Below are 72,089 nucleotides of genomic sequence, written 5' to 3'. Positions count from 1 at the left end.
TAAAAGTGTTATTCTTAATTTGATTTCTATGCATAGAAAGATGCATAAAAGAATTTTTTTTATAAAAGTGTTATTCTTATTAAAATTAATTTCTATGCATAGAAAGATGCACAAAGGAATATTTTTATCATAAAAGTGTTATTCTTATTAAATTTGATTTTTATGCATAGAAAGATGCATAAAGGAATTTTTTTATTACAAAAGTGTTATTCTTATTAAATTTGATTTCTATGCATAAAAAGATGCATAAAGAAATTCTTTTTATTTTATTATTCCTATTAAATTTGATTTTATGCATAAATAGATGCATAAAAGGATTTTTTTTATAAAAGTGTTATTTCCATTGAAGTTGATTTTCATGCATAAATAGATGCATAAAAAAAATTTATATCAAAATTAGAATTCTCTTAAATTCTATGTTTAAATTCTATGAGTATTTGATAAATGAATAATTAAATACTCTAAGAGAGAAATTTCTATCGTTTTATATTCATATGGATTGTAAAAAGAAAATTCAAGAAATCTATCTAGATTGAAATATTCAAATAAATGATTAATTTCTTCCTCATTGGAATTTTAATTTTAGAAATCAGTTAAGTAAATATTCAAAGAAAGAAATTCAGTAAAATAGTAACTGAATTATCAAACCTTTTCGAGAAAGAGAGTTCAGGAAAAATCTTATCCGACTCGAAACTTGAATCAGACTATGACCAAGACCAAACTCTTTCGTCACCTTCGAGGAAAGAAGGTGTGACCAGTTTAGAAAAATACACTCAAAACTCCTACCAAATCTGAAACTAAGTTTGAGACCCTTTGAATTGATCTGTGAATCAAGATTATAGAATTTGAGGAATTCTGGTATGAAATTCGGAATTCCGATCAAGAAGTTTTGGGGATACTGATTCAAGAAATACTCCTTGTATTCAAAAGAAAATCAAACTGAAAACTTGCATAGAAACCCTGTTTTCTTAAAGGATTGTCTTACTCCAGAATGCTAGAGAGGGAGCATTGGTATATATTTTTCTAAGGGGAGTGTTCAAAGGACAGCTCACGCGGCAAAGCCTGCCCAGGTCTTGACCAGCCTCGGTATGGTTGAAAAATGGTGCGCCTCCGGTACGATTGGTGAGGGCCGACGAAACGGTCCTTGAGTGAAGTGCCAAGACACCTAAGGAGGATCCTAGAGGGTTCTGACCAGGCGATGCATGGGCACGCGGTGCCTAAGACACCCATGCGTATGTCATGGAAGATATGTATGATGGACGAAATGATTATTGTAATCTGTTACTGGATCTCGTTGTTGACCAGTTGGTCTCAACGGAGAGTCCAAAGTGACACTGTTTTTTGAGAAACAAGGGACTGGATGGAATTTTTGAGTTATGACATCTGTAACCGATAACTGTTTGTCAATGGATTATTTTATATATTAAAGTTTTAAAGAGGAGTGTGTGCGTAACTGTATTCTCGAAAGCAAAAGTTAAGAAAGGCATTCAATTATGGGTGAGCGAGTAATTGTTTGGTTCTACCAATTCCAGTGGTTGGGTGGTGGCTAACCCATGGGCTGGATGGGGTTAGGCTGGAATCAGTGGAGTTTTAATAAATTAAAATTAAAATAATAGGAATACGCTTAGAATTCAAGTAGTTAAATAAAAAACTGAAGAATTTCTCAAATGAGTAGATCAACGGCTGTGCTTGATTTCAGTTAAGAAAAAAGCGTTGATCTCTTCAAATGATTTAGTGATAGTTTTCCTTCTATCTGGTTTAATCAGGTGAAGGATAGTTTAGTCTCTTGACCACCCCGTTTAGAAAATTCGTTAAGAAAATCAAAAAGGTGGAATCGTCTCCGTTTTTCGGGCAAGGAAAATTTTCCCGATTTCGGTTTCGGAATGACCACCTGATTAGTCTCGTGCCCCGGACATTCGAGGGCGAGGCCCCGAGCGGGAAACCATGCCCCGCGCAAGAGGAAGCTACTTCCGCTACTAGTAACTGGGAATCCGCGATGCGCGGAGGGGGCAGTGGGGTCTCACAGTTTCATATGTTTATCTTTGATGTTAAGTGGTTCAAGGTAGTCACAACAGGAGCACACGCAACTGTACAAACAAACAAACTCGGATTAGCTCAAGTGGACTCCACAAAGATATGGACAGACAAAAAGGACACGTTTGTACTACCAGATCATTGTTTGTGAGCAAATAATCTTTAAGGAGGACCTAAGATATCTAAGATGATGGTTTGTAATCCAAGTGGCACCATGTAGTAAAAAAATATATGAAGACATGGAAATAGACGGAGATGAAGCAAAGATTGGTGTGGACCAACAAGATCAAGTTCCACTACATGTCAAAGTACAACAAGAGCAAGGTCTAGACGAAGGTATAGAGATCGAACAATCAGACATAGGAGATGTTTCAGACATAGTAGATGGTAATCTTGACAAAGAGCTAGCAACAACAAATGAGGAACCAAAGCTAGGGCTAGAAGATTATATCTTTTTTTTTTGTTCCTACACGATTCCAAGATGAAGGGATTTATAGATCTTTTTGGGGCCAATGATCTTTTTGAATAATGATCATGCAGATATTCTCACATGCTATGATTTGATGGTAATGTATTTATTGGTTTCATTTACATATAAAAGTTTTTGTATATACCAAAAGTGAAAAAGAAACATATATATTGATTAGGATATAAATAAGGTAAATGAAAGATCCGTGCTCCCTCCGCGCAACGAATTCGGGGGTGCTAGCAGTGGAAGTAGCACTCCTTGCGCGGGGCAGGATCCCTCACTTGGGGCCTCACCCCCACGGATATCCGGACAAGAGACTAATCCCTCGGTTCTTTAAAAACCAAACCCGAAAAAACTTCCCTTGCCACCCAGAAAGCACAGGCGATTCCTCCATGATTTTTTTACTCTTACGTAGTTAGGGTCATTACTGACCAAACTGCTCCGACTGAACCTGTGACTGAACCTGTGAGTCACTTGGTCAGATCAAGGAAGAAACTTGCACTTGGATTATAGAAACCAACGCTTTTTTCCCCATCAAGAGGCACAGCCATTGATTCTTTTTCCATAGAACAATTACTATCCGGGATTTACTTCATCTATCGTACTATAACAGAATTGAGTCTTATTTTACGAATCCATCAATCCAGCATCCAGTCCCATGGGTTAGCCAACCGCCCAACCACTCTAGTGATGGGATCCAATTAGGTTAGGTTTTGTCCCGGGTGTACCAAGGAAAAGAGTTCCGAGGCCCCCTAGCCAGATATTCATGCAAATTTAATGCCAGTCACACCACTTACACACCCTATATGAAATTGCCTTTTTCAGAGATTCGGCTATCTTTAAAACAATCATTTAATGAAACCATAGTGTCAGTGATCATAATCCTCAAAATCTGTAGTTGAATCCTTATTTCTAATCATTCCTTCATCGGTGTATCTATGGCATCATTGGCAACCAGAATGCTCACCACCTGTCCACTCAGGGGCCTTTTCGATAGTTCCTAGCTCATAGTAACCGACAATATATTCACATATCAAAAATGGAATCTCCGTTGAAGATCAGCAAGATCAACCAACGGATCCATATAAAAGAGCCATGGACTCTTCCGTTGAGGACCAGCAAGGTCAATCAATCAGATCCATGCCTGAATTCAAAAAACAACTCTTACTCCTTGTTCCAATATCTCCCCCGATGCACGTGTGGGTATCTTCGGTGACCCAGAGCCCGAGCACCGTATGGTCAGCACCCTCTAGGATCCTTTGCAGGTGACCTAGCGCTTCACTCATAGGCCGCTTCCTTGGTCCCTCATCCACCGTACCGGAAGCTCACCATTTAAATCGAACCGAGGCTGGTCAAGACCTCGGCCGACCTTGCTATGCGAGACGTCCTCCGTTGACTCTCCGTCAGCTATTGCAACTTTATCAGTTAGGTCTCCACGACCTTAATGCTTCCCCAGCATTCTTGACATAAAACAGTCATTTTAAAATAGGTCATAAATACAATTTCTATAATGAACTCTCGTCTTTCACATTGTTCCACATCTGTCTCCATTACTTAATCCATATCCAATTCATATGTATTCCTACATCATTTTTCATCTCATCATATCTTTCCTCATTTACCCTCATCACATCTCATCTACTCACATCAACCCATATTCACATCCCATCATACCTCATTCATTCACATCATCTATTTCAATTTACATCACATTCATTTCACATCTCATCTCATTCATTCTTATCTCGATTCACATCACATCACGTCTCATCCATTCACATCCCATATCATTCATTTACATCCGATTCATATGACATCACATCTTATTCACTCACATCGACATCACATCCTTTCACATACACATCCACATCCATTCTTTCACATATACATCCACATTCATACTTCCACAAACACATCCACATTCATTCATCCACATACACGTCCACATCCATTCTTCCACATACACATCCACATCCATACATCCACATACATATCCACATACATATCCACATCCATACATCCACATCCATTCTTCCACATACACATCCACATCCATACATCCACATACACATCTGCATTCATTCATCCACATATACATCCACATCCATTCTTCCACATACACATACACATCCACATCTATACATCCACATACACATCCACATCCATACATCCATATCCATTCTTCCACATATACATCACATTCATTCTTCCACATACACTTCCACATCCATACATCCACATACATATCCACATCCATACATCCACATCCATTCTTCCACATACACATCCACATCCATACATCCACATACACATCCATTCTTCCACATACACATCCACATCCATTCTTCCACATACACATCCACATCCATTCTTCCACATACATATCCACATCCATACATCCACATACACGTCCACATCCATACATCCACATCCATTCTTCCACATACACATCCACATCCATACATCCACATACACATCCACATCCATCCTTCCACATACACATCCACATCCATTCTTCCACATACACATCCACTTCCACATCCATGTACTTCCCATCTCACCCTTTCACATATCCTCTCATCTCATTATTCACATCCACATCCATTTCATTACATCACATCTTATCACATTCTATTTTCATCTTATCACATTCATTCACATCCTATCGCATCCCATACACATCTTATCACATCTATTCACACCCTATCACATCCTATACACATCTTATCACATCCATTCATATGCTATTCCCATTTAATAGCTTTTTCTAGTTTGATACCGATAATGGGACTTTTTCTAAATTTCTACCAATTGTTTAGCCTAATCAAAGGTTCTTTTTCTCGACCTCTAGTTCCATATTCATTCTCAATTTCTCAAATGAATTATATTCAATATTCCTCTTTTGGAATAGAAGAATTCATGGGATTTATAGAAATCTATTCTACCCATATTTCCACTTTTGATAAGTAATCATAAATTGAATTATACTTAAATTTCCTCTTCTTCCCATTTAATTTCTTGGATCTCAAATACCATGGGAATTCCTCTTTTTGCATTTAATTAATTGCATTCCAATGTCATGGGTATTCCTCTTTTATCATCAATTATTTCTCATAAAGTAATTTCATCTAAAATAAAATACCCATAAATTCAATATGCTAGGAATTTCTCTTTTCCCATCTAAATGATGGAATTCCAAATGTCATAGGAATTCCTCTCTTAACAATAAAATAAATTTATCTAAAATTCATCTTTGAATTTAAATTAAATACTCATTAATTCCAATATGCTAGGAATTTCTCTTTTCCCATCTCAATGATGGAATTCCAAATGTCATAGGAATTCCTCTTTTAACATTTAAATATTTCTCATAGATAAAATAAATTTATCTAAAATTTATCTAAAATTCATCTTTGAATTTAAATAAAATGCTCATTAATTCCAATACGCTTGGAATTTCTCTTTTCCCATCTCAATGATGGAATTCCAAATGTCATAGGAATTCCTCTTTTAACATTTAAATATTTCTCATAGATAAAATAAATTTATCTAAAATTTATCTTTGAATTTTAATAAAATACTCATTAATTCCAATATGCTAGGAACTTCTCTTTTTCCATCTCAATGATGGAATTCCAAATGTCATAGGAATTCCTCTTTTAACATTTAAATATTTCTCATACATAAAAATAAATTTATCTAAAATTCATCTTTGAATTTTAATAAAATACTCATTAATTCCAATATGCTAGGAATTTCTCTTTTCCCATCTCAATTATGGAATTCCAAATGTCATAGGAATTCCTCTTTTAACATTTAAAATGAATTACTAGAAATTTTTCTTTTGCTTAATTATTATTTATGCATAAACATAAAAATCAAGTTTTCCATGATTATAATGAGAATCATTCAATTAGTCTAGGATGATTAATCCTAGAATATGGTAGGAAGTCCTCTTTTCATATTATGAATGAAAATGATTTATGTGTTTTATTTTCAAAAAATTTACCTAAGCTCCGTTGCTATTACTGATAATTCTCAATAAAATTGAAAGAATAAAGTTTAGTATTATTCATGTGATTAGAATAACCACTAATTATGGATTGATTCTTAATGATGGGCTGAAGCACAAGGGAGGTGGCTATGTATGGTTAAGAGCTTTAGTGATAGAGATCAGAAGTTTAATAGTCACTTCTCGTGAGTAGTGTTCAAAAGGTTGGACATAATACTGAGTATGAGCACTGCCCACCCTCAAAGTGATGGTCAGACAGAAAGGGTCAAGAGCTTTTAGTGATAGAGATCAGAAGTTTAATAGTCACTTCTCGTGAGCAGTGTTCAAAAGGTTGGACACAATACTGAGTATGAGCACTGCCCACCCTCAAAGTGATGGTCAAACAGAAAGGGTCAACCAAGTACTTGAGGATATGCTAAGGGCATATGTGAGTAACGACGAACGAGTTAGGAAGATTACTTACCAATTTTAGAATTTGCCTATAATAGTGCAAAGCATGCCGCTACAGGCTTTAGTCCTTTCATGCTTATTTATGTATGGCTTTTAACCCCGATCTTTAGTAGCTATGGGGTTAGCTACTACTGAAAGAATTCAAAAGGTTAAAGATTTTTTGCAAGATCATCATCATGACATGCTGAAGATCGCTAAGAAAAATGTTAAACGAGCCCAAGATCGTTTACAAGTATTTTGCAGATGAAGATTGCGGAGTAGTGATCTTTGAAAAAGGTGACCGTGTTTCTCAAGGTTCCCTCGAGTTTGAAAACTTTCAAGATGGCAAGATGCCAAAGTTGTCACCTCGGTATTATGGACCTTTCACAATACTTAAGCGTGTAGGTGAAGTTGCCTACTACAAGCTAGCTCTACCGGAGAACATTCCAAGGTTCACCCAGTTTTTCATGTTAGCCGTCTACGAAAACGACCAAGCGAAGATGCCAATGGCTGTTATTGAAGAGCTTGCTGCGGGAAGGCACGTAAGGGCGGGTGGTGAAGAGTACACCCTTCACGTGAAGCAACAGCTGGAGGAAGGCATGCAACTACAAATCATCCATGCCATTGGGATCATGCAATTTGATGACTCCCATGTGGCCTTCACCTTTGACTTCTCCCCCCAAGAGATTGACGAAGCCCCCGGCTTCTTCTACTCCAAGTTCCAAAACAACAACAACTCCAATGATGATGACAACAATGGAGGTGCCATTCCCGGAAACCCCCCAGCAGTGAGCCACCCCACCCTCGTCTCCTCCTCATCAACCTCCCCCCCTCACCCATCCCAACCTAGCACCAGCTCCCAACAACCCCCACGCCCATCCCCACCCTTTCCCTCTTCCCCTCACCATCCTCTACACCCCTCCACATACCCATTCCTCCTCCATCACCAACCCCTCCTTCACCCCCCACCCTCACTCTTCATTTGGGCCTCCCCTCAACTTGAAAGATATACCCTCGACATCGGCAAGGACCCCACCACCCTTGCCACAATACCCTCTCCGACGAGATAGATCCTCCACTGCCTGACCTCCTTTCCCCCACACCTCTAGAGGAAGGCGAGATCCGCCCGCCCACAGAATGAAGAAATCGACCCACCCCTCAACCCCCTCAACTTGCGTGACCCCCTAGACCCCTCAACTTGCGTGACCCCCTAGACCGCATGAAGTTCAAGCAAGCAACCAACATACTGCTCGAGGGGGGGGTAGCGGGGCGACAACTCCAACAAGACCCAATTAGCTAGGTTACAGACCGAATGGACATCCATGTCATTTGGCCTTATCTGGACACCAACCACAACACATGAAAGTGCCAAAACGAGGCGGTTACCAGCGACCTCCCTCCATTGCTCACCCCATAACCTTTGAACTTATGGGTGAGCAGCCTACCTGGCACCGACCTTTTCTTCTCAAGCCATGCATCTGGGAGTAGTATTGCATGGCACCACACCACCTAAGGATTACACCACTTAGTTGCTCATCCTCGCCGCTGACGTTGGGATTGGGACCTCTTTCAGAAGGAGCATACAATGAACCCCAAGATTCAACATACAACATTCCGTGGTTTGCCCCTCCCACATCCCAAAGCCCCTACACCGAGGACACTATGCTCACAAAGATACATGCCTTCATTTGACAGATACAATTAGGTGCCTGATCCAATAATTATAGCCACCATCCGCTCCTTCTACTTAATCATCACACTTATAGAGGCCTTCCTAGATTGGAACCACTACTACGAGGGCAGCCAAGGCCTCGCCTTCGACCTCAACAAAGGCTCAACCTTAAAGAAGTTGTTTGAACTACAAACACATCCAATTGATTTCCCCCCTTGGTGCTTGCAGACCTTCAAAGATATGATGGAGACCACTTTTTGGACCAGTTACAAGGTCTTCCATTGATCCTCCCCACATCCCAAGTCATGTTACAACTTCATCCGCACCTACTCCCTACTCCATCTACTACCGCTAAGTACCCTAGCTAGCTCCGGGATGGATCTGAATTAGGGAACGGGGTATGTTAAACCACATTGGTTAACATCATTTTCAAGCATGGTTATGTTTCTTGTAACTCATTAAGATCATCCATTTTATGCTAATGTATGGTTATCCGCCCCATGGATGATTGGCCTAAAGAAAGTCCGAGTTGGTGTTGTGGTTGACTTCTTCAAATGGTTGCAAGAGATAATGCAGTTTGCAGGACATAGCATAAAGAGTGTGCAAGATAGAGAATGCAACTTTATGCAAACCAATATCAATCAACTAGAGTCTTGAAAGAAGGCCAATGGGTTTACTTGGAGAATCCCAAAACACTTCCAAGTAATGTGAACTGAAAAAGTACGTCTCTGAGATATTATGGACACTATATAATCTTAAAAAAGATTAATGAGGTTGCTTAAAGATTGTGTCTCTGAATGGAGTATGTGTGCATCCTATCTTTCATGTGGACCTTATATTCCATGTTCTTAAAAAAGATAAATGAGGTTGCTTACAAATTGTGTCTCCTAGATGGAGATCTTGTCTTTTATGTGAGTAGATTGAAAGTGGTGCTAGGTGCAAGATATAGCTTGGTTTTTTACCAAGAGCTTGTTGCCTCTAATTACCGATGTTTCCCCATGAGCAAGTAGATGTTGTGGATTATAGAGAATGCACCCTTAGAAACATGTATTTTCTTTGAGTGGTTGATGAGATGTAGGGATTGTGTGGATAAAGACAAAATATCAAGATTTTGTCTCCTAGTCTGTTTCTCAGTTGTATAGGGGGAGAATGTCATGTCGCATGCTTGTACATAATGAGCTACTGATTAGAGACCATCAGGACACATATCTTATAGCAGTGTGAACTAGTTATTGAGCTATATATAGTTGGGATCGTGGCTTATTTTTATAGTAGCTTTTGTGTGGAACTCTAGCTCGTGGGCTGAAGATTGAGTAGCTTTTATGTGGAACTCTAGCTCGTGGCTAAAGAGTGAGTATATGTGACTAAATAAATCTTCTATAAACTTCTCTTCAGAGGATTAACCACCTCTTGGGAGCTACGCCACAGTTAAACTAGAGTGAAAACTTCAATAGAGCTCCCTTCAGTGATTGACCCCCTCTTGGGCTAAAGCTACATGTTAAATTGGAGTCTTATAAGTGTCTAAAACTTGGTAGGAAAATATTCCATTGAATTTAATACACTCGTTGGTGGATTTTGAAGACATAAATTTTGGTCATTTTTTATGTCTAATGAGACGTAAATTTGAGTAGGATGTGAATTTGATTTGGGATATCATATGATGGGTTGTAGGAGGGTCTTATTATGGAATTTGGGTTGATAAAATATCCTCTCTACGGGGCTACATAGTCATTTTACAGTTTTGGATGCTGCTCGAAAGATGAACTCTAGCATGATTTTGGATGCTCGAAAGATGAAACATGTGTTATTTTGCTTAGAATGGGATTTTATAAGGGAAGCTCAATTAATTTGGGATTGACCTCAAAAGAGTTACTCAAAAGAGGGATGAGATTTCATATTAAGGGGGGGAAGAAAACATATGTGCAAAGTTTTTTTTTGGAGATTCCTCTCATGGTTTGGGGTATGTAATATGAAAACGCATGAAGGAACATGAGTTATACATACATGCATAGAAAAGATTTAATTTTTTCCAACTTTGGAAGATTTTTTTTTGGAGTTAATCATCCTATTTTTTATAAGGAAAAATACAAGAAAACTAACATTTTCTGGGTTTTATCTTTACTTCAAGCTTCTATATTGTAGCCACTTGATTTCTATGCATAAGTTAGATCGAGAGACCTTTTGGTCTTTGGATTGTGATTCAAGTTGACAAGTTCAAATAGAGCCAAATAGAGATTTATATTTTTACCCTTTGGGAGCCTTGTGGTAGGACCAAGAGGGGACGTAAATAATTGACATGGAGGTTAACCACTATGATGTCCAACATGGAGGTGGCGTGGATGGGCATTAGAGTAGGCCCTCTTTTGGCTTTGGACACCATCTATTTTTGGTGATTTAGATCTCTCTCTCAGTATATTTTATTATTTATGATGTGTATCAAGATTTATTGAATGATTATATTGTGTATGTATTAAATGGTTAATTTCTCTACAAGTAAGTGACTTTCAGATTTATGAATAAATGAATAGACATCTCTTTAATTTTTTCAATTGATTTGTTTTCATTAAATTATTAAATTTACAAATAGGTATCAGTTAGGCACAAAAAAACATGGCCCATGAGGCCAAAGGAAAAAGGAGAGTAAACTGGTGTTGACTTGGCCACCATGATGCTTGAGTGAGGACCTCACATATTACCTTACACCACTCATCACCATCACCATCACCATCATCACTTAGGACACCATTTCACCACTTCACACATCACTCACCCCATCACCACTTCACATATCACACTCACCATCACATCTCATCACTTTTCTCACCACTCGTTGCCACATCGTCACGCTACATAACACTCAACACCACATCATGACTTCCACAACACTTCACATACATTTTCCACTTCACACACTGCTTTGTCACATCATTAGTGATGACACAACTTTTACTATTTCACACACTATCTACCACTTCACACACTACTCATGCCACATTATTACTTCACATACCATTGTTGACTTCTGAGGAAGTAAGATCAACACAATACAAAGCACTGAATTATAGAAAGAATTAGAAAGCAAACAATATTATTGCTTACAAACTTTGAGGACAAAACTGATGGCGTCTGCCCACCCATGTCCTCTAGGTAAGGAGCTTTGATGACGATCTAGAAAAACTATGGATGGACAATGTTTTGCTTACAAGAGTGCTTAAACATAACGAACTCAATGATAAACTAAGGATGCTAAACTATTTAATATATAGTACCCAAAGTTGACATGGATGTAGGTCGGCCACATCAGCCAATGATAAACTAAGGATGCCAAACTATTTAATATATAGTACCCAAAGTTGACATGGATGTAGGTCGGCCACATCAGCCAATGCACACCTTGGTCTAAAATGACTAATCAACCATATCATCTAATCGAGACCATATTAGATTACAACCAAGTTCCATAGGGCCTTAGCATAGCTCCCCAACCATCTAAGAACGTATGGACCCTTAAACAGGCCCCCAAACCCAAGAACAATGCGTTCGTGTCCGGCACACACACTAATGCAACCACGTAGACCACACAAGCATGAATCCTACTTGGCAAAGTACTATGTCTACATAAGCTATCTTCTAACCATTTGGCCACACTTGTCCACCATCCACAGTGTCTAAACTGGGAACTCTCGGGTGTCCAAGTGCTCACCATAATGGCTACTTCTCATAAAGGGGCCTTACAAAAAAGAGCACATCCATCACCTGGCAGATACAACACAAGGTGGAGCATTGAGAAAATTCTTTTCCAAATGACACAACATCAATCCACACACACCATTTACCACTTTACACACTAGTTATTACCACATCATCATCACTGCACACACCATTTACCACTTCACGTACAGCTTGACTTAAGTTTTCCAAGGTGGAACAAGACCATGGATGTTGAATCTTGTATTTTCCTTAGGGAAATGAGAATATGAGACAAAAAATTTCAAGAAAATGGATCATCATTATTTAACATAGGTAGAATAAGAAGAGGAAATGAGAGAGACAAAGAGTATTTGGCATATGTCGAAGGAGAAGAGGACATGGGAGTGTGTGAGAGTATGAGTACAAGTAGGTAAAATCATGTTGTTGTTACCAACCCCTTTATTCTAGTGTTAGCTCTCCTAGGTAACAACAACTAAAAGGGGGGGACCAACCCACCATAGAAGGGATAACAACTAGAAGGGGGAGAAATAGGCCACCATAGTAGTGTAGTTGCTAATGCGGCTTGTGATCGCAAACCTCAGGAAATTGTACCCATAAATGTTGGTCCACTACCAAGGAATGCATTACCATTTTGTGGCTAAGGTTTCTCAAGTACCATATTAATCATGAATCAAGGAGAGACTTGTTGAAATATACAAGTGAGTAGGGTGTGTGCGGAAACAAGCCCTTAGCAAGAGGCTATAAAAGAGAATCTATAAATGTGAGAGAACCTGTGAAAAGGTGAGAAGTATCTACTAGGAGAGAATAAAGGGTAGCATGAGGAGATCTAGGAGGTGTGGAGATATTCTGGGAGAGGTGGAGAGAATCAAGGAGAAATCAGTGGGATTGGATGCTTGGATGTAAACTCTATAAATTGAGGCATTGGCCTAATGAGAATTTGCTGGTTTTTGATTATCCATGCCTACATTAAGCTATCAGTTAATTGCTCACTAATCAAGTCTTAATTATCGTCTAATCTCTTTGTTAATAATGTTGATTCTAGCATTTAATCCACCATAGCTCATCACATTGCTACAAATTTAACATGGTATCAGAGCCTAGCCTAGAATCCATTAATTTGTGAGCCCATTATCTTGCTATTCACCTGGCTAATTAGGATTAGTAGATAATTAAGATTTTTACCTCTTTTCAACTAGCTCTCTACACCCCCAGCCAGTTGAGGGGCTTGATCTCCCTCCAGGAGAAACATTAACTATATTGGTTGCAGTCCATAGAGTCGATAGATATTCTCAATGAAAATTCGACCTAACTCTAGCGTTTTCACTGTGGTTTTAGTTGGAATAAACCGAGACATCTTGGTCAACCTATCCACTACAACCCAAATGGCATCATGGTGGCCTCTGCTAGTTGTAGGTAGACCTACAATAAAATCCATAGAGATGCTTTCTAACTTACCATGAGGGATCTCTAAGGGTTGTAACAGCCCACCTATCTTCAGACACTTAGCCTTATTGACATGGCATTTTTGACAAAATGTAAAACATATTCTTGGACGTCGTTGTGAAGCCTAGGCCAATAGAATTGCCTTCTCACTAAGGCATAGGTCTTCCTAATTCTAGGATGACCTGCACTTGGACTATCATGACACTCATAAAGTATTTGTTGGCGCCGCCTAGAGTCTGAGGTCCGAGGGTACACATACTCTTCCACTGTTGATAGAAAAAATCTTCCAATGATTAAGCTCATCCCTAGAAAGAGAAGAGCTGGGTGTGGAACTATCATGTGCACTCGCTACTACGGAGTGGTAGGGATACCTGCGTTTAACAAATTTCCACACCTTTGCATATGACTGATCATTTTCGCACTCCCCTTTGAGTGAATCTAAAAATTCACTTTTCAACTCCATGAAACTCAACGAGTTGACTTGAGGCATGCCACTTAAGGCATCAAAACGATATTGTATTAGCCCTTACGATACCTTAGTTGAAAGTCGAATTCTTGGAGGATTTCTACCCATCGAGCTTTACGACCTTTTAAATCAGTTTGAGTTGTCAACTATTTGATACTCTCATGATCAAAGATAATCTCAAACTTAGCACCGTAGAGATAATCTCCACTTCCCTAGAGCATAAATGATGGCATAAAACTCATGCTCATACGGAGAATAATTCCGTTGAGCTCTATCCAACTTCTTACTCTCAAAAGCTACTAGTCTTACTCCTTGAAGAAGCACATCACCAACTGCATTATCACTAGCATCCATTTCAACCACAAACGGTTGATTAGGACCTACTATTGCCAACACAGGTGTGGTAGCTATGGCAACCTTAAGACGATCAAAACTTTGTTATTGGTCAGCACCCCAAACAAAGTTGTCACCCTTAGATTTTATTTGGTCCGTCATTGGAACCGCTAACTTAGCATAATCTCAGATGAATTTACGATAAAACCCTACCAATCCAAGGAATATTTGTAATTCCTCTAGATTGGTTGGATGAAGCCACTTAAGGATTGCCTCTACTTTCGCAAGATCCATCTCAATTCTCGCTGCTGCCGGATTATGTGAACCCAAATAATGGATCTTTGAGGCAAAGAACTCACACTTGCTCTCTTTACCATAAAGTGTGTTTTTCCATAGCAAGTCAAATGCTAAGAATAAGTGTTGCAAATGATCTTCCTCGGTGTGTGTGACTAAAGATCAAAATATCATCAAGAAATACTACAATGAATCGACCAAAATACGGGCATAAGACGCTATCCATAAGTGTCATAAACGTAGCTGGAGCATTAGTTAGACCACACATAGCAGACAAAAACCATGTATCTGCTCATGAGGAAAAATCTGTGGGGGTTAGTTGAGGGAAGAGATGAATGCCCAGAGGTGAGGGGGAAAAATGAGTGGAAGAGCAGGAATGAAAAAGCATTGGGAGTTATCGCACTCAGTTTAAATGATGAAATCATTCATCACATCATAGGGATACAGTGGGCAAAAGATGCATGGGATGAACTCAATAAATTATTTGGCACACAAGCTAAAAATTCAAAGATAAATATGTTAATACAATTCTACAAATTGGATATGAAGGAAAGTGAACCTTTAATGACACACTTGAACAGATATAAAAGCATTAAGCAACAACTGGCAGCTATTGGCAAAAAGGTAGAAGATGATGAGGCACTAGCAGTGCTTCTGAAGAGTGTGGACAAAGGTGAATATGAAAACATTGTGGCAACACTAAAGAATGTACCTGAATTGAAGCTACACGAGATAGAAGGAGCTCTACTAGAGCAAGAGAGCAGAGGCAAAGAGAAGAAATGGGAGGTAGAGTAGGAGGAAGGAACTTCACTTGCCACAACTGTGGAAAGCCAAGACACATGGCAAGAGACTGCTACAGTAAACCCAGTGAAGAAGGAACGACATCGGCAAACTTCATGGAGGCTCCTAAAGAAGTGGAGTCGGATCATCTTTTCTGAGAGAGAGAGAGAGAGAGAGAGAGAGAGAGAGAGAGAGAGAGAGAGAGAGAGAGAGAAACCCCAGAAACCCCACAACCCAATGTAACCTGCCCCAACATAGTAGAACCACCTCTGAGCCACCGATGATGTAGGCCATGTGGTAGATGTATGTGTGAGCACTTTAGTCAAGGTCACGGGAACTTGTAGTAGCCTTGGACACATGGAGAGAGAGAGAGAGTGTCAAGGACTATGAGTTTAGGGACTTGAGGCACTGGTCGCGGACTATCAAGTAAGAGGGAAACTTGGTAAAGGGTCCAGGTGTGCTAGGAGTATTCACTTAAAAGGAGGTGTTGAAATATACAAGTGAATAGGGTGTGTGCGGGAACAAGCCCTTGGCTAGAGGCTGTAAAAGAGAATCTGTAAATGTGAGAGAACCTGTGAAAAGGTGAGAAGTATCTACTGGGAGAGAATAAAGGATAGCATGAGGAGATTCAGGAGGTGTGGAGATATTCTGGGAGAGGTGGAGAGAATCAAGCAAAAGAGGTGGAGTGAATCAAGGAGAAATCAATACTTTATATTAATCCTTTGTTTTGGGGGGGGGGATTATTCACACTTTGATGCTTTTGTTATGCACACACACTTGGGTAGGCCCTTCCCCTACCCCCTTAATTATGGCACCATGCATAAGGATCAAACCCACATCCTTGTGCTAGGATTCGAGAGCCCGACTACATCTTGATTGGCCCTAACCTCTTGAATACACCCATCTTAATCCTTTCTACAAGGGTGACCAAGTAACAATGCCATAAAGCATGTGCATATTCAAGGGAAAAATTATAAAAAATTCCATAACTATGAATTTTTACAACTTCGATATACACCTTTTGTATGTTTTGAGATAATAAAAGTACTCCTCGCTTTTTCGAATTTTAAACCCCCTTATGTATGTGATTATTTTTTAACTCCACAAGAAAAAAAAGCACTCTTCTGTTGTACGCACGTGTTGCTATCTTACACATTTTTTAAAGACCCCCTAACAAGGAAAACAATAGAGGCTACTTATAGCCAAACGACTATTTTATGAAGATCTCCAAAATGTTGGAAATGTAAGCCAAAATCCACCAAATTTGATTGATGTGTTGGATGTGACTTAATGGTCAAACCAATCATCTAATGACACGAGCATGCCTAGCTTAGTGTCTACTTTGTGTCCAAAGATGGGTCTCACATCATTTGACCCATTTGCAACTTAAGTTTAGTAAAAGTTAATTTCAATGATGTAGTTTTATAGCATTTAGACAATTTGACCCATTTGCAACTTAAGTTTAGTAAAATTTATTTTCAACGCGCTGAAAATAAATTTTACTAAACTTAAGTTGCAAATGGGTCAAATTGTCTAAATGCTATAAAACTACGTTGTTGAAAACGTCTTTACTAAACTTAAGTTGCAAATGGGTCAAATAATGTGGGACCCATCTACAGACAGGCCAAGTTTGAACTAGGCATGTAGTCATCACATGGGCACACATGGATGACATGCATGGGATGTTACATTAGGTCACGAAGTCCAACTCTATTAGGTCAATTTCATGACAAGTCTTGATAGTAGTGAAATCACTTTTCATAGTTTTATGAATGCCTTTATGCTTGGTGCCATGCACGCCTACATATTGTGAGAGACGAGGACTAAGGTCCTCTCTCACTTTCTCATGCTGAGAGAATCTCAAGGGATAAGGCCACCCTAGGTCTCTCTCTCTCTCTCTCTCTCTCTCTCTCTCTCTCTCTCTCTCTCTCTTTGTCGCTAAAAGCACCTGATTTGTCACCACCACCCTTCTAGCCAAGGATAGCCGAGCTGTACTCCAATATAAAAGCTTCTTTTGAATGCTCAGAAGAAGCGGAGCGATCTGCTGCTCAGGTGACAAATCAAGTCCAATCTGGCATCCCAGATACCGCACTGCTGTGCCAGGAGGAATCCATCTAAATCCCGGGTCTGGGCCCCATGCCGGAGCGGGAGCGCTACTGATCCAAAAAGCCATTGTCTTGCGCCAATTGATCAATGCTCTCGCCTGTTGGGGGAGCTCTAGCCTGCAGCCACCACTGAAAAAGAAGCTCCTCCCAAGGCTCAGCGCCTGGAAGCAGCCCCCGAACACCTCTCTCTCCATTCTAAGCATTACATGTTTCTAGCTTCACAACAGTAGGGGCCTACTAGGAGCTGATATGGATGGTGGAGTCTATCTAGGAGTTAGGGGCTGGGTGCAGGCTATTTGCATGGGGGATGATATAACCTAGACTATTTCTCTCTCTCTCTCTCTCTCTCTCTCTCCCCCTTTATCTCTCCATTCTTTTGGAGCACACTCTAAGCATTACATGTTTGGGGAGTCCATCTAGGAGTTAGGGGGGTTGGGTGTGGGCTATTTGCATGAGAGATGACAGAGGGTAAGGGGGGCAATACTAACCTTAGTGTAATGCTGTGACAATTGCTCACAACTTGAGAGAAAATATAATACAGTCAAAAAGTGAATATGATACACCAATAGTGAATATGATACGCCAATAGTGAATATGCTACACCTAGTCTCTTAAAGGTCTCAAGCTTCAAGGTGGCTTTGAAATATCAATTGAAAGTCACCAAAACCCCCCAAAAAAAGGTTCTCCAAGTATATAAGGGGATTTACTACTTTTCCAAAGATTTACCATTCAAAGACAATGGACAACGCTCGAAGAGGTGCCCCACAACCAAGCCACTTTCCCATTTGAAGTAAAAACCTTGATGTCCATGACAACTAATGTAGACGAGGAAGGTTTGAGAACATTGTGGATGACGAACATTTTTAGCATGTGAACTCCCTCTTGGGATGGCGCTCCACGTGGCATGAATGTGGCCTTTCACACCTGTCCTGGGCCTGTATATACAGAAGGCCCAAGACGCGGCCCGGGGTAGTGACAGGCAACCTCGTCTCAACCGCAGCAGCTGGCTCTCCTCGCTTCCTCCAACATGGTGCAGAAATCGGCTCTCATGATTGTGGGCGACTACGTCGAAGATTACGAGGTGCACGCCCCTCTCTCTCTCTCTCTCTCTCTCTCTCTCTCTATAGCTTCCCTAAAATAAACTCACATGCCGCCTCCCCCGCTGCACCTGCTTGGAGACCTCCGCAAAGGGCCTGCGCTACGCTGGGACACACACATGCCTTTGATGTGGTGAAGAAATGAGGTAAAGTTTAGTCTCATAAATTAGGCAATGACATCTTCAAAAAAAAAAAAGGGGGCGGGGACGGTGGCGCCTGGGAGGGTGGGGGTTGTTTTGATATGTTGGAGCCTTTTTCGTAGTGAAAGTGCCAAGAGCAAGCAGTTTACTGCATTCAGACAGCTTTCAGATGTTTCTTGTAGGTGTAAGGTTGTAACAAGCACGTGGAAGCTGATCTGGATTAATGCTAATTACAGGCTGAATACTGAAAATTAATGCTAACACACAATTTGCAAAGACACAATAGAAGACACCTTAGAAGACACCTTAGAGGTTAACCAAACATAAAGGGTGCCACTACTCAACCATAGGATCTGTACTTCGATCCACCCCGAGCCTAGTTAGTTGTGCACTCTGGCTGGTCTCACTTATATACTAGTCACATTGATGCTCTAAATAGCCAATTGCCATAAATATTCTTCAGCCAAGTATTATTTCATTTGAGCCTTTGTCCCCAACATTTGCTTGCAATCTCCTGATCCCAGGATCCCTACTAATCCGAAGTTTAGTAACCAAGTATATGTCCAAAATTGGCATTTTGTCCAGCCCTAAAAAGGGGTTAAAATATATCTTGCACAAGTGTTCAAACATCATGGAATGCCGAAGTCCATTGTGGGGGATAGAGATCCCAGGACTACACGTCTCTTTTGGCAAGCCTTATTTGATAATATGGGCACCGAATTGGACTTCTCATTAGCTTATCACCCTCAAACGGATGGGCAAAGTGAGGCTGCAAATTTAGCCGTGTTGGATCTCTTAAAATGTTATGTGGCGGATCAGAAGTCTTCTTGGGAGAAGTACTTACCGCTTGTGGAATTTGCATACAACACCACAGTGCATGCATCTACGGGAAAGGCTCCGTTTGAGATTGTTTATGGTAAGGTGGTTTTGCCACCCATCCTTCGCACAAAGGATGAGATTTGCAGCTGATGAGTATGTAAGAGACTTGGATATTGCTTTTGCTTAGGTGCGGACAGCCATTGCAAGGTCACAAGACAAGCATAAAAAGGTTGCCGACAAGCATAGAACACAATTGGATGTTAAAGAGATGATTGCGTATTGCTGAAATTTGAGAAAGCAAGACTTGCAAAGAGGCCTGGCAAAGAGGGTGCATATCCTAAGCTTGCAACCAGGTACTATGGACCTTTTCGAGTGATCGAGAAGATCAATGAAGTGGCTTTTAGATTGGCATTACCTAGTCATTGGCACATACACAATGCTTTTCATGTGAGTCTCCTTCACAAGTATGTAGGGTCCGAGCCCAATGAGACGGTCATTGAGGATCCACGAGAAGTGGATGAGCTTGAGGAGATCTTGCAGCCAGAGCAGATTGTGTATCACAAGGAACGCAAGCTAGTCTGTAGAAAGAAGGAATCAATCTTCTCATTCCAAGCCTTGGGAGCCTGCTTAAGACCATACAAGGCCTTCCGCAACCGGTAAACCATCCCCTTTGATCTTGGAACCTCAAAGCCTAGAGGCTGCTCAATGTACACCTCCTCCTACAAGTCACCATTAAGGAACGCGGATTTTACATCCATTTGATATACAGACCAGAGCTTAGAAGAGGCAAGGGTAAGAATGGTCTGAATCGTGGTCATCCTCGCTATCGATGCAAAGGTAGCCTCATAGTCGATGTCAAGCCGCTGAGCATAATCCTTAGCCACAAGTCCGGCTTTGTGCTTGTCCACCGACCCATCTGACGTATACTTGGTCTTACAGACCCACTTGACACCAATGTGACTGACTGTTTTGACGGCCTCAAAACCAACTTCCAAGTTTATTCTTCTCTATGGCATCCAGATCCACTTGCATGGCTTTCCTCCAAGTATCCTAAGAAAGAGCTTCCTTTACAGAAGTGGGCTCTTTGTCCCGCATGATACGAGACATCAAAGCATAGTTTACCTGTAAGAGCTTCGCTGAATGGCTTTTGTCATGAGCTTTGTGCGATCTTCAAGGTTCGTCCTTTGTGGTCTCCAAGAAGTGGCGGCTCATCAACAATGGAAGCTAGAACATGCTCATCAAAGACAACATCTCGACTGACAACAACCTACGTTCCGCTCCTCCAGGTCATACAACTTGTATACTTTGGAAAGAGAGTTATATCCCACAAATACAAGCTTCTGGGACTTCGAGTCAAGCTCCCCCCTCTGCTTCTTTGGAATGTGAACATTACTCCCAAACACATAGAAATGGGAGACATCTGGTTTCCTGCCAAAATAAGCCACAAATGGAGTCATCTTTGGTACTGAAGTCGTCGGAGATCGGTTGAGGATATGGACAGCCGTAGCAGAGGAAAAAACACGTCGTAACACCAACTCCGGCCGTGGAACACCAACCACAATGAAATCAACAAGTCATAAGACTCCAAGACAGACCCCATCATTACCTTCCAAATGCCATAGTTGTTCCCGTTAAATTGTCGATCAACTGGGAACGTGGGAAGTGTAGGGATCTTTACGTGCTTCTCAACCATCTCAAGCAAGTCTGCCATCTCAAGGGTTCACAAGGTCTTGTGAAGGGAGGGTGGGTGGGAAAAAAATCAAGAAGAGGCTGCAAATAGTATGCAAGGTGGCTGTCCAACGGTGATGGCTGCCTTCTACCCAATCTCCAAGTCCCGAATAGCCCAAGCAATCTCCAATCAGCACCACAAATCAGCAAACCCTCGAGGTCCCACTGTCTCCAAGCTTCAAGCCACCTAGGGCTCTGATACCATGTGAGAATGCACAGCGGAAATGAAGACAACTGCTGTAGAGAGCAAAACGCAGATGAAAGAGGGAGAGAGAAGCTGTGTAAATCTGCTCTATATACACAAGAAAATCCCGAATATGATACAAGACAAGTGTGGGGCAGCCAAAGCCATTTTATATGGCCCAGGCTGCTAGTTGGCCACCCCATAAACAGACGATAGCACCATGGATGTTCACGACCAGCAATAAACATAGTCGATCAAATACAAATCAGTCAGCCAGTACTGTAGGTCAGGTCGGGTAGCATCAGATCAATCGGCCAGCAACAAATGTAGCCTACAAGCAGAAAACAGTCCTCCCACACCTAGCAAAAATGGGAAAATACTATGGAAAGTGAGGAAAAATGGGGGAACACCTAAAATGGGCGGGCACACCCACAACAGAGGCCTTGGTGTAATGTACAGACAGGAGATGACTACTAATAGGTTGCTGTCCCAAGGTAAACTGTAGAAGAAAAACGATGCTGTTGTAGCAGAGAGTGGGCTGCTGTCCCAAGGTAACCTGTAGAAGAAAAACGATGATGTACTCTCTATGTGGCAGAGAGTGGGCTGTTGTCCGAAGGTAAACTGTAAAAGAAAACGCTGATGTACTACTGTATGTAGCAGAGAGGGGGCTGCTGTCCCAAGGTAAGCTGTAGAAAAACGCTGAAGTGCTCTCCTGTAGAGCAGAGAGTGGGCTGTTGTCCCAAAGTGTGGCCTGATATAAAACATTGATGTGCTGACCTGTAGCAGAGAGTGGGCTGCTGTCCCAAGGTGTGGCGATGTATAACGCTGATGTGCTGACTTGAAGAGCCGATGATGAAGAAGAAGATGTAGTGCAATCCCCCGCAATAGCAACAGTAGAGCAGAAGCGGTACCGGATATGATCTATGAAGTGGTACAAGAGAATGAATGAAGAGGTAATGCTATATATAGTCAAGTGGACTACTGGTGTCACCAGCCTGGACATTTCCCAATATGAAAGGGGTCTGGTGGACTCCGACTCCAGGATTTCTAAATATTTGGAAAGTACAAGCTTTGGGAATGGGGGATTATCCTACAATACAAAGAATCACACTCCTAAAATTTAGAAGAGTTGCTATTTTTGGCCCGACTCCGATGAAAATACTGTTTGCTTCATTATGTCTGAAATTGAGCAAATACCAAGAGTTACCAAACTACCTACGACAAATGGGCTACCAGTTGAAATATTTTTAGAGATAAAGTTTATGGAAGGACCCATCTCTTAGATTGGGACATGTGGCAAGAAAGTGGACCAAAGTGAGACAAGTGGCCTAACACTTGTTAGAAAGTGGATCAAAGTGAGACAAGTGGCCTCACACTTGTCACTTCAGCTTTTGTGTGGCTCTCCACTTGTCATCATAGCCTTCTCTTTCCTTTTTCACTCATGGGAGTCCCAAATCTATAAATTGGTTCCCTCTCTCTTCATTAAAGGAGTCTCTCTTGCTGCACAGTAGCCTCTACAACTGTTACACGCTGTCCTAATGATATATATATACCTAGATGAATCCAAGAACATGCCCAAATTCACCTTTTAGGAACGTGCATGTTATATACTCATGGTAGTCAACCCACAAGACTATACAACTATCAACTCCATTATGCATAGTATGGACTAGATACTACGACATCTCCACTAACGTCATCAGTGCCCAATAGTGGGTGTAGAACACTGTATCAAGATATGCTCTCACACACACACACACACACACATAAGAGCATATATTCACACAAAGCCCTTCGTACTGAGTTTCTATCAAACCTCCGGAGATGCAAGGCAGACTCAGCCCCATAATGAAGCCTAGCACTAAGGGAAGTAGCAAATAGAAAGAATCAGTTCAGTAAATAAGTAGTTGATAGGGAAAATGCACCGCTAAAGATAGAAAGAATAAGCACAATATCAACTGGCCGCAACTTGGATGAAAACTTCACAATGTGAAATCTGCATGTCCGCTAATACGGCTGAATTATGGCTACTCTCTTTCTCTCTCTCTCTCTTGAAGGCTGCCCATGAAGAATACCGGTTGTTGAGGACTGTTTTGCAAGCTTCCATTGCGAAGAAATACTGAAGGCAAGGGTATTTAATCATTCTATTATGATTTCTAGCCATTGTACTTGTTGTACAAGCCCTTGTACTTGTTGTACTTGTTGTACCAGCCAATGTACTTGCTATACCAGCCCTTGTACTTGTACCGGCTGAATGGAGAGTTGTACTTGTTGTACCAGCTCTATTGCATGAAGACCCATGGTTTTTGGGAAAGAATCAGTACCCACACGGAGGTATATGGTTTATATTGTTGGCTCAGCATTTCTACAACTATGTGCCGGCTGAATTTTATGATTGCCTCATGTTGGGTTGTGTTATGGCATTTGTATATGGATAATCCAGCATCTCCCATGGGGAGAGTAAGGCCCTCAAAGCTTGTACATGATATTATTCTCCTTGGGTAATAAAATACTTAAAGGGGGGGGGGGGGGGGGGGGAGGGGGGGGCATTCCGGCCTCTGTGCGGTGTCACATGTGCAAGCTCCATTTTCAGCATTTATGGATGTTTTGTCCAGCTTTTATGTTTTATGCGAAGTGATGATGGATATGTGTTAAGGTTGTGACCATGTTTAAATGTTTCAATATGCATTGATGGTATCAATAAGTGTGTCAAAGGCCCTAGTCCCCCGAGCACTGCGAGTTTTGATGGGGAGAAACCTGAATTAGGGTTTAGAGTATTCATGGGAGACATACACAGAGAAGCAAGGGAGAGAGAGAGAGAGAGAGTTGTGGGGATAAGTCAACTCATCAAGTGAGTGTGTGACTCCCCTATCACACATGTATATTGCACTAGTACACATAGTGCACTTAGTACATTAAAAGTACTAAGTGTACTATGTACTATAACTTATGGGCTTGTACACACTATAAGGGTGGGCATAACGCCTTTACCCCAACAACCTCCCACTTAAAGGCAAAGTGCCCTTAAGTAAAGGAAAAGAAAAAATCAGCATGTACATGATAATATACAAGGCCATATCAAGGCTGAAAATGGCCTCATCCAATGCCCATCAAGTGTCTGCAATGAGCAAACCGCTCCGGAGGCAAACTCTTCGTCAACAGATCAGCCGGGTTGTCATCCGTATGAATCTTAACAAGCTGAATTTGCTTGTTCTCTATCACCTCTCTGATGAAGTGATACTTCACATCCACATGCTTCGTCTTTGCATGAAAGACAGGGTTCTTTGCCAACTGGATGGCACTCTGACTGTCACAATGCAACAATGGAATATCCCCTGTATAACCCAAATCAACCACTAACCGAGATAGCCATAATGCCTCCTTGCAAGCCTCTGTGGCTGCAATATACTCGGCCTCTGTAGTAGATAAGGCTGTGCACTTCTGCATCCTGGATATCCATGACACAGCACCTCCTGTGAATGTAAACACATAACCGGTAGTAGACTTCCGGTTATCTGGATGACCGGCATAATCCGAATCCGTGTAACCATGCACTAATGCATCCTGTTTGCCAAAGCAAATGCACAAATCCTGTGTGCCCTTCAGGTATCTCATGACACCTTTCACTGCTTCCCAATGCTTCTTGCCAGGGTTGGCCATGTATCTAGAAACCACTCCCACTGCAAATGCAATGTCCGGCCTAGTAGCAACCATGGCATACATGAGACTGCCACAAGCTGAAGCATACGGAATCTTGGCCATATCAGCCCTGTCTCTATCCGACTGTGGGCTGTCCATAGCACTGAGTTTCACATATGGAGGCAAAGGAGTACTAGCTTTCTTCCCCCCGTCCATATTGAACCTCTGCAAGACTTTGCCAATGTATTCCTTCTGAGACAAATACAACACATGCTGATTTCTGTCCCGAAGTATCCGCATACCCAAGATGTGATTTGCATCACCCAAATCCTTCATATCAAAGGTTTCATGCAGCCTCTTTTTCAATGCATCCATCTCTTTACGAGATTTCCCGGCAATCAACATATCATCAACATACAAAATGAGAATCAAGAGACTGCCATCCAAAGCTTTCTTGGTGTACAAGCAGTGATCTATGTCACTTCTCCTGAATTTCTGAGATTTCATGAATGTATCAAATTTATGATACCATTCTCTTGGTGACTGTTTGAGCCCATAAAGACTCTTTTTCAGCTTGCATACAAGCTTCTCCTTTCCACTCACTGCATAACCCTCTGGCTGCTGCATATATATCTCCTCATGGAGATCACCGTGAAGAAAAGCAGTCTTCACATCCATCTGAATCAAGTCCAGATCATCATGTGCAACCAAAGCCAACACAGCTCTAAGTGTGGTCATTTTGACCACTGGAGAGAAGATCTCATCAAAGTCCACACCATATTCCTGCTTGAAGCCCTTAGCCACTAACCTGGCTTTGTATCTTGGCTTTGCATCTGGTGCAATTTTGAGCCTGTATACCCACTTGCATGGCAAAACCTTCTTGCCTGCAGGCAAATGCACCAACTTCCATGTTTCATTTTTATGCAGAGAATCCATCTCTGACTTCATGGCACGCTCCCATAGAGCTTTGTCTGCCCTCTGTAAAGCCTCTTTATAACATGAGGGCTCCCCACAGTCAGTAAGCATCAAATAGTCAACCCCTGGAACAAACCTGTCAGGGGCTCTGGAGGGTCTTGTGGACCTCCGTACCCAATGACCATCATTTGCAGGTTGCTGTCCAGCCTGCATATCACCCATTGGTGGCTCCTGTTCCATGCCATAAGGCTGAAATATCATGCCCGGTATCTCCTCCAACTGTGGTATATCCATATGGATATCTTCTGCCATCTCTGGCTGTCCATTTGGACCATTTTCAGCACCATTTAAGGGCTGATTTTCCTGCTGTAATGGCTGATTTACAGCCCTTTGTTGTTGTCCATGATGTCCATCATCATCAAAGATGACTCTGCTAGGCTCCTGTTGCCTTGCAGGCTCCTTATACATGCATGTTTCATCAAAAATGACATCATTGCTGCGTATGATCTTTCTATTCATGGGATCCCAAAGTCTATACCCCATTTCACCTCTGTCACCATATCCTAGGAATATGCATTTGTGAGACTTAGGATCAAGTTTGGTGCGCATTTCCCTGCGTATGTGCACGTACGCAACGCAACCAAACACTCTCAAGTGCTTGTATGACGGAGGCTTCCCTGTCCATACTTCTTCTGGCACTTTCCCACCAAGCCTCGTGTTAGGTGACCTATTTATAAGGTGAACGGCTGTCATAACAGCTTCAGCCCAAAAACCATGAGGTAATGCAGCATGTGACAACATAGAACGGACCTTCTCCTGTATGGTCCTGTTCATCCTCTCTGCTGTCCCGTTTTGTGGAGGATCATAAGGAGTAGAGAGCTCCCTCTTGATGCCTTTAGCATCACAAAAGTCCTGAAACTGTTTGGACGTATACTCTCCACCATTGTCGGAACGCAAAGCCTTCAGTGTTTTGCCAGTTTGATTCTCAACAAGAGCAACAAACTTCTGAAACACTGAGAATGTATCACTCTTCAAACGAAGAGGATAAACCCACACCTTGCGTGTGGCATCATCTATAAAAGACACAAAATATTTTGCCCCTCCCAAAGAAAGCTGAGGCATCTCACATACATCTGTATGCACAAGCTCTAACTGAGCATCTTTCTGTCCAAGAGCTTTCTTGTGGGGGCACTGTAGTTGCCTACCATATATACAATGCTCACAAAACTGAAAACTTGAAAACTTTAGAGAAGGCAAGTAACCCAAACGAGACAATTGCTCCATTCCTTTGACACTCATGTGTCCCAACCGGCTATGCCACATAGAGATTTCCGGCAGCTCGGTTGCATTTACATTAGCATGGTGACAAACACCTGCATGCATAAAGTAAAGAGTGTCCACCTTAGAGCCTCTGGCAACAACCAGTGAGCCCTTACTAATTTTCCACTTTCCACTACCAAATGTGGTAACATAATCAGCATCATCAAGCTGTCCAGTAGAAAGCAGATTCTTCTTGATCTCAGGCACATGCCTGACATCATGGAGCATAAGCTGTGAGCCATCTGAAAATACAAGCCTCACATCACCTCTGCCAAGAATTTTGCATGCATGGTTATCACCCAAATAAACCACTCCTTCATTGCCAGCAGTATACCTGACAAACAAGTCTCTGCAACCTGTGACATGAAAGGAGGCACCTGAATCAATGATCCATGAGTGCATACCATGACCACCTGTAAGAAGTGAATGGGCATCAAGTGAAGACGTAAAGAGGACCTCATCCTCACTGCCACCTGCATGTGACACATTGATTTCTTCGATCTTGACTCCACTTTTGCCCTTTGGCTTTACATCTTTGGCTTCATCCTTCTCTTTGTCTTTGCCTTTTCCCTTTTCCTTTTGATCATTTTTCCATTTGTAGCATTGCTTTTTGATGTGTCCCTTCTTGCCACAATAATGGCATTCCAAATCCTTTTTGGAGCGAGACTTGCTCCTTCCCCTTTCTTGGCTTTTACCCCTTTGCTGGGATCTCCCACGTGCATTCATTGCATTGGACTTTCCAACAGAGTTGTTTTTCCTGTTCATCTCTTCTTGAAGAAGAGCACCCTCAACATCTGCATATGACAGCATAGCATGCGAATTGCTAGTGGCTGTCCTGAATGTGTCCCAACTCTCTGGCAAAGTGCATAACAAAAAAGTGGCTTTGAACTCATCGTCCATTGCCAACTTTTGATTAATGACTTGGCTGACAATACCATTAAACTCATTGAGATGGGCTGTCATAGAAGCCCCTTCCTTCATCTGAAGACCTATGAGTTTCTTCAACCAATACACTTTGCTTGAGGCACTTTGTTGGGCATACAAGTCCTGCAATCTCTGCCACATTCCCCAAGCTGTCTTCTCTTCACGAATGCTGAAAAGTAATGAGTCTGACACAGACAACATGATAGTAGATCTTGCCAGCTCATCCATATCTTCCCACTCTTCAGCAGTAAGAGAAGCGGGCATTACACCCCTTTCTTTGATAGGCTTGTGCTGCTTTTTCTGAAGCAACACATTGTAGCACTGGGTTTGCCAAATATCATAGTTATGCGAGCCTTCAAGCTTCTTGATGTGAAGCAATGAAGAGCTCTCACCTGTGGTTGCCATAGCAATATGCAACCTTTAATGCCTGACTCCCTGCACCCAAAATGTGCAAACACTGCACCCAAGATGTGCAAACACTGCACCCAAAGCACACAAAGTGCTCACAAATGTTCTCCCAAGCTTTATCTCCCACTGCGGAAGCAAGAATGCAACTTTTCTCCCACTTTATGTGATGAAAACACCAAAATCTGGTTGCTGCAGATTTTGGACAGCACCTTAAATGTGCTCTTTTGCCCTTCCAAAGTACTGTACAGTAGTACCAAGTGCTCACCAATGATGTACCAAACCTGTCCCGGCAAGTACAGCAGCTGAAATTGAACCTTTTGGTCACTCAAAACAGTGTACAGCCATGCCAAAACATGCACAAAGCTGTGCCAAATCTGTACCAGCAGGTACAGTAGCAATAAATGCTCTCCTGGCTGTCCAAATGAGTGAAAATCAGACTTTAACAGTCCCGAACACTGCATACAACAGTTCCGAACAGAAATTGGGCAAAAGCCCCGTGACTGCAAGCTGATTTCTGAGGATTCAAGGCATAAATGTCTTGCCTGCTGCTTTGCCAAGCTCAACAAGCATACAAACTTGAAAAACCCCTTGATTTAAGATCAATTTCTGATCATGCATGGTACATTGACGCACATGAAGGCATCCAGAGTGTTCACGATGCTTCCCCTTGGCCACATATACATCCAATACATGAAAGCCCCTTGATTTACAGGCACATTGAGTGCTTGTAAGGCATCAGCACATTATCCACAGCATCAAATGCGATTGCCTGCATGCAAATCAACTCAATCGGCACAAAAGCCCCTTGATTTGCACTGCAATTTGCTGCAATTTTGCCCGAATGTGCGATTTCTCACATCATACAGCATGTATGAGTGCTTAATTGCACAATTACATCAAAAGCCCCAAATTTCGACATCCAATTTCCTGCAAATTGATCCTGATTGTGACCAGTGTCCTGCAAATTGATCCTGATTGTGACCAATGTCACCCAATTTTGCCAATTTTGCTCAAAATTGAGCAATTCGACACCTGTACCTGCTCAATTGTTGATTGTACTTGCTCAATTGCAAATCCCAAAAAAAAATTGAGGAAAATACCTTGTTGTTTTCTGATTTTTTTTTCTCTGATTTGCAGGCGGGTTTTGTTGTTGCAGAAAAAAAAAGGTTGAAGAATTTGGTGCTGCTATTGATGCTGATGCTGATGCTTCTGCAGCTGTAGCCGATGCACGGGCTTATGAATGCTCTCAGTGCCAGCTTCAAACCCAAGAGCTCTCATGGCAACTTGAAGCTCTTTTCAAAGCAGTATGCTTCCAGCTACCAGTGTATCTAAGTAATCCCTCGTGACCTTGCAAGCACAGCTTCATCCATAATGGATCTTCATTGCAAAATATGTAGAAGACGCTGCTGACACAAGAGAGAATTGCCAAGTATTTAGCTGCGAGGAGCTCCAGGACGTAGCTGATGAGCTCATCAGAGAGCGTATGAATACGGCCAAGGGCGAGCGACCTGCGATCGCCAGGCTTCTCCAGTTGTGTGAGACTTTGCCTGTTTGTGTGCGCTGGTACGCAATCTATCTAGCCTATGCGCTCGCTGCTGAACGCCACTCGCTTCGCCTAGCGCTATTGTTGATGCAGCCTCCGACCGGTAGCCAGCCGACACGTCGCCTTCGCCCAACGCTTGTGTATTCGCCTTCGCTCACGCCTAGCGCCAGTGTATTCGCCTAGCGCCTTCTATGCCCAGCAGCCAGTTGACGGCTTGATTCAACGCCCGCCACCAAGATAGAACTCCACGCTTCAGTTCGCTCGCCTATCTTCTTCGCTCGCCTATCTTCTTTGCTTGATTGGCTGCGCCTGAGTGGATGGGCAGCCCACGCTACTGGCTGGATGGCCTTGACTTGGGTGATGGGGCAGCACTGTCTGGCCACAGTGCAGCCTATGCAGCAGAGAGATTCAAAAGGGCAAAGGCTGTGTGAAACGAGAGCTATGCAGCAGAGAGATTCAAAGGGCAGAGGCTCTGATACCAGTTGATGGGGAGAAACCTGAATTAGGGTTTAGAGTATTCATGGGAGACATACACAGAGAAGCAAGGGAGAGAGAGAGAGAGAGAGTTGTGGGGATAAGTCAACTCATCAAGTGAGTGTGTGACTCCCCTATCACACATGTATATTGCACTAGTACACATAGTGCACTTAGTACATTAAAAGTACTAAGTGTACTATGTACTATAACTTATGGGCTTGTACACACTATAAGGGTGGGCATAACGCCTTTACCCCAACAAGTTTCATTCGTATCAGAGTACAAGCTTCCTTGGAAGCGGAGGCTTCCTTCTATCAATGAGGAAGAGAAAAGATCTCAAGTGGGGACCACACTTACCATCATTGCTATTAAGCATGGCCAGCCACCTCATAGCCTATGAAGCAAGAGCATGAGCAGTAGACAGCTTGGTCTAAGGATTTATGAATTCACAATTTATCTTGGAAGTATGAGTTGGCTTTATGTGCGTACGTTAAGTACTCTTTCCATGTGGATATTGTGGATTATATTATCAAGCTTACAGGCAAGCTATATGGAGATATATCTCGAGATATCTCAAGGATATGGTGAGGAGATATTTCTTTTGGCTTCATGACCAACCTAGCAAAGAAAAGCTAAGTATACTTTGAGTTTGCAAAGTTGGTGCTTTTGCTATTTACTATGAAGTGTTTTTTATGTTCACTAACCCTTGTATAGCCATGCAAGGAGAAAGGTGTTGTTATTTGCCTTGAGATGGTTTCAAGGAAACATTGTTTATGGCTCCCTTTATTTGCGATGCATTGGACTTATGGAACTCATGGTTCACATACCCTGTGTAGTGTTCTCTTGTCCTACGTGCTCTCTTGAAGATTGTTTCTACCATGTGCGGGTGGAACAATAGAGAGCAAATGGAAGGGAACATGGACAGAGGGTAATGTCAAGCTCAACATATCCTGTGTAGTGTTCTCTTATCCTACGTGCTCTCTTGAAGATTGTTTCTACCTAGTACCATGTATGGGTGAAACAATAGAGTGCAGACGGAAGGGAACATGGACACTTGAGAGGGTAGTGTAAGTGAAACACGCGGAAGCTTTGGGGGTCTTCTTTCAGCCCTAAACACTACTGGAAACATGCTGATGCAAAACGTAGATATGAAGAGAGAGTAGAGAGAGAGAGATATATGCTGGAAATTCAGTATATTCTAATGGTATAAAAAGGTACCTAAATCTGCAGCCCTAGGCTGCCTTCATACAAAAGGTGATAGACACCCAAAAGTCTAGTCCTAATATGGACCCTAAGGATCCACTCCATAAAGGAATGAATGAGTATAATGATGAGCATCCTTGCCTATTTTTTTGGCCTTTTGATTCCTTGGAGAACTGGCCGACCAGCAGTCGGCCAACAGTCTTGGCATTTAATCAATAAAACGCAGCACCTCTCTGATCTGAACTAGCCGCCTTTGATCTGGTCCAGTCGACCACTTCTGTAATCAGCCGACAGCTCATGTGTTCCTACCTGGTTCAGCCGACAGCGCATCATCCATGCCCTGGCTCCAAGTCCAAGCTACTACCTCATCTGCACCCTGATGCTCCTAAATTCTGGTTCTAACTGCCTTTTTCTGGCTGCCTCTTCTGGATAATCTCTAAGAATGTCCATGGCATATTCATGCACATGACATCCCCCTCTCCTAAACTTGATGACGGGATTCCAACCTGTTCTTGGATGATTGTCATCATCCCACTCTATTCCCAGAGTCCCTCTATCAACCATCCAACTCTGGCAACCCTTTTCACCGAAAACCCGGCCCGGTCTCCAAAACCACTCTGTCTCTGAATAAGATCTATGCATCTGTTCCATCTAGTCCACAATCCATTCCTGCCCCGACTCTGAACACTGTCTTGGTCCTCATTCCTGAGGAATGAGTCTGGCACTCTCACATCACCCCTTGGAGGATAACCCTCCCTTGGGACCGTTGCTCGAGAACCTATATGGCTCAGCCATCCCCTCTGGCTTTACGGAACACCACCAACAAACCTCATGGGAGCTCTTCCCGATTCTGTGTTCCTTGCCTTGGGCTTCATACCCATGTACTTTCCTGTACCTTGAACCTGTACACCATCATATGGGACTGATTCAGTGTTTAGCTTTGCTGAGCTTGATGCTCTGATACCAATGTAACACGCGGAAGCTCTGGGGGTCTTCTTTCAGCCCTAAACACTACTGGAAACATGCTGATGCAAAACGCAGACATGAAGAGAGGGTAGAGAGAGATATATATGCTGGAAATTCAGTATATTCCTATGGTACAAAAAGGAACCTAATTCTACAGCCCTAGGCTGCCTCTTCTGGGGTAATCTCTGAGAATGTCCATGGCATATTCATGCACATGACAGTGAGTTGGTGGCCGAAATGCCTACAAACTATTGGTGGCCGAAATGCCTATAAACTATGTGTAGCAAAAACGCTTATGGACCACCAGGCTATCTATGCTTGCGAGTGATTGTTTTATCTTGTTACTTGAGCCCACCTCTCATCCAAGGTGTGTGGTCAGAGTACCAACACGGAGTGCAAGTGGTAAAGTGGACATGATGCCTGGTTGGCAGGGGACTTATGGGTACGCCAAGGGTCATGTGGATCGGCACATGTTTGTGTGCCTTGAGCTTGTTTGTTACTGGATTATACGGTGACATGGATCTTATGGATTGTCACGTGCATCCCGCACTTGGATGCCACGTAGACATTTCTGTACAGAAGGTGCAGGACCTGGGATGGTGAACTGGTCCCATGTAAGCCCAGTCCGGGACGAGTCAGCCAGGGATCCATCTCAGACGTCCGAGGTCAGGTGTGCATTGTCTTGCACAGGAGTCTAAGGTCAGGTGTGCACTGTACTGCACATGAAACAGTGCCAGTCTGCGCTGTGAGTCTCCCTCTAGAATGATGTCAGTGGTTCTGTGTATCTGGTATGGTACCGGATGCCAGATCACTGAGTAGATTATGTTTAGGACAAGGGGCCAGCCCATAGGGCTACCCCGGAGCTTAGTATGGGCATGGGAATGGTGTGAAAACCATCTCCATGAGGGCTAGGAAGGCCTAGGCTGGACCCACCAGCCATGGAAGGGCTGTGGGACAGCCCTAGGGCAAAGATAAGGCTATTTTCAGGAGCATACAGCCTTTAGATGGCTGTAGGGCATGTATGGGGCAGCCCATACAGGCTGCCCAGCCTTGGGATTGTGGACAAAAGTGGTGTCCAGCCCAAGCAGGCGCATCACTTTCAGCCTGCTAGGAAAAAAAGGCAGTATTTTTTGAGATTTAATTCAGCATTTATTGCTGAATTTCTACCAGTCGTGGGACATAGCCTGTTTTTCAGCTAGCCGACTGCTCCTGAGGAGGAGTATAAATAGTGGAGGCCATAATCCCATCATTCATCTCTGTTTTCACCAAGTGCTCAAGCCAATCGAGGGCCAGTCAAGCCAAGGAGATTGCCAAGCAAAGGGGTGGACTTTTGAAGGTCAAGGGCCGGATTTTCCAGCCAAGAAAAGGTCAAGTTTCCTGTATTTGTTTTCAGATTTACATCATTCTAATACAGCAAATACACCATCCGTGGTGGGGGCCCTACAGAGGGTAATTGGGACCCAATACTGTGTCCTCTCCATCTCCCCCTTCTCTCTCTATTTTCTGCACATCTCCTTTCAGTTTGTGCGTTAATTCCGTCGCGAAAAGAGTGCTGATTTCTGAGTTTTGAAGTACCGATCCTTCTTCGAAGCTTCCGCATACTACAGTGGTATCAGAGCCTACTTCAAGGACAAAGATTCAGCAAAGAAAACCAGAAATTTTTTTCGCTCGTGTGGTTGGTTTTTAGACGCCGGTGGACTGCCCCTTTCGGAGTGACTCTTGTCCCTCGAAGGACGGTTGGTTTTTAGCCTCCGGAAGCCTCCGGAAGTCTCCCACACAGATAGTGGATGGTCAGATTGCGTTCCGGAAAGGAATTGCATTTTCCCGCTATGGCGAGCTTCGGCGACGAGAGAGAACCAGAACCATGGGACCAGAGTGCACCAGGCAGCCCAGCTAGGGCACCAGGCTTGAGTGTCACAGACATGTTCCAGCAGATGATGCGAGCAATCGCAGACGAGACAGCCAAGTTGGATGAGCAGAAGGCGCGGATCTTGGCTCTGGAGGAGCGTTCTCGCTCGTTTTCCATCTCCTCCTCCCTCTCCTTCCGTATCCCAGATACCAGATCCTCGTCTCACAGGGACCCTCTCGCGGGGTCACAGCCGCAGCCAAGCTCCTTGCTTGAGTTGCAGATGCGTGCATTGGAGATTCGACAACGAGAAGACGACGCCATGCGACGCGTGGAACACGAGCGTTACCTCAGAGCTTTGGACGCTAGATTGACACCGGCGGCGCCCTCGAATCATTTTCCCGAGAAAATGAATTTCAGTAAGTATAATGGTAAACTCGATCCCACAACTCTTTATTCATGGTTGCATCAATTTGAAGCTTACTTTGCCGCAGTTAGGAAAACAGATACTGACAAAGTGATCTTAGCTAGTTGGTACTTGGAAGGTGAGGCCATTCCTTGGTGGACTCAGTGGGCTCATGCCCACACCAGAGCAGGTATGGCAGCTTATGGGTGGGACGAATTCGTCCGCGACCTTAAGCAGCGGTTTCTACCACCCCACTACCTTGAGCGACTCGAAGACGAGTTCAGGGGAGCGCGTCAGAACGCACAACCAGTCCTTCAGTTTGCCAATAAAATTTCGACCTTGTGTCTGCAATTAGGCTTATCTGATACGAACAAGAAAGGGCAATTTTTGTATGGCCTGGACACGCAAATCCAATGGGAGGTGCGTATGTTTAGGCCAGCCACCTTTGAGGACGCACTCTCGCTTGCGCAAATGCAGAAATGAAACACAATGGTAGCAAGCCCAAGACTTCCCAGCCGGCCGGCTTCTCCCAAGGCTAACACCTCGGGGGACAAAAGCCAGAACCAGACGGGGTCTTCCCAGGACAGAGCCCGTGAGCCTCTGGCTTCAAGAACTCGATTAATGCGTCTAAGCTTACTCCAGACCAGAAAGCGGAGGCAGGCAAGACAGGTGGCAAGTTGAGTGCTGAGGAGCTTTCTCAGTACAAGAAGGAGGGTAGATGTTTCTTTTGTCACACAAAAGGACATACTTCTCGGGATTGTCCGAAGAAGCCTCCAAAGGCCGCCGCCGCCTCCACAGCTTCCGTGGTGAGCACAGCTCCCACACAGACCCCAGCGGCTACCCCTAGTTCTTCAACCCCCGGTGCTTCAGTTGGAGCAATTATTAGCCGGGAGCTCGAAGATAAGCAGAAGGGCGCCCATGACCAGGAGTATGAGCGCAACGAATTGCTCAAGTCCTTTGGCTACATAGATGGCCAGAGAGTCATTGTCTTGTTTGACAGCGGCAGCACGGAGGATGTGGTCACGGAACAGGCCGCTAGGCGTGCCCGTTTCGAGTTGACTCCGGTGGACAAACAGGTGGAGGGTTTTAGCACAGGTATGACAACGAGCGTCAAGTATGAAGCTCTAGGTGCTAAGTTAGTAATTCAGGGCATCGAGTTTGTGCGTGACTTTATGGTTGCCCCTCTTGTAAGAGCAGACATAATTTTGGGTATCTAGTGGTTTCACAAGTTTCTTCCTGATGTCAAGTGGGACAAGCACACGTTTCAAATCAATCGGAATGTGTCGAACACCCCGGTGACCATTAAGTGTGAGCCAGGTATTCCAAACTTTCCGCTCATAAGCCACTTGCAGGCTAAGCGAGCAATCAGAAAAGGCACTTAGTGTGCGATGATTTACATCCAGACAGCCCAGACGGTGGCCAGTGCTTCCGAGAAGTACTCGGTCCTCCATGAAAAGTTCCAGAAGATTTTTCTTCGGGACAGTCTCCCTCCCCAGCTCCCCCCGCCGTCCAGACCAGAGGATCACAGGATTGACCTCCTCCCAGGCTCGGAACCCCCGAGCAAGTTTCCGTATCGCCTTTCTAAGGCAATGAAATTGGAGTTGGACCGCCAACTCCAAGAATTGTTGCAAGCTGGCTTCATCCGCCCCAGCGTGTCGCCATTTGCAGCACCGATCTTGTTTGTCAAGAAGAAAGATGGGTCTTCTCGGTTGTGTGTCGATTATCGTGCACTCAACAAGCTGACTATCAAGAGCAGATTCCTGATGCCTCGAATTGACTATATTCTCGAGAGGCTGAATGGAGCTAAGGTGTTCTCCAAACTGGATTTAAAGAGTGGGTACCACCAAGTACGGATTGTAGAGGGGGACATCCCCAAAACAGCCTTCCGTACAGAACGGGCCCACTATGAATTTGTGGTCATGCCATTTGGTTTGACGAACGCCCCAGCTACATTTAACCGCATGATGATGCGTGTTTTCCGGGAGTTGATTGGAGAGTGTGCGTTCATATTTTTGGACGACATACTCATATTTTCAGCTACAGTTGAGCAGCATGACATTGATGTGGAGAAAGTCCTTAAGTTGCTGGAAAGCAACGAGCTCTACGTCAATGAAAAGAAGTCAGAATTTTATCTGTTCCAGGTACATTACTTGGGATATATAATTAGTGCTGAAGGCATTCGACTGGATCCGGCTAAAGTGGCCGAGATTGTTAACTGGGAAGTACCACAGACAGCTTATGACATTAGATCATTTGTGGTATATGCCAGGCATATTCCACCCACATTGACAAGTTTTCCGACCTCTCGGCAGACCTCACCGATCTGCTAAAGGGAGTGAAAACAAGAAGGCAAAAGATTCGAATGACTCCACGAGTGTTGGAGGCATTCCAGAACCTCAAGGTGGCTTTGTCAGAAGCACCTTGTTTAGCCCTTGCCTCATGGGACGAACCATTTCAAGTGATCACCGATGCGAGTAACATCGCAATTGGAGGTGTATTGCAACAGAATGGTCATCCGGTAGCTTACATGTCTCGTAAGTTACTGCCCGCCGAAAAGAACTACTCAGTCTATGATTATGAACTCCTAGCAGTTATACAGGCCTTGAAACATTGGAAACATTTCCTGTATGGCCGTGACTTCGAGGTTCGCACTGACCATCACGCATTGCGCTGGATTCAGACGATGCCAAGTGCACAGTGGAGTGATCGACAACACCGCTGGAGTCAGATATTCCAGCAGTTCGGTGGTATGATTGAGTACCTTCCAGGAAAGGCCAATCCAGTGGCCGATGCTTTGAGCAGGAAGGGACAAGTATCTGCGATTCAGACCACTAGACTTGACCTTGTTGGTACAGGACTAGAAGACATGAAGCACACGTACGCGGATTCCGAGGAATTCGGTACTTAGTGGGAACAAGCATTGGATGCCATAGGACCATGCCATTTTTTGATACGCGATGGTTGGCTTTTCTGCAAAGGCCGACTATGTGTCATGAAATCATTCCGGGCAGCTCTTCTCCATGATGTCCATGACGCCATTACAGGTGGTCATAGGGGCATGAATTCGACTCTGGAGAAATTAGAACGGCAATACTATTGGCCAAAGATGAGGAGTGATGTGTTTACATATGTACAACGCTGTGACATTTGTCAAAAGGTGAAATATCCTCGTGGAAAGAAGATAGGGTTGTTACAGCCTTTGCCAATTCCTGAGGATCCTTCCAGGACATTTCGATGGACTTTGTCACAAATCTCCTCCCAGTCCGAGTAAGCGTAATACGCAGTGTTTAACTATTGTTGATAGGTTCAGCAAATTTGTTATGCTTATTCCTTGCAGGGCCAATGTGACCGCTGAGGATGTTGCCCAACTATTCATTCGGCATTGGTACCCGATTGGCGGGATTCCTAGAACCATAGTGTCAGACCGAGATGCCAAGTTTACCAGTCATTTTTGGAGGGCATTGTTTGATAATTTTGGTACTAAGTTGAATTTTTCCAGTGCATTCCACCCACAGACACATGGCCAAAAAGAGATATACAACCAGTTGGCCTTTGATGTGTCCACGATCAGCAAGGTAAGTGGGAATCGTTTTTGCCTTTAGTTCAAGCTGTTTTGAATGACTCTTTTTCTTCAGCTATTGGCAGGACTCCATATGAGGCAGCATTTGGAAGGCCTTTCCAGTCGTTGTTAACCAGGACTTCGTCTTCAGTACCGGAGGCGAACAGAGTGACGGAGTCTTACCAGGAGATCCTAGAGTCCGTTAAAGACAGATTGGCTAAAGCGCAAGAGGCCTACACTTGACAGGCCAATAAAGACCGAAGGGACATGAAGTTTTCGGAAGGGGATTGGGTGTATCTTCGGATTATGAAGCAAAGATTGAAGCAGGTGGGCAAGTGTAACGGGAGGCGGACGCGTGTATTGGAATCGTATAAATGTGAACAAGATTCTGAGCACTTAACACTTGAGCATTACAACCACAAAGCTGAAAATGACAGTACACCACATAAAGGGGCCGATGATAGGCTGACCCCCCCCTTTAGGTTATATTACCAAAAGAGTCTGCAAAGTACAAGATTACGGGTGCCTGGGGATTCACCACCAGCCTGCACCTGATTCTTCCAAATACATTATGAATGAATACATTTCAAACAAGAGAATCTGTAGGTACATCCGCCCTACACACAGGTACATCCGCCCTGCACAAGCCTCTTCACAGGTACATCCGCCCTGCACAAGAGTATCACAATCCTCACAGGTACTCCGCCCTGCACAAGATGTAAATGGATCTTTAGGTCCTGTTTCCACGCGAGAAACTGATCCAGAAACCTGTGTTCTCCGCGAGCAAATGTCCCCAATGCTTGCCCTAAGCACCTGCTATACCAGGAATCCTTGAGACACATCCATGCTCACATATTCCATTGCTGTCCGGCCTGTTTTGTGCAATAACCAGTCCAAAACAGCAACTTTCTGTCGCGAGAAATCCACCTGTAAAGGGTCCTACAGCCCTGTGGAGGTCCCTAGAGCTGTCCTGTACTGTCCAAGTTGACTTTGGACACCTGTAACCAGCCCAAAACTTGCAATAACCAGAAATTGCAGGTCTGAAATTTACCAACCAGCCCTTTAGAAGAGTGTGGGGATCGTTGTCCAAGCTTGTGCGAGTCCGGGAAGCAAGCAGTAGCAACTCCCAAAGCTCCAACCAGCTCTCCAATATGTTGAATAATGAATAAAACAGCCCAAAAGGCCTCTTGAGGGAGGCACCTTTTTCCAGTGCCACCTAAGGGGCTTGGTGGGTACACATACTAGCTGACATGTGTCCCCATAAGGTGTCCAGGTAGGTGTCCAGCCCATAGTGCTCCATTTGTCCTGTTTGTATAAGTTTAGGTCCAACCAAATGGGAAATGGTCATAAGCTGTCCGGACTTCATTAATTTTGGTCCAACCAAATGCGAACGCATTATAAGTTGTCCGGCCACTTATTAATGAGTGTGGACCTGCAAACCAATAAACCTTAGTAGTAAATGAAGTAAGCTGTAATTTGAGTGTGGACGCACTTACCACCTGCAAAACCCATAAGCCCACAGTTTTAGGCCCAAACAGGAGTGCACACACGTGTCCACAAGGTGCCCGGGCGTCCCCGGTCCCTCGGACTTCACAAGCCAAAATAACAAGCATTGTCCAGGCAGCAAGACAATGTCACACAAAGTAAAATAAAGTTATGGCATGCATCATTTATGCATTGTGCACATGTAAACTTGGAGAACCACCTATCATCATTCTTGTACTTGAAAATATTCCGTCTGCCATCATAACACACCATGTGTGCATGGCCGGAATCCACACGGGCACCGTCCGAAAGTCCACAAATGTCCTGCCATGTCCTTGGACTCATATGCATCCACTCATATGATCCATACACATGCCCGGGTATAATACATACATGCATCCGCATGTTTCTAGGCCTGACACGCATCCGCATGTCCCTAGAATATAGGGGTTTGTGACAGCAAGCGATGCCCAAAGTTGTCTTTCAGGAGCTTCGGACCATTTCCCATCCGGAAAAAGATTAATGAGGTGTCTATGCAGTTAAAGCTACCTCCGAGTTGGACTATGCACGATGTATTTCATGTCAGTTGATTAAAGCCATATGCAGGTCCACCCCCTTTAGAGGTCAAAGACGAAGCGGAACCAGACATTGTTGATGAAGCAGAAGTAATGGTTCCAGAACAGATCCTTCTGCACCGTTTCAAGCATGGCTCAGGCCGAAGACTACGACAATTCCTCACGAAGTTTCAGGACCGAGGAACTCATGAAGCGGTATGGCTCGACAAAGAATTTTTTGAAGACTATCCGGCATTATTGACGGATTATTTGGAGGCTATGCAGCTTCCGTCAAGTTAAGCAAAAGAGGATGTCACGTGCATCCCGCACTTGGATGCCACGTAGACATTTCTGTACAGAAGGTGCAGGACCTGGGATGGTGAACTGGTCCCATGTGAGCCCAGTCCGGGACGAGTCAGCCAGGGATCCATCTCAGATGTCCGAGGTCAGGTGTGCATTGTCCTGCACAGGAGTCTAAGGTCAGGTGTGCACTGTACTGCACATGAAACAGTGCCAGTCCGCGCGCTGTCTCCCTCTAGAATGATGTCAGTGGTTCTGTGTATCTGGTATGGTACCGGATGCCAGATCACTGAGTAGATTATGTTTAGGACAAGGGGCCAGCCCATAGGGCTACCCCGGAGCTTAGTATGGGCATGGGAATGGTGTGAAAACCATCCCCATGAGGGCTAGGAAGGCCCAGGCTGGACCCACCAGCCATGGAAGGGCTGTGGGACAGCCCTAGGGCAAAGATAAGGCTATTTTCAGGAGCATACAGCCTTTACATGGCTGTAGGGCATGTATGGGGCAGCCCATACAGGCTGCCCAGCCTTGGGATTGTGGACAAAACTGGTGTCCAGCCCATCAGAAGCAGGCGCATCACTTTCAGCCTGTTAGGAAAAAAGGCAATATTTTTTGAGATTTAATTCAGCATTTATTGCTGAATTTCCACCAGTCGTGGGACATAGCCTGTTTTTCAGCTGGCCGACTGCTCCTGAGGAGGAGTATAAATAGTGGAGGCCATAATCCCATCATTCATCTCAGTTTTCACCAGGTGCTCAAGCCAATCAAGGGCCAGTCAAGCCAAGGAGATTGCCAAGCAAAGGGGTGGACTTTTGAAGGTCAAGGGCAGGATTTTCCAGCCAAGAAAAGGTCAAGTTTCCTGTATTTGTTTTCAGATTTACATCATTCTAATAAAGCAAATACACCATCCGTGGTGGGGGCCTGTCACCATTTGGCCACCCAAATGGTTCACTCTTGCTTTCACACTATGTACATATTGGATTGGTGTCCATGGCTTATGGAATATGCCTATGCAGGTGATTGACACGTGTCATGCTGTATAGTTGGATATGATATTCCGCTGGGACTTGATGTTATCATGCCCGGAATATCTGGAGGACTTGGCTTTCCGCTGGGACTTGTGTCTTTGTGTACATGCCCGGAAACGCCTGGAGGACTTGGCTTTCCGCTGGGACTTGTGCCTTTGTGTACATGCCCGGAAACGCCTGGAGGATTGGCTTTCTACTGGGTCTGGTATCGCATATACTTGCCTGGAAACGCCTGGTCTTATATGGTTTCATGAACGGAAATTGCTCATGCCAATGCTGCATTGCATAGCATCTTTATGTGCTTGCCTGCAAATGAAATTTATGTGTAGTTCCGGGCTAGGGGACGCCCGCCCGTGAACCGTGCGTGTGAAACTGTCTGCTGACATGGTTGTGTGGCATGTGAACAGGTGGTAAGTATTACCCAATCTAGGCTCAAATAGCCCTTAGGACTTAGCCAATATTTATAAGTGAGTGCGTTCCCACTTCATTAAAGTTTGGGCGCCCAAAAGTCACTTATAAATTATGACCGCTTCCAAGTTCACACTCACTGAAGTCCCGAGGCGGACAAGACTCAATGTCCAGGACTTGATCCTCCCTTTTTACTCATAAATGGGCATCTCCCCATGTCCCTTCACCTGATTGGACCCCAATTCACTTACTTATTAAGAGAAATTCGTGTTTTCTCTTCATGAGGATTTTTGGAGGCTGAAAACTCTGTTTTTCCACTATTTCTCTCCATTTCCAAGCTCTCCATAGCCATACCCAACTTGCTAGGGTGTTTTCCAAGCTTCCAAGAGTGTTTCCAAGTGCTAATCACTCTCCTACTCACTCCCAATGACTGAAATTCAGCAAAAAAGCTCTCATTTTTGCTGTAATTTCTGGTCTTTTTGCTGAAAACCCTAATTTCAGCCTTTCTTTCTCAAGTTGAACCAGAGGGGAAGCTTTCCCAAGGTTCCCTTCATCCTCTTGAAGACTTTTGTCGCGAAGGATTGCGGCAAATCGAAGATATCAACACTTCTAAAGCTTCCAACGCGAAGGCTTCCGCTTGCAACAACTTCTATGAAGACTGGTAAGCTAATTGGACAATGTGTTGTCATTACTTACTGAGTAGAAGGGCAGGACTCCTTGTTTAGCCGCCCTGTGTAGTATTTCTCTTGTCCTATGTGCTCTTGAAGATGTTGCTACCTTGCTTGGTAGAACATAGAGCCAATGGTAGAGAATATGGGCACTGAAGTCGGGCCGGGCATCAAGGCAGCTCCTTGGTGATCTACATCGACATACCATTGTTTTCTAAATGCTGAATTTCATATGCATTGGCATGGAGGATTTGGCAATGGATGCCCGCGAAGCTATGTATTGAATTTCTCCAATAGTAATACAATTTACTCAAGGGAGGGGTCGGCCGTTCCGGCTCATTGTGTGTCTCTTGTCAAATTCAGCAATTTTACTTCTTGTATTTGAGCAAGTGTCCTTCAAATCTTAGTGTATTTAAGTGTATTGATTAGCATTGTGTTCAACCTAGTTACATTGGTATCAGAGCATACGGTTCTCTTTCACTTCTATCGTGAGAGACGGTCACCGTGAATACTAGCTATCTCTACACTTAGAACATTATGGACAGCCATACAATGAATGTTGGAGATGCTAATACAAGAGGCAGGGACAATGAAATGCATGCCTCCAATGCTTTACAGGATGAGCATACTCATGTAGTGCACAATAGGGAACATGAATATGTGGGACAGCCGTCCCGTGGCAAAGAGAAGATGCAAGAAGAAGAGTCCATAGTTTTGAGGGCTGAACTTACTCGTATGCAGGCTCTTCTCCATGCACAACAAGAAGAATTGAATCTCTATCGCCGCGAGGATCCATTGGTACATGATCGTTTGAAGGCCAAGAAAGCTGAATCTTATATGGATCATGCAATGGCAATGATTGCTCAAGAGTTGCACATGCAACCGAGGGATGCAGCACGTGCATACTTGGCTCGTACCGAGGATGCCTATGCAGAAAAGGCAACCATCCCACATGTCTTGGAATCCCCACTGGTGCCCGAACAAGAACTTATGTCTAAGAGGATGAACCTCCATGCGATGGGAGAGGAACAATCAGTGACTTCACGCCATGCAGGAATACCTCATGTAGCCCGTAAAGGATACAATGTTTATGGTAGTGGTCAAAATGTATGTCAAATGCCATTGCCGGCTGAAAATGTACATGCACAACACATGCAACATGGGCTGCAATTTTCTGTTGGTGCAGGTATTCCGCGTATCTCTCATGCCACTCATGCCTTCGAGTGTGCTTGTGAGGGAGAAGTTATGGCTGAAAATGTATCAATGCATGTTGAGGGGCCAGCCATGCCTCATGCTTACAGGGCACATGTATCTATGCCTTATGCATCACCTTTTGGTCCAAAAATGATGCCAGTCATAGGAGCTGTCCCAATGGACAAACATGGGGGAAAACATGTTGAGATGCACACACATGCATCAAAGTCTCGTGACTTCAAAGCCGGAGACAAATCTGTGAAGTTTGACACATATTATGGGGAATACGATGCATCAAAGGCACTTGCTTTTATTGCCCAGTTTGATATTGCTTTTAGTGATGAGGATTTCACTCAGAAATCCATGATCCGGCATGTAAGCATGTTCATGAAAGGCACTGCTGCCCATTGGTGGCTCACGGAGAAGCTCTCACCGAATCCTGTTAGATCATGGAAAGAGTTCAAGGAGAGGTTCTATGCTCAATTCTTGCCTCCCAATGCATTGAATGAGATAACAATGAAGTGGGATTGGGTAAAGCAAAATGAGGGGGAATCGGTAAATGCATATGTACAAAAGTTTTGGAAAGTGCTTTTGGAGGTGTCTCCATTTATGCATGTCACCGAGGCGGAAAGGAAGAGAAGGTTTCAATCGGGATTGCAACCCGTGTACAAAGTGGGATTACAAATGTATCCTGGTCATACCTTACATCAATTAATCGCAGCCGCTACCGCCACCGAGCAATTGGAACTCAAATTGAGTCGATCCAATAAGGCTAAATCCTCATTTCAAGGCAAAGAGAGGGCTGTCCAAAACCTGCAAAATGATGGATAGCCACCTAAAAAGGACCAAAACCAAGCCAAATCAGGTCCAAAAGCTGAAAATAAGTTTGCTAAAAAGCGCCCTTATAAGCCGGCAAACTTTGGTCTTAGTGCTGAGAAGAAGGAGCAATATATGCGTGAAGGCAAATGCTTTACTTGTGGCAGCACTGAGCACATGGCAAGAGCATGCCCAAATAAGAAGAACAAAGCTGAAAATGCTAATGTACCGAAGCCTAATGTGCATATGGTTCCGGATGTGCAAGGCAACACTTCACATGATAGCAAAGATAGGGTTGTATGTAAAGCTTGGGGACAGCTCAAAGATCAACCCGCTTTGTTCATGTTTGATGATTGTGCATCGGAGAATTTCATATCCACCCAGATGGCAGCTGCTTTGGGTATTGAAGTGGAGGACATGGGTCCTCAAATTGAAGCAGGGGCTGCCTTTGTTGGTAGAGAAGTGCAGGTCATGCCTATTTTTGGCAAGTTGCGCATACACATTCAAGGCTATGTGGATCATGAGGATTTTCTTGTGGCGCCTTTGAATGGCTGTGATGTATTGCTTGGAAAGCCTTGGCATACACGTATTGATCCGTGCAAGGCTTACAAGACTAACAGGATCACCTTCATACATAAAGGCCGAGAACATGTAATTGATGCTGGTGAAGAGGGTGATACCATTCCCCTTGTATCTCATGTACAAATTAAGAAAGTAATGAAAAAGAGTTTTTTTGCGTACTTGATTTTTGTACGAGATCCTATTGAGAAAACTAATGTACATGTAAACACTCTTTGTAATGATGGGCTGAAATTTTTGCAAGAGCACAATGATTGTTTTGCTGATGAGTTACCAAATGAGTTACCACCTGTACGACCGGAAGATCATCGCATTGATCTTGTGCCGGGTAGCTCACCACCTAATAGGCCAGCCTATCGTGTAAGTGCATCCCAAAAAGAGGAGATCATGAAGCAAGTGAATGAGCTTCTTGAGAAGGGTTTGGTTCAGCCAAGCTCTTCCCCATATTGTTCACCCGTCCTCTTGGTTCAAAAGAAGGATGGATCCTTTCGTATGTGTGTGGATTATAGAGCTTTGAATAAGCTTACCATCAAGAATCGGTTTCCGATTCCACGCATAGACGACATCCTTGACAAGTTGGATGGATCGGCATGCTTTAGCCGAATTGATCTCAAGAGTGGATATCATCAAGTGCGTGTAGTGCCTGAGGATGTACACAAAGCTGCTTTCAGGACAGCATTTGGGCTTTATGAGTATCTTGTTATGCCTTTTGGTCTTACAAATGCCCCGGCTACATTCAATAGAATGATGGATCGCATATTCCGTGGGTACAGGAAATTTACAGGTGTCTTCTTTGATGACATACTAGTCTTCTCGAAGACCGAAGAAGAGCATAAAGCTCATTTGGCTATTGTTTTTGAAGAGCTCCATAAGCATAAACTCTTCATAAATGCAAAGAAGAGTGAGTTCTTCTTGTCAGAGATACATTATCTTGGGCATATTGTGTCCAAAGATGGAGTGCGGATGGATCCTGCAAAGATTGATGCAATTCGGAATTGCCCCGAATTGAGTTCGGTGCATGAGATCCGCAGTTTTCTTGGATTATGCTCTTACTACCCGCAGGTTCATTCGGCACTTTGCATGGATTGCTTCTCCTTTGCATGATTTGACAAAGAAGAAGGCCGTGTTCAAATGGACTAATGTAGAGAGAGATGCATTCCTCAAATTGAAAGATGCAACTACTCATGGTCCAGTGTTGATCGTTCCAGATTTGCAAAAGCCTTTTTGTGTGGAATGTGATGCATCTGGAAATTGCATAGGGGCTGTCCTTAATCAAGAGGGACATGCCGTGGCTTATGAGAGTCGTAGATTGCATGATGCAGAGCTATCTCTTGGCATTTATGAGAAAGAGCTCTTGGCTGTAATTCATGCACTTACTATATGGAAACATTACCTTCTTGGGGCTGATTTCACTGTGAAGACAGATCACCAGAGTTTGAGATATTTTCTTACTCAAACTAAATTGTCAGAGAAGCATATGAGGATGGCCAATTTCCTCTCTATGTTTCATTTTCAGATTTTGCACACCCCGGGAAAGAAGAATGTAGTGGCCGATGCATTGTCACGAAAGCCGTATGTAGCAGCTATCTCGGTTGCCTCTCATGGGGACTTGTCTACCATGCGTGATTTGTATCATACGGATGCTGATTTTGCCACTATTTGGGCTGATTTGATGGCTGGTCATGCACATGCCTCATATGTGATCAAAGAGGGTTATCTCATGAAAGATAATTGCCTATGTGTGGTGTCTGACATGAGGCAAAAGGTTTTGGATGAGTGCCATGCTCCTCCATATGCTGGTCATAGAGGCATAATGCCTACTACGCACATGATTGAGCGGTATTTCTTTTGGCCAGGTATGCGGAAGGACATAGAGGCACATGTACGTGCATGTATTACCTGTCAAAAGGTCAAATTTGATAGGCAAAAGGCACCAGGTTTGCTTCAGCCATTGCCTATTCCCACGCAGCCATGGGAAAGTATTACAATGGATTTCATTATGGACTTGCCACGTACCCAACAGGGTAATGATGCAATTTGGACAATTGTGGACAGGTTTAGCAAGCAAGCTCATTTCTTGCCGGTCAAAAAGACCATCAAAGCTGAGCATATGGTTAAAATATATCTTGCACAAGTGTTCAAACATCATGGAATGCCGAAGTCCATTGTGGGGGATAGAGATCCCAGGACTACAAGTCTCTTTTGGCGGGCCTTATTTGATAATATGGGCACCAAATTGGACTTCTCATCAGCTTATCACCCTCAAACGGATGGACAAAGTGAGGCTGCAAATTCAGCCGTGTTGGATCTCTTGAAATGTTATGTGGCGGATCAGAAGTCTTCTTGGGAGAAGTACTTACCGCTTGTGGAATTTGCATACAACAACACGGTGCATGCATCCACGGGAAAGGCCCCGTTTGAGATTGTTTATGGTAAGGTGGTTTTGCCACCCATCCTTCGCACAAAGGATGAGATATTTGCAGCTGATGAGTATGTAAGAGACTTGGATATTGCTTTTGCTCAGGTGCGGACAGCCATTGCAAGGTCACAAGACAAGCATAAAAAGGCTGCCGACAAGCATAGAAGGCAATTGGATGTTAAAGAGAATGATTGGGTATTGCTGAAATTTGAGAAAGCAAGACTTGCAAAGAGGCTTGGCAAAGAGGGTGCATATCCTAAGCTTGCAACTAGGTACTATGGATCTTTTCGAGTGATCGAGAAGATCAATGAAGTGGCTTTCAGATTGGCATTACCTAGTCATTGGCACATACACAATGCTTTTCATGTGAGTCTCCTTCGCAAGTATGTAGGGCCGGAGCCCAGTGAAATCGTCATTGAGGATCCACCAGAAGTGGATGAGCTTGAGGAGATCTTGCAGCCAGAGCAGATTGTGTATCACAAGGAACGCAAGCTTGCTGCAGGCAAAGTTGTGAGGCGTTACCTTGTGAAGTTTAAGAACTATCTTCCCATTGATGCTAAATGGGTAGATGAAGAGTTCTTCAAAGATTGCCCGCATGTGCTTCAGACATATTTGGATGCATTTCAGTTGCGGACAACTGTTTAGAAGCGGGGGGGGAATGTCACCATTTGGCCACCCAAATGGTTCACTCTTGCTTTCACACTATGTACATATTGGATTGGTGTCCATGGCTTATGGAATATGCCTATGCAGGTGATTGACACGTGTCATGCTGTATAGTTGGATATGATATTCCGCTGGGACTTGATGTTATCATGCTCGGAATATCTGGAGGACTTGGCTTTCCGCTGGGACTTGTGCCTTTGTGTACATGCCCGGAAACGCTTGGAGGACTTGGCTTTCCGCTGGGACTTGTGCCCTTGTGTACATGCCCGGAAACGCCTGGAGGATTGGCTTTCCACTGGGTCTGGTATCGCATATACTTGCCTGGAAACGCCTGGTCTTATATGGTTTCATGAACGGAAATTGCTCATGCCAATGCTGCATTGCATAGCATCTTTATGTGCTTGCCTGCAAATGAAATTGCATGCTGTTTTCATGCCTGCATGACCTATGTGTAGTTCTGGGCTAGGGGACGTCCGCCCGTGAACCGTGCGTGTGAAACTGTCTGCTGACATGGTTGTGTGGCATGTGAACAGGTGGTAAGTATTACCCAATCTAGGCTCAAATAGCCCTTAGGACTTAGCCAATATTTATAAGTGAGTGCGTTCCCACTTCAGTAAAGTTTGGGCGCCCAAAAGTCACTTATAAATTATGACCGCTTCCAAGTTCACACTCACTGAAGTCCCGAGGCGGACAAGACTCAATGTCCAGGACCTGATCCTCCCTTTTTACTCATAAATGGGCATCTCCCCAATAAATGGGCATCTCCCCATGTCCCTTCACATGATTGGACCCCAATTCACTTACTTATTAAGAGAAATTCGTGTTTTCTCTTCATGAGGATTTTTGGAGGCTGAAAACTCTGTTTTTCCACTATTTCTCTCCATTTCCAAGCTCTCCATAGCCATACCCAACTTGCTAGGGTGTTTTCCAAGCTTCCAAGAGTGTTTCCAAGTGCTAATCACTCTCCTACTCACTCCCAATGACTGAAATTCAGCAAAATAGCTCTCATTTTTGCTGTAATTTCTGGTCTTTTTGCTGAAAACCCTAATTTCAGCCTTCCTTTCTCAAGTTGAACCAGAGGGAAAGCTTTCCCAAGGTTCCCTTCATCCTCTTGAAGACTTTTGTCGCGAAGGATTGCGGCAAATCGAAGATATCAACACTTCTAAAGCTTCCAACGCGAAGGCTTCCGCTTGCAACAACTTCTATGAAGACTGGTAAGCTAATTGGACAATGTGTTGTCATTACTTACTGAGTAGAAGGGCAGGACTCCTTGTTTAGCCGCCCTGTGTAGTATTTCTCTTGTCCTATGTGCTCTTGAAGATGTTGCTACCTTGCTTGGTAGAACATAGAGCCAATGGTAGAGAATATGGGCACTGAAGTCGGGCCGGGCATCAAGGCAGCTCCTTGGTGATCTACATCGACATACCATTGTTTTCTAAATGCTGAATTTCATATGCATTGGCATGGAGGATTTGGCAATGGATGCCCGTGAAGCTATGTATTGAATTTCTCCAATAGTAATACAATTTACTCAAGGGAGGGGTCGGCCGTTCCGGCTCATTGTGTGTCTCTTGTCAAATTCAGCAATTTTACTTCTTGTATTTGAGCAAGTGTCCTTCAAATCTTAGTGTATTTAAGTGTATTGATTAGCATTGTGTTCAACCTAGTTACAGGGCCCTACAGAGGGTAATTGGGACCCAATACTGTGTCCTCTCCATCTCCCCCTTCTCTCTCTATTTTCTGCACATCTCCTTTCAGTTTGTGCGTTAATTCCGTCGCGAAAAGAGTGCTGATTTCTGAGTTTTGAAGTACCGATCCTTCTCCAAAGCTTCCGCATACTACATGGATTATATCTATGGTTTCTCATTTGGCCGAAATGCCTATAAACTAGGAGAACTAGAGTATACCTATGATATTAACTATGGAGAACCAACTTTTCTATCACCATGGTTTGTGATCTAGAATGGTACCAAGTTTGTGTGCATAGCACATGTTTCTGTGCGAGGCACTAGTTTCTTGTGCATGGCACTTATTTAAGTGTCTTAGCACTTGGTTGGTGATTTTCATTGGCATATGATTCTCTCATTGATATTGGTGATTGCGACACAATTGGCTCTTGTGACTATGTCTAGTATATCTTCCATGGAATTCTTGCCCATTTATTTTGGAACATGATTATGATATTTAGACTTACGGGACTGTTTTGTCTCGCCCATTTATTTTGGGACATGATTTTGATATGGTATTATGGAGACTTATTTAGTCTTACCCATTTATTTGAGACATGGATTCTTCAATTATATTGGATTTTTGAGACTGTCTCGTCTCGCCCACTTGATGGGACATGATTATATCTTGAATATATGGTTTGAAGCTTAAAGTTGTGGACAACTTGTAAGAAGTAGGAGAGGGTATCACCAGCCTGGACATTTCCCAATATGAAAGGGGTCTGGTGAACTCCAAGATGTTTAAATATTTGGAAAGTACAAGCTTTGGGAATGGGAGATTATCCTACAATACAAAGAATCACACTCCTAAAATTTAGGAGTTGCTATGTTTGGCCCGGACTCTGATGGAAATTCTGTTCACGTCATTACATTTGAAATTGAGCAAATACCAAGAGTTACCAAAGTACCTATGACAAATGGGCTACCAGTTTAGAGATAAAGTTTATGGAAGGACCCATCTCTTAGATTGGGACATGTGGCAAGAAAGTGGACCAAAGTGAGACAAGTGGCCTGACACTTGTTAGAAAGTGGATCAAAGTGAGACAAGTGGCCTCACACTTGTCACTTCATCTTTTGTGTGGCTCTCCACTTGTCATCATAGCCTTCTCTTTCCTTTTTCACTCATGGGAGTCCCAAATCTATAAATTGGAACCCTCTCTCTTCATTAAAGGAGAATCTCTTGCTGCACACTAGCCTCTATCACCGTTAAAGGCTTCCCTAATGATGGCTACTCTCTTTCTCTCTCTCTTGAAGGCTGCCCATGAAGAATACCGGCTGTTGGGAACTGTTTTGGAGGCTTTCATCTCGCGAAGAAATACTTAAGGCAAAATCATTCTATTATGATTTCTAGCCACTGTACTTGTTGTACAAGCCCTTGTACCAACCACTGTACCAGTTGTACCAGCCATCGTGCTTGCTATACCAGCCCTTGTACTTATTGTACCAACTTAATGGAGAGTTGTACTTGTTGTACTTGTTCTATTGCATGAAGACCCGTGGTTTTTGGGAAAGAATCAATACCCGCAGAGAGGTATATAGTTTATATTGTTGGCTCGGCATTTCTATAGCTATGTGCTGGTTGAATTTTATGGTTGCCTCATGTTCGGTTGTGTTATGGCATTTGTATATGGATAATCCAGCATCTCCCATGGGGAGAGTATGTACATGATATTATTCTCCTTGGGTAATAAAATACTCCAAGGGGGGGGGGGGGGGGGGGTCGGCCCATTCCGGCCTCTATGCGGTGTCACACGTGCAAGCTCCATTTTCAGCATTTGTGGATGTTTTGTCCAGCTTTTATGTTTTATGCAAAGTGATGATGGATATGTGTTAAAGTTGTTGCCATGTTTTAATGTTTTAATGTTTTAATATGCATTGATGGTATCAACAAGTGTGTCAAAGGCCCTAGTCCCTCGGGCACTCCGAGTTTCAGCTGGTTGGCTAGGCCAAAGGCTGTCGGCCAGCAACAAGACACAAAAAGATGAAAAAAATCTAATAAACCTAGAATAATCCAAATAAATGCATATGCTCAGCTTTGATGGTCTTTTTGACCGGCAAGAAATGAGCTTGCTTGCTAAACCTGTCCACAATTGTCCAAATTGCATCATTACCCTGTTGGGTCCATGGCAAGTCCATAATGAAATCCATTGTAATACTTTCCCATGGCTGCGTGGGAATAAGCAATGGCTGAAGTAAACTTGGTGCCTTTTGCCTATCAAATTTCACCTTTTGACAGGTGATACATGCACGTACATGTGCCTCTATGTCCTTCTGTATACCTGGCCAAAAGAAATACCGCTCAATCATGTGCGTAGTAGGCATTATGCCTCTATGACCAGCATATGGAGGAGCATGGCACTCATCCAAAACCTTTTGCCTCATGTCAGACACCACACATAGGCAATTATCTTTCATGAGATAACCCTCTTTGATCACATATGAGGCATGTGCATGACCAGCCATCAAATCAGCCCAAATAGTGGCAAAATCAGCATCCGTATGATACAAATCATAGAGGGTAGACAAGTCCCCATGAGAGGCAACCGAGATAGCTGCTACATACGGCTTTCGTGACAATGCATCGGCCACTACATTCTTCTTTCCCGGGGTGTGCAAGATTTGAAAATGAAACATAGAGAGGAAATTGGCCATCCTCATATGCTTCTCTGACAACTTAGTTTGGGTAAAAAAATACCTCAAACTCTGGTGATCTGTCTTCACAGTGAAATCAGTCCCAAGAAGGTAATGTTTCCATATAGTAAGTGCATGAATTACAGCCAAGAGCTCTTTCTCATAAATGCCAAGAGATAGCTCTGCATCATGCAATCTACGGCTCTCATAAGCCACGGCATGTCCCTCTTGATGAAGGACAGCTCCTATGCAATTTCCAGATGCATCACATTCCACACCAAAAGGCTTTTGCAAATCCGAAATGATCAACACTGGACCATGAGGAGTTGCATCGCATCACCCTTGTCACCAGAGTCTGCATCCCTTCCGGCGCTCACTACCACCTCGGAGTGCCTCTGCATCCTCCGATGCGAGCCTTCGACACGAACCACCTCACGGAGTGCCTTTGCCTCACATCGACACGAGCCTTCGTCACCGACCGTGCTTCAGCACCGACATCGTCTTTGCTTCTGGTCTTCTCCTACTCAGAGTCTCCTCACATCAGAGTGCTCTTGTACATATGTTTACGCACCATTATATATAGACTCACTCACCTATTTCATACTGTGTTGTTTTGCTCTGATCTCTCACACATCTGGTCCTTTCGTACTTTTGCCCTCACAGTACATAACATACTTCCCCTCTTGAGATGTTTCCACTCATGGGAACCATACTCAAGAATCAGCTTATTTCTAAGGTGCCGTTCCCTAAAATCAATAACTGCTTCTAGGTTCAGGTGGAACATAAGACAAGTTCTCAACCTCAATAAATTCTTTAGGAATCACAATGTTATCCTCAGTACCCAACATCTCTTTCAGTTTTTGACATGAAAGACTTGATGAACTTTGACATTCTAAGGTAGTTCTAGCATATAATCCGTCTCGCCGATCTTTTTAAGGATCTGGAAAGTTCCCCAATACCTAGGGGATAACTTCCCAACCTTTCCCATCCGTAACGTCTCTGAACTCTTGGGTACTCACAAATACACCACCATTTCCTCGGATTCCCTCGGAACACTGTTTATCAGTATAAAACTGTGCTCTATCTTGAGCACTCTTGATAGAATCTTTGGTTACAACAAACATTTCTTGCATAGCTTCCAAGAAATCTCTAGCCGCATCAATTTGAATAAGTCCCATAGCAATCGGAGATCTAGGTTGGTAATTGTACATCAACGTAAACGGACTGTAACCAATGGCCACATGCTTAGCACTATTATGGGCAAACTCAACCATCGGAGTGTACCTCTCTCAATCTGATGGTCTCTTGGAAACATATGCATGAAGTATATTCTCCAAAACCTGATTCACCCTCTCCGTTGGCCCGTCGGATTGAGGATGATCAGAGGAACTCAAACTCAGCTTGGTCTCCGATTTTTGGAAGACTAGCTGCCAGAAGTGTCTAGTAAACTTCGAGTCCCTATCAATCACTATGTCAGAAGGTAATCCATATAATTTGAAAAGCTGCTCAACAAACTGCTATGCCAATTTAGGACCTGTTATTGATTCCTTGTGGGTAAAAATCTTGCCATCTTTGTCAATCTGTCTACCACCACCCAAATTGCATCATGCCCTTTGCGAGTGCGGGGTAAACCGATGATAAAATCCATGGAAATACTCTCCCATTTATTATAAGGGATCTCTAGAGGATGTAATATTCCTCTAGTCCTAGGGTGCTTAGCCTTATTCACCTGACATTGATGACACTTTGCCACATAGTCCTGGACTTTTGCCCTTATCTTGGGTCGGTAAAACATATGTTTTACCAAGTCATAGGTTCGTTGTTTAAATCAGTATCTTGTTCTTAATCAGTATCTTGTTCTTAATCAGGCTTTGGGCTCTGGATTAGTACGGCAAGGTCTCTGTGCATGCAACACATTATGTCTTGACTTGGTATTTAGCCCCCAAAGGCTAACCCTCTTGAGCTGCCACAATATCATCTTGAGAGCCATAGTGTTGACAAAGCACCCTTCACTGCGACCTTCATATACAGAACGCTGAAGCTAGAGATGGGTCAGCTATTGAGTTTGTTTTGAATCATCTCCAAACATAGATGATTTGTTGGAAACGAAGAATTTTTTTTTCTCCGTTGAGTAGATCGTTCTCTTTTAGCATTGATTGCTCCTTTGAAAGCAATAGTCTTAACTTCTTCACTTTATGAACAATCAGGACAATTTGATGCATTGGATCACAACTTTTTATCAAGAAAAAATTTCATTCACAAAAAGTAGTCAAAGAGCATTTCATCTCCACTGGAGAAGCTTTCCCATATTAAGAATCTTGCTCACCATAGGATACTAAGGCACACCATCTTCACAAGATTATGAAAAAAGTGCTGTCTTTGATCAAGTTCAAATACCTTTTTTGTTTTGTTTGAACCCCATTTAATGCATTTAAGGATTGATTTGGCAAATGAGTTTGACATTTATTGTGTCATCGTTGCAGGTGATGGTACCTTTTCAAGCTTTACAAGCATATGGTTTGAAAGTTGATGCAGTATGCCCGGCTAAGAAGGCAGGAGAATCGTGTAAAACCGCAGTGCACGACTTTGTTGGATATCAGGTAGTGTCTTTGTAGCAGAGGTGAAGTTCTGAAGCCGTCGATAAAGTGTACTGCTTTTAAGAACTACAATTTTGGAGTGGTAGTACCAATAGTGGCATATCTGTTGCGGATCTCTGTGATTTTCTCTTTTCGGAACGCAGACATACAGTGAGACCCCCGGACACAATTTTGCATTGACGGCGACATTTGAGGAAGTTGATGTGAACAACTACGACATTTTGGTGATCCCAGGTGGAAGGGCTCCGGAATATCTGTCCATAAACGATGCCGTGATTGAATTTGTCAAGAACTTCGCCTTTTTGAACAAACCTATTGCTTCTATCTGCCATGGGCAGTTGATTCTGGCTGCAGCAGGTTTGCTCAAAGGAAAGAAATGCACGGCATACCCTGCGGTCAAGCCTGCTATAGATGCTGCAGGGGGTTTTTGGTTAGATCCTAAGCCTATCACAGCATGCTTTACTGATGGGCACCTTATCACTGGAGCAGCCTGGCCTGGGCATCCTGAGTTTTTGAGCCTTTCACTGAAGGCGTTGGGAGCTAAGGTGTCAAACACGGATAAGAAGGTTCTCTTTCTGTGTGGGGTAAGATATCTCTTAAATATCTTTGAGAAATGACCTACATGAGTTTTTCTATGGTTGGTTTCCAATGGTGTATTGATAATGCTGGGTTTCTTTCCCCACCCCCCCTTCCTTTCCCCCCTCCTTTCACACAGGACTACATGGAGGATTATGAGGTTATGGTTCCTTTTCAAGCTTTGCAAGGTTTAGGCTACGTGGTAGATGCCATTTGTCCTGAGAAAAAAGGAGGCGAGAAATGCCCAACGGCAATACATGATTTCGAGGGTGCACAAACTTACAGTGAGAAACCAGGGCATAACTTCACACTCACGGCAGACTTTGATGAAGTGAAAGCACATGATTATGATGCTTTAGTCATTCCCGGAGGACGAGCTCCAGAGTATTTGTCCTTGAATGAGAAGGTTTTAGAGATTGTGAGGGTGTTCGCAAAGTCCAATAAGCCCATTGCTTCTATTTGCCATGGCCAGCAGATTCTGGCTGCTGCGGGAGTTTTGAAGGTAAAAAATATTGTGCAGGTGAAATTCCTTGTAGAACGAAGAGTAAACAATGTTTACCTTTGTCTTTATGCCATATTATCTAATATTTCTCTTCAATGGCAATGTCGTGACAGGGTAAGAAATGCACTGCCTATCCAGCAGTAAGACCCCAAATTGTCAATGCTGGGGCAGAGTGGCTTGAGCCCAATCCCATTTCCAAGTGTTTCAGGGATGGAAACCTGGTAACTGGAGCTGCTTGGCCTGCCCACCCAGAGTTTATATCTCAGCTCATGTCTCTACTTGAGACCAAGGTGGTTTTTTGAAGTAGTTGCTCTCTTGAAACAGCCAGACTCGACATAGCTGCTTTGTTTTTAAGTGATCATCTATAATATATTAATCTGTTGTGTTTTTTTTGATTTTGTATGAAGGATGCTTACCTTATTTGGTTTTGTATCAAGTCCTGCTTTATCTAGCCAAGCAACTCAACTCCATCAAGTTGCCATAAGAACTGCACCCCAAAGTTTTGGTGGAGTATGGCAAAAGGCTTCCAGCGTGTCAGCAGCATAGCCGGACTCCTGTTATTGCTTGATACACTGGTAAAAATGGTTGGGTACATGCTATTTTCATGGTGCAAAGAGCCTAAGCAGCTGGCTTGACAATGGTTTAACTTGCCTCATTGTAATAAATTAACTTCTTACAGCTGGTTGATGAAGTTGAGTTGCTCGGCTGAACTGTGCTTTGAAGATGGCTGAAAATGGGGACAAGCATTAGTTGCTCCAGAGTAATAATTTGCCCCCACCCAATATTATGCACTATCTAAGACTGGTGGGATGCAGCTCTAAGGGCTCTTTGCACCCACCAATTTTCGAGGGGAGTCCAGTTGCACTGCTGAAGCTGAAAGATGAAGCCCTTTTGCTGTGGGAAGGCGAGGTTTTTTTAGTGATACTGGAGCAATTCTGGCACTAGCACTAGTCACCGCTCTGATCTTTGTCATGCCTGCCTTTGCCTATACGGCTATTCTTAACAGCGAGTCGTCACCACCGTTTGCTAGATGAGAAAGAATTGGAGTTGGCTTTTGTTTGCTTGTCGCAGTCAAATTTGCCGCTTCTTTTTATGTCTGTGTATGTTTTGCTGTGACTGGACACCACTTCTTCTTAGTTGGCTAGGCTATGCAAGATGATCTTTTTGACTTGAAAAGAGTGCACATTGATTCATCATGCCTTATGCAAGTCTAATTCACAATTGTACACATCTTTTGGCTCAATAGTTTTAATGATCAAATGCCTGCTGAATGGCTCTCTAATTCATTGCTTCCATGTAGGACAATTTGTTAAAGCTAGAGATTGATTGCACTAATACATGAGCCTTGCGTGCTCGTGTGCAGCCCCCCGCCCCCGTGCCAAACAACACACACACACACGCACACACACACACGTGCACGCACGTACGCATGTACCGATCAACAAGATCTGGTGAGGAGCATGACCAATTCATAATGTCATGCCTCATTTTTCCTTAATATTTACTTATTTATGATAGAACTAACTGCTTTATATTTATGATAGTTGACCAACTATGTAAGACTCTTTTGCACGAAACCTCCAGTGCTTAAGTAAATTACTACATGCAAGAAGGATGATCTTGCAAACCTTATTTTAAAATAAGTCGTGAGGGCCTCATTAACTACTTTTTATGCAAGCCTTTGTGGAGCTTAAACCTTTGCTCGACCAATTTGACATCCATTTGGAAGGGGGTTGCACTTGCTACCCTTTTTTGATCCCCTCTAAATGAATGAGAGGAGGCATCATCCTCCAAAAATAAACCATGTAGCCAGCATGTATTTCATCGACACTTATGTGACTCGTTTCCTTCTACAATTTTCTAAACACCAAGAGCCTCACTCTAGACACCTCAAATAGGATACTCTACAATCCTTTAGTGAGAAGTTATGTTCTGGTAGTTGCAAAACCATGTGGATTGCTCTTATCACCCCATAAGAATACCATTTTCCGTCCATGAAGTACGGACCTATTTCACCATTTGTAACTTTCTTTCTAAGCACATAATATTAGAGATCCATAGTGATGTAATCAAACCCTCCAAAGCATGTGAGCACACTATGGTTGTTTGTCCTTCCTATAGTGGATTGGCTTCATGTACCCTAGCCTTTAAACATGCTAGACTAGATTCTTCTGGTGTTGAAGGTGATTTCCTTTGTTCACGTGTGCTTTAGTCGCCATTGTGATATACATTGGGCGATATTCCAAGGCAACATGTAGTTTTGCTACACCTCTCCTTTTTTTGATACTCCTATTCTTCGTTAGGTAATTATTCCACCATATTGAAGGACCTTTATAAGGCATCCAAATGGTATGGAAGTGATTAAAACATCTTAATAACAAGAAGGGTTCCCGTGGAACTTTGGATAGTAGAAAGGTATGCTTAAGGTTATTGCTGTTGATCTATTGTATTCTCTATTTGTGGTATGATCTTGATTCTTTACAATTTCCATAGAATGTTGGAGTCTTGTGGCTCTCCTTTAAGCTTTTATTTACAATTTGTTGGAGTCATGTGGCTGTCATTTAAGCTCTTATTTATAATTTGTGAGTGTTTGTTTTGGGATTGAAGTACTATTAACTTTGTGGGAAGAACCCGTAGAATTTCTCTTTAGTATAGCATAACCTCTTGTTTGAAGCCTTTTTCTTGAGTTAGAATAGAAATTAAGGGGAGCTAATGAATGAGATAGAGCAGAACCAACTTGAGAAAATGCAGAGATTGAAGAGTGTGGGTGTGGGAGCTTGTTAGTATAAATCCTAATATATATCATAATGTGCTTACCATGAGTATCATGAAGTAGAATCATGCACAAGGAAGAATTCCTATCATGGATTAAATCTTAAAAGGAGTAGAATAGGCCAAATTTGAAGTGAAGTTAATATAACTCTTGGTGATTTTTCCCACACCATAGAAAACCGTTTTGCACTTTGGAACCTTCCCTTTGATAAGATAAGAAAGAGCTTCTAGAGGAAAGGGATGTGGAAGGACTTACATGCTCTTGTCACACAAGATGCTTGCATGTGCCACTAAGTTATGTGGTGAATTGGGCAAGAAGGCGAGGGCAACCTATTATATCTACTTGTTCTACCCTCTTCTAGCTCTATCACCCAGAAGAGCTAGTGACAATTCCATTATTTCACCTACTCCTACTTCTCCTTTGACTCTCTCTCATCACCTCTTCTCCTTCTACCTATGCTAACTAAATGTGATTTTGTTTGCTTGAAGTCTTTCAGCTCACGCGCTCCTTTCCCTAAGGCAAATTTGGGATTCACGCTTCATGGTGTATTCTTGTTCCACACTAAGTGAAGTGGTGTGTGAAGTAATTAAGGTAAGAATTGATGATATAATAGTGAGTGGATGGTGTGGATATGAGTGGTGTGTGGAGGAGTAAATGGTGTCTGAAGTAATGATGTGGTGATGAGTGGTATGTCAAGTGGTAAATGGTGTATGTGAAGTGATGATGTGGTGGTGAGTGGATGAAGTGGTGGTGAGTGGTGTGCAAAGTGATAATGTGGCTGTGAGTGGTGTGGTGTGTGAAGTGATGATATACGACAATGAGTTGTGTGTGAAGTGACGATGTGGTGGTGAGTGGTGTGTGAAGTGGTAAATGGTGTGTGACTAGGTTTCATTTATTCAAATACAAAATTATCATTATTTAAATTATATGGAGGAATGGTATTTTTCGTAGTTAATTTTAGCAAATAATTTGACGGCACATCATCATTTTGGGAGACTTCATTTTTGGCCTTATATTCTTTAAAAATGCCAAGCAGTGTACTAGTTCGCTCTTACATTTCTTGTGTATAGAAATAATTGATATAAGATATGTTTTGTAAACTTATTTTGTATTTAAAATTATAATATTCACTATTGATATAAGATATATTTCATAAACTTTTGTGTATATTCGTTTACATAGACACCTAATAGAGAGAAAAGTCCTAATTAGCTAGCATGCCAAACTTCACAGGATGGGTCATTTGAAAGCTCTCTCTCTCTCTCTCTCTCTCTCTCTCTCTCTCTCTCTCTCGCACGTGTGTGCGTGCATACACATGCACGAGGGTTTGTGTGTCTGTGTCTGTGTGCATACACACGTGTATGCATGCGTAAGCCATGGGACCAACGAGTCCCTTTATTGGTTGTTCCCTATTGCCTATCAATATTGAAACCACTTGCTTTTAAAATAAGAGTACTTACTTTTCTTACTCACTAGAGTAGATTTGATGTTTGAGAAATTGTTTTCTTGATTGTTGAGTTTGTCCAAGTTCCTAAAGTTCGCTTCACGAGTCCTAGAAAGCATGCCCTTCATTCCTTGTTAAGTAGGTCTTACTTGTCTGCATGGATTGTGATCATGGATGCTTTTGAGTTGCTTTTGCATCTCCTTGACATGGTTTTAGCTTGAAGACTAATAAAAGATTGTGGATATATTGCCATTAGACATTTTTATAAAAAATTAATAATATTTTTAAAAAATAGAAATTTTTTTAATAGACATGTTAAAAAGAAACTTTATGTTTTATTGATTATTAAAGGATTAAAGAATAATAAATTCAAAATCATAATGACAAATAAGTATATAAGAAAAAAGAACGTTGAAGGTTACTTGTATCATTGAATATACCTCAATTCAAATTTTATTTTTCTTATAAAAAGGGAGATTAAAAAAACAACCATGGAATAAGAATTTCTATATAAACCTTGGTAAATCTAAAATTTGAGCAAAACTATGTGTTTCTAGATTGTCTTGATCAAATTTCAATTCTACCAAGGATGCTCGAGTGTACGCTTTTATCAGTGTGTCTCTTTGATGTGAGGTGAAGAGGGATGGATTTTTCTCACATATAAAGAAAGAAACAAAAAAAATAGGGAAATGGATCAAAAACTATAGTACATAAAAAGTGTCTTCTTTGACTCATGTACATGACCAAGACATTAGCTCAAAATGTGGTGTGATGACACTAATTTAAGAGGTTTGAATGCACAAGAACATTGATCTATAGGAGAGTAGGATGCAAATACCCTTTTTAATGAAGCTCCAAACCAGAAAAACCATCTCATTCATGGCGTTGAGTTTTGGCCTTTGGGCATTGAGAACCCATATTTGGTTCATCTAGTCTTGTAATACAACTTGAATTTCCATCTCTGGCCTTCCCATTATGTGTGTCTTTTTAGAATGTGTACCCATCCTAGGTGCTCATCCCCATTACTTAGACAATGCCTATGCTTAATCCTTTTGGTAAAAGCTTTGCATCTTGCATACATTGATATCTAGAGGCTCCTTTCATCCATGGAACCACTAGCATCCACTTCCTTGCTGACTTTTAGTTGACGATAACTTAAAAAAGTGTCAACTGGGTCAGTAATTACCCTATTTCTAGTGGAAATCCAATCCCTTGGATGTACTGGTTATCACTTGTATGATTGAAGTTGTTACTGTGATGATGAAAATCAAGTCAAATGTGTCCAAGACAAATAACATCTACATGCTTAAGCTTATTGATTCGAGAAGATGATATCTCTGATGTTTGTTACTATGCTTTTGTGGACCTAGTTCTCATAATAGTTGCCGCTCTAGAAATATCTATCAATTTAACTTTTCAATTTAGCACACTAACTTTTTAACACTAGTTCTGTAATTGGACACTTAAGTGTCCTGAGACACTAAAGTGTCCTGAAAAGTTCTTGAATTTTTGTGGGCAATCTATTAAGAGTTTTGAAATGCTTAACAACCACAAATGTTCCTCAAGACCCAAAAAATCCTTGAGATTTTTTAAATTGCACTTTTCTTAGCTTTTGCAAGGAAATATTTTAATTTTCTTATACACATGCTGATAAAATGCATGATTTTTGCTGTTTTCAAAATAGTAGTAATTTGGACATAACTTTTAGAAGGGACATAGTTTGATCATGAAACTTGGCTTGATGGAAAGCCCATAACACCATATTGGGGAATATGGAAATTTCCCAGTAGTTTGGGACATGTGGTCAAATCTTTGGATTAATCATAACTTGAACACCGTTACTCCAAATTGAGCGCTTTTTAGCTCACTAGATTCCATTTTCCAAGCGCTTTCCAACAATAGGTCACATGATATGATTTTGAGAAACTTATAGGCATGTTATCCAGGTCCCACCTTTTTAGTATTCAAAAAATGGGAGTTGGGAAATTCCCAAACTCACGAATATAGTGTTCCATGATGTAAACTAAATCCTGGAATCATCAAACGACAATTATTGGATAAATTTTTGACTCGCTAATATTGAAATGACGTTTTTTATACAGGTGGAGCATGAATTTTTCTCCTTCCATATGCAAGCTAATAATGTAAAGCTTGAGTGCACCCATGTTATATAGGGTGACTACTATGTTTTGAATTTTCCAAAACTTTAGAGCCACTTTTTGGGCCTCTTCTCATACATGGCCTTTTGCGCAACCTGTTTTTAATACATAAAATGTCTAATTATGAGCCTAATTTTGATTTTTATCAAAGGGGAAGGCTGTGTAAGTGCATTATTTGTTGTAACTATAGGTGTAGACTACTTGTGCAAGCATAGTTATGATTAGTTTTTGACAAAAGATGATCAAATTTTGCATTTTTATTTTTTACAGTTTTTTTAGAACTAGGCGATAAGAACCTACTTAAGTGGAGGCTAAGTTAGTGTCATACACATCAAATTATGGCTTATTTATCTCATCTCAAGATTGAAAACCAATAATCAACATTCTCATTGATAGGGCTACATTATTTTTTAGTGGCGTGATTGAGTTTTGATAATACGCGTTACTTTTGCTGATTCTATGCAACTTTTTTGGAAAAAATTCTAGGAAAGAAAAATGATTTTTTTGGTGAACTTCTACCTCCTTGGACTGATGTATGCTATCAAAATATCTTGGGAAAAATGCTATTGATATCATTGGATTTTTTTTTTGAGAGAATGATGCTTGCATATTTGGAAAAATCCTGAAAAATGTTCATTTTCAAGACATATGCTACTTTGTTGCTTATGTACTTCCAAATAAAAAGGCATTTTATATGTTTAGCATTTTTTACATAAGCATAGGGTTATGTTCTACATGCCCAATGAAGCATTTTGGTTTTTAAAGCCTACATTAGGAGTTTGATTTTTTTTTTTTGCAACCCCCAAAAAAGGACACTTAAGTGTCCTGTTTTGGTACCAAACTAGTGTTAATGCATCTCTTGCATCTCTGATATTAAACCATGATTTGGTAAGGATCTAGGGTTTAAGAGTTTTCAAGGCTTATGACTCCTTCCTCGATTTGCAAGTGTTTGGGCCCCACACTTGTGCAGTATCACAAACTGATCTCCCCATTGTCATTTGCCTTCCAGTTGGAATTTCAGCTCTTGCATCCATGTATTACAAGATATTTCTATCTTGTCCTAGATCATCATCATCATAGCCACCACCACCATGTTAGAAACTTTTTCTTTAAGTAGATAGAAAAAATGCTTGTTAGCTTAATTACATCGTTAATCCTAGGATATTAAGTTAAACTAGGCATTTCTTGTATCATTAGGTAGCTTAGGACTAACCTAACCCACACATAAAAAGAAAATCTCAAAAAAACATCACTAAGGGAAAAAAATTAAGGAAAAACTAAGAGAAAACCAGGTGCAACTCATTCTTGAGTTGCATTTCTGAGAAGTAAACGCCCGTTCCTTCATAGAGGAATGGTCGTACCTTCCTTGGCCACGTCTGTCCACTTCCAATTTGAGAATCTTTCCAAATCTAATCCATAAACGAGAGTAATGGGCATTAAAAAAGCATAAATGTTGTGTAGCTGACTCTGTCAGGAGAATATTTAGAGCTGGCTGTCAGAGATATGCCGTTTGGTGTAATTAAGACCTGCCTACCAGTCTGTAAGTGAACGTTTGGACCTTTATAAATGATTGTTCATTCCTCTACAAGTGAATGGATGTACCCGATATGTCCCCCACTAGCAAACGTCCCTTTCCCCCTAATACCCATTATCGCACTTTCTCAAAATTGAATGCCCATCCCTTATTTATCCACGATTACATCCTTCTTGAGGACTAGTGCATGCTCATTCCTCCACAAGAGAACGTCTGTTCCAAATTCCAGTCCATAACCTTACCTATATAATTGCGAAGACAAACAGTCTCTAATTAAGCCATGCCCGTACACCCACACAAACGAACATCCGTTCCTCTGAAAATGAATGGTCGTTCCTAACATCCAGAGAGAAAAAATCTCCCTATTCTTGAGTCTGATTCTCCACCTTCACTCACCACATTCATGCGCCTATGCTCAAGGAATCTCGTACGAAATAACCCATTATTTGACGAGTCTGAACCCTCCTATGTGCAATCTCTTGCAAGATCTAGCCCATTGGTCAACACCACGTGGAGCCAGACAGTATTGGTCTTCGATAGCACCGGTGGTGAAATTTGAGAGCTCCTGAGCACAGGGCAACTACCCATGACTAAGAGGCACATGGGTTGATTACCCAATGTATGGACAGACCATTGTATCAAGAGAAAGCATCACGATCCCTAGACATTCATAGAGGAGTCTTGATTCGATATTAAGAAATTTTATTGTGGGAAACACACAATCAAAAGAGCCTCATCCCCGGGCAACAAGCATGGACTACCAACTTGAGAGAATTGTCACACCCCCAAGGGATCCAAGACTGGAGGTGGGATAAGGCCTAGATAACCTAATCCAAACCAATCCAACAGTTTGGGGAGCTATGCTGACTGCCTTGCTGAGGAAAATTCATTTCAAGATCCTAGACCAGTGCCAAACCTAGGTAAAGAACCATCTAACCCATGGCCTGTGGTTACTTTACATGGGTGTAGTGTGCTGGTCGGGCTCGAGGTGTATACCTTAGATACCATATGGATCCTTATGGAGCGCACACTGGCCCACCATTGAGGTATGATCCATAGATGGGATATTACCCTCTAGGATTTGCTTTCTTACCTACCGTACCTCCACCTGCACTAGCTTCGGCTGCTGTATGGTTGACACTTGAAATGTTGAGGTTAGCCATGGAAATAGGGAGGGGGTAGCTTCAGGGATGGTACCACCAGTATCCACATAGCCGATGCCATTACCAAGACCAGAAAGGAACAAACCGATCCATATCTCTAAACTTATCTCTAAGTTTGATGGGTTGGGGGATCCCATACGTCATCTAGAGATGTTTAACCATATCTGTAAAGTATTCAGCCATGTAGAAGACCACATTAAGGTGAGTGCCTTTGGCCTCACTCTTAATGTGGAAGAGTGAGACAATGGTTCCGATCACTAAAAACAAAGGACAAGCATTAGGAATTTTTTGGACCCAAAGAGGGCCTCTTGGATTAACTTTTGATTAGGAATGGACCAATAGGAAGAGGGCTGGGTGCATATTTTTGACTTCTTTGACCCTAGGGGGCCTAGGATTTGGTTTGCTAGTAATGGGGCCTAATTACTACTCTTGTCCCCCTACCTCTTGGGCCCAAACTTAGAGGCCCCCCCCACCTAGAATCGCACAGATTAAAAACCCTAAAAATTAAAAATTTTTAATTTTTTTCCAAAAGTGTGTTTTCCCTCACTCAAACTTCCCCCCAACATACTCTAGGTTTGGAAAGCTCATTTTGAACCTCTTTCTTCCTCTTCTAAGCTCTCCATTGCTGCAGAAACTCCATACCTCTCAAGCTCTCCCTCCTTGTCAAGCTCCCTCAGTCTCAAGCTCCCTCTCCCTCTTTCTTCCTTTTCTAAGCTCTCCATTGCTGTAGAAACTCCATCCCTCTCAGGACCTCCCTCTCAATCTCCCTCCCTCCCTCTCTCTCTCTCTCTCTCTCTCTCTCTCTCTCTCAAGCTCCCTCCCTCTCCATTGCTGTAGAAACTCTATCCCTCTTTAGGCTACTCTAGGTTCAGGAAGCCTATTCTCAAACTCTAACCCTCTTTTAAGCTTTCCATTGCTACACTGAAAACCCTAAACTTTCTCTCCTCTCCACTCCTCTGTTGTTGTAAAACAAGCTTTTCTTTTCCCTTCTTCTCTTTCCTTACCACCATGGCCTCTCTCCCAGTAATGTGAGAAGACCTAGGGAGAAGGTGAAAGAGCTTGTGCTACATAACACAAGAGATGAGAATGGAGTTTGGGCTCCAACAAGATTCAGGGTTGGGGCTTGGGTCTACATGCAACCAAGCTCTAAGGGACCACATCGAGTGCGTCAATTGGGGAATATGCTACATCATTGGAAGGGGCGGCTACAAGGCTTTAAGCATACTAAGAAGGAAGGACTGGTTGCCATAGTGCAACATGTGTATACCCTTGGAGACCTGTAGATTCAAGGCCAACGACCAAGGTTTCCTTCAAATTGTCAGTGTAACATAAACACAGCTTTAACAACATAAACACAGCTTTAACAACATGCTAATATTGGATTTTTTGTTTCAAATTTTCTTATGATTCTCCATTTTCTTATGTCTCTCTGCACAGCTTTAACAACATGCTAATATTGGATTTTTTGTTTCAAATTTTCTTATGATTCTCCATTTTCTTATGTCTCTCTGCAGATATTTTTCCCTCTAATTATGTTGAGGAACAACCACTCCAAAGCCTCACTGGAGTTTTCTATGCTATGCATGCATCCATTGGAGAGGCAATGTTTGTATCTCAAAGCCCAAGTGATCTTGTACAGAACAATATCTTTTTCTTTTCTCGCTCATATTTTGTAGATAAAAAACCAGGTTTATTTGGCAAGCTAGAAGAGATCCACAACCCCCCTCTTAACAATCCCGAATGGCCCAAACTTGATGCTTGGTCTATCTTATGCTTAAAGTTTAAGATGGTAAGTAATATCACGACATCACTCAAGTTTTCAAAGGCATCTAGGTCAGTAGGGCTAAATTGGTTTTGTCCCTTACATGTTCTTGTGCACATGTTCAATTCCATGCCAATGCACCAAACAAAAACAATGTATATTTGTAAGGAGGTACGGTCTGACCTCATTCAAGGATTACTAGGAGAGGGTTGGGAGGTTAATGAGGGGTCACATCACGGTGATGTGTACAAGTGTAATCTAGTAGATTCTACAGTGTCTTTCAGGTTCTTGAAGGCACGCTCTATTTTGTACATACGCGCGTCTGCACTACCAAAGATGGATGCAAAAGCACGAGACATGGATCCCACTTCAAGCCTCATAAGAAGAAATTATGCCTATTGAGGTAGCTGTGATGATGCAAAATGGATGGATTGAGCGAGTGGCAGTAAGCAAGCATTGGATCCTAGCAGATCTGCATCAACACTTTAGCATCATGGGCTTTGACAATGTGGAAGAGTCAAGTTTCAAGTTGATGAGAAGAAAGGTATATATGATTCCACTACATGTCTAGAATTAACCCTTACACTTTCTGGTTATTGTGCCACTTTCTATATTTTTACAGATTGGGAAGCGTAAGGAGGGGACAACCATGGTCTCAGAATCATGGCAAATGGGGGACCTTGAATTTTCAGCAGCAAGGTGCATAGCCCTACCAACACATAGTAGGCATGTGGAAGAGCTTGAAGATAAATTGAGTATATGGAAAAATAGCCTCTGTTTTGATGCACGTGAGGGGCAAGAGTTTTAGGATCGAGGTGAAGGCAATGACAAGCTAAGTCAACAAGGAGACGGAGATCAACATGAAGTAAATGTCATAAGAGGGGCAAAAAATAAAGACATTATAACAATTTTAGATTAGATGACATGCTTGTAATTTTGTAGCAGGCTCTTTTTTAACCAATCTTTATTTAATTGAAATCTTAATATTTTTGCAAACTGTAATTTTTTTGTCTAGCGGTCTAGTGTGAAAAGGCCAAACTTTAAATTTTAACTATAAATAGCCAAAGGTGCCTTCTTTCTCATTTTCACGCGATAGAAACCAAGCACGAGCTCACACTATTTCTTTGCATTCACATGGATACCCACTTTGACAACTTCTGTGAGTTCCTCTCCACCACCCTGTGGGTGGGCACGAGCGAGCTCTTTGTCATGTTCTCTCGTGAAGTCGACTTTGAAAAGTCCCTCGTCCTCCTTGTGTCCCAACATTATGAGACGCAGATTGCATACATGGAGCAATACTTGGCTCCCCACTCCATCTCCTTTCCCCATTGCCCCAATGATCGATGGGTGCCTGTTGAGCTGCTTAAGTACATTCAATAATATGCCCTCCCCTACATCCAGTGCCTTGAACGCTTCATCGACATCTGTACCTTCAATAAGTAGGAGGTGAAGAGGTTGGGGAAGGGCAATTTAGGAACTAGGTTCCTCTCATGGCTCGCCACTTTTGCGTTCCTCATCACTCATCAGCGAATGAGGATTCGGATGAGGAGGTAGGGATGCCTGCATTGCAGTTGGCAGGGTATTTGAGGGATGACAAGTGAAGGCAGTAGGAACGAGTGCTAGTGTGGAAGAGCAGCTTGCATCAGAGCACTTTCCAGAGGGTGCACAATCTGTAGCTGAACAGCCCATTGTGGTAGAAGATGCGGGGCCATCTTCCCCACACGTGGAGAGAAAGGTGCTGCCAGAGCTTGAGATCAATCTCTTGAGCACCATTGTGGTGGAAGGTGAAGAATACTTATTTCTTCATGACTTTGAAAAGGCAGCTGGCTTGAGAATGGATGAATGCTTGGGCATTATATGCACACGATGTGAGGTGGACCTTGATACGTCCAACCTTGGTCCTCACCTAGATAGTGCTATATTACCCCTTGGAGAATCTATCGCAGAGACAGTTGCTTTGGTTAAGGAAACTGCGGTTGAGACCATGGAGCAAGCCCTAGTTCCCAGAGGAGGAATTCACAACCTTACAAGACAAGCTAGAGGCTGAAAAGGATACCCTTGCTGTTGGAGTGATGGAGGAGACCAAAGCACCAAAAAAGGATAAGGCTAAGTCCTCGATTGACCTCTCCGCCCCCACCAGCACTTTGGCAAAAGAAGACATTGAGCAAGAGGTAATAATCGACCTTTTACAACCTAGAAACATTTGTAATTATGTATAGGAAAATATTTTGATTTTTCCTTTGATTGCAAAGGGTGATTGAAATTGACGCATTTGCTGAGAGAGGCGGCGGCCAGCAGAGACCAGGCCAAGGTCCATGAACATAATGCTACGTTGGCGCACTATCTTGGTCGACTTCCTATGGATGGCATCGCCATTATCCACAGGGACTACACCCCTCAATCTGCCTTCACTCTCTTCTTTTTGAAAGCCCTCTCTAAGGTGCTTTGTGTAGCCTCTATGGCACAAAGCACCAAATGTATAGTTCTGATTAAAAAATCCCTTGCCTTCGATGTTTTTGGTTCTGGATTTAGGGGTAAGCTTCTTGCTCATATAGGTATAGCCAAAAGCATAGGCATAGAGGATCCTCAAGAAATAGCCCAATCACTCCTTGAGCACACTCTGCCCACACCAATATTGAGCACACTCCTTGAGCACACTCTGCCCACCAATAACAAGACAGGAAGCTCAATATTAGTATATCCTAAGTCAACACCATAGTAGCACTACTACACCTCATCTATAGAGAGTTAACATATAAATATGTACATCGCGTCTAGCTTCATCATTGCCCAGTAACCAATCAAAAGACTACCTGTTTTCCAGTTGCTCCATGCAGGCTTTCGCATGGTTTCATGTCATCAGCTGGCTGTTGTACGGTTTCCTTGTGCTGTCCTTGATCAGCCCATGCTGCTGAGCAGCCTGATTTGAGCTGGTCAATCCCTTCTAGGACCTAGTCAAGCTGATTTAGGGCTGTCCTGGGCGTGACATGAAAAAATCACTCCACCCCTACTTGGTTTTGTGCTCAGGAGTGACCTCTATTAGATAAACAATAGGAGAACTAGGGTGGTTTGAAGGCAAACATGGCTATGGCATTAGAATAACATAGAAGTAAGGGAGAGAGTGAGTTAGATGATGTATCACTTCTTATTATGAATACAATATAATTTTTACAAACTTATTTTCATCAAGTATATCATTGTTTTTTCTAGTTTGTACCATCAATGTTTTTGTGAATGCATCAGAAATGACCCTGGGAGCCTAGGGGAGCAGTGCCAGAACAGTGCGAATTTTGAGCCTGCACCGCTCTACTGTAGAGCTCAAATTCGCACTGTTTTGGCACAGTTTCCCTAGCCCTTCAAGAGCAATTCTGATGCATTGGATGACAAATAATGTATTTTTACATATGATTAAAGGTATTTTTATCTTGCAAATTACTGTTTCTCATAATCAATGTACTCAACTTGATTATAAATGCATCAAAAATGATTTTGAGTGGTTGGGAGAGCAGTGCCAGAACAAGGTGAATTTTGAGCCTGCACCGCTGCTGTAGAGTCTAAATTCACACTGTTCTGGCATAGCTTCCCCAGCCCTCCAGGAGCAATTCTGATGCTGCATTGGATGATAAATAATGTATTTTTACACATGATTAAAGGTATTTTTATTTTATAAATTACTGTTTTTATAATTAATGTACTCAACTTCATTATAAATGCACCAAAAATGATCTTGAGTGGTTGGGGGAGTAGTGCCAGAACAGTGTGAATTTTGAGCTTGCATCGTCGCTCTGCAGAGCCTAAATTCGCACTGTTCTGGCATAGCTTCCCCAGTCCTCCAAGAGCAATTCTGATGCATTGGATGACAAACAATAAAATTTTACACATGATTAAAGCAGTTTTTATCTTATAAACTATTGTTTCTTACAATTAGTGTCCTCAAATTCATTATAAATGCATCAAAAATGATCCTGAGTGGTTGGGGGAGCAGTGCCAGAACAGTGCGAATTTGAGCCTGCACCACCGCTGCAGAGCCTAAATTCACACTGTTCTGGCATAGCTTTCCCAGTCCTCCACCAAGAGCAATTCTGATGCATTGGATGATAAACACTATATTTTTACACATGATCAAAGGTGTTTTTATCTTATAAACTACTGTTTCTCACAATTAGTGTGCTCAACTTCATT

The 72,089-nt window shown here is 42.7% G+C and overlaps 1 protein-coding gene across 3 annotated transcripts; it reads left to right on the top strand.

The window, feature by feature from the left end:
* The first annotated feature begins 18,666 nt into the window (after positions 1-18,666).
* On the top strand, positions 18,667-58,265 carry DJ1D (Class I glutamine amidotransferase-like superfamily protein). Of its 3 annotated transcripts, XR_015268862.1 has the most exons (7): positions 18,667-18,829; positions 55,881-55,997; positions 56,138-56,578; positions 56,710-57,072; positions 57,186-57,362; positions 57,480-57,647; positions 57,752-58,265. XR_015268862.1 is itself a non-coding variant. In XM_086818086.1 (6 exons), the coding sequence occupies exons 1-6, from the start codon at positions 18,776-18,778 to the stop codon at positions 57,522-57,524; spliced, it is 1,197 nt and encodes a 398-aa protein (XP_086674212.1). In that variant the 5' UTR covers positions 18,667-18,775; the 3' UTR covers positions 57,525-58,265. The 3 variants fall into 3 exon arrangements, 2 of the variants coding, with proteins under 2 accessions (XP_086674212.1, XP_086674213.1); XM_086818086.1 differs by having other exon boundaries at positions 57,480-58,265; XM_086818087.1 differs by lacking the exons at positions 57,480-57,647; positions 57,752-58,265 and having other exon boundaries at positions 18,674-18,829; positions 57,186-57,459.
* The last annotated feature ends 13,824 nt before the right edge of the window (positions 58,266-72,089 follow it).

This window comes from Cibotium barometz, chromosome 24 (assembly GCF_041138505.1).
Source record: "Cibotium barometz isolate CiBa-2024 chromosome 24, ASM4113850v1, whole genome shotgun sequence".
NCBI lineage: Eukaryota > Viridiplantae > Streptophyta > Polypodiopsida > Cyatheales > Cibotiaceae > Cibotium > Cibotium barometz.
The sequence above is the reverse complement of the archived record's forward strand: the minus strand, read 5'-3'. Positions and strand labels throughout refer to the sequence as shown.

Bases quoted from the DNA above. Each gene is read 5' to 3' on its own strand.
- DJ1D (XM_086818086.1), top strand. From the start codon at position 18,776: ATGGTGCAGAAATCGGCTCTCATGATTGTGGGCGACTACGTCGAAGAT. The intron at 56,579-56,709 runs GTAAGATATCTC...CCTTTCACACAG, and splicing joins AGGTTCTCTTTCTGTGTGGG to GACTACATGGAGGATTATGA. The intron at 57,073-57,185 runs GTAAAAAATATT...ATGTCGTGACAG, and splicing joins CTGCTGCGGGAGTTTTGAAG to GGTAAGAAATGCACTGCCTA.